General features: G+C 45.8%; 3 protein-coding genes across 3 annotated transcripts; all 3 read right to left on the bottom strand.

Annotated features, from left to right (window-relative positions):
• Window positions 1–264: 264 nt before the first annotated feature.
• On the bottom strand, window positions 265–7,412 carry lamtor4 (late endosomal/lysosomal adaptor, MAPK and MTOR activator 4). The gene is made up of 4 exons (XM_078533844.1): window positions 7,329–7,412; window positions 4,842–4,922; window positions 3,841–3,958; window positions 265–897 (listed from the first exon to the last, which is right to left on the bottom strand). The coding sequence occupies exons 1-4, from the start codon at window positions 7,329–7,331 to the stop codon at window positions 800–802; spliced, it is 300 nt and encodes a 99-aa protein (XP_078389970.1). The 5' UTR covers window positions 7,332–7,412; the 3' UTR covers window positions 265–799.
• A 14,624-nt stretch (window positions 7,413–22,036) lies between these two features.
• LOC144671683 (interferon-induced very large GTPase 1-like) lies at window positions 22,037–40,580 on the bottom strand. Its single transcript, XM_078533695.1, has 5 exons — window positions 40,497–40,580; window positions 37,194–37,519; window positions 36,443–36,532; window positions 35,375–35,464; window positions 22,037–27,220 (listed from the first exon to the last, which is right to left on the bottom strand). Exons 2-5 carry the CDS (start codon window positions 37,495–37,497, stop codon window positions 22,485–22,487), a joined length of 5,220 nt encoding a protein of 1,739 aa, XP_078389821.1. The 5' UTR covers window positions 37,498–37,519; window positions 40,497–40,580; the 3' UTR covers window positions 22,037–22,484.
• A 22,095-nt stretch (window positions 40,581–62,675) lies between these two features.
• Window positions 62,676–67,957, bottom strand: LOC144671841 (transmembrane protein 272-like). The gene is made up of 5 exons (XM_078533892.1): window positions 67,881–67,957; window positions 66,130–66,233; window positions 65,280–65,330; window positions 64,467–64,670; window positions 62,676–63,171 (listed from the first exon to the last, which is right to left on the bottom strand). The coding sequence occupies exons 2-5, from the start codon at window positions 66,203–66,205 to the stop codon at window positions 62,966–62,968; spliced, it is 537 nt and encodes a 178-aa protein (XP_078390018.1). The 5' UTR covers window positions 66,206–66,233; window positions 67,881–67,957; the 3' UTR covers window positions 62,676–62,965.
• Window positions 67,958–71,348: the final 3,391 nt, after the last annotated feature.

Below are 71,348 nucleotides of genomic sequence, written 5' to 3' on the forward strand. Positions count from 1 at the left end.
AGGTGCTGCCAGGGAGCGAATTCTGGGATTTTTGACCCAACAATAACGAAGTAACGGCCAACCTATTTCCCAGTCAGGATGGTGTGTGGCTTGAAGGGGCATTTGCAGGTGGTGGTGTTCCCCTGCACCTGCTGCCCTTGTCCTTCTAGGTGGTAGAGGCCACAGGGATGTGAATTTGCAATTATCAGCCTTGTTAGATAAGCCTAGCAAAACAGTAGCTTCCCCCACATCGACTACAGGTTGGAAGAGAAGGCAACAGTAGAGTGTGTATAACAAAACTTTATTGTGACTCTACAGTTAACTGATATGATGCAAGTTACAAGCAGAGAAGTAATGATGGATTCCACAGTACAGTAGCATCTGAATTTCTACCGGTCTCTCCCCATCTCCTCCATTCCATTAATATACATAGCATCGAGAGAGAGAGTCTGGTGATATTTAGACTAATGCATGTTGAAGTTATCTTTTCACTGGTTAATGAAAAAGTTGAGGGTGGTGGGGGGTGGAATTAAGTCTAACAGCTTCATAGTCTCAGCATTTTTTTTTGTGTGTGTGTGCGCATGCGACGGGAAAATGATTGTCAAACATTGCAGAGGAGTCACAGCCATCGAGAGATCGGGCTGGAGGAAGCCAGACGTTCTGTCGAAGGAACAAGTCAGGAGGCAGCAAAGAAAATTTGGCTGTTCCTAAGCAGAAGATTCAGTTTACTGATGGAAATGGGTCTGTGTGAAAAGTCCTCTTGGTGGTGTGATCCACACCATTAGGAACGAAGGCAGCTTCATCTCTCTCCGATACCGAGTTACACTTCAACTGCCTCGTGAGGGTTATTGTGCCTTTTTACCACAAACACCTTCTGTCCAGAGATCGTGGCCATGTACGTGTGTTCCCCGAATACCACTGCAAGTGACAGAATCCCATTAGAGTTCATTCCCAGCTGTTGACCCTACTCATCCCAGCCACTCACTCAACCCCACTCGCCGCGGTTAGTGACACTAGCGGCTGTGCAATGTGTAATTAACACAACTTTTAAACAACATTTCCCCAAAAGTACCTCAGGATAAGGTTAACAATAATACTACAGATACAGAGAGCACAAAATCAATACAAGTGAGGGGAGTTAATTCTAAAGCCCGAGTACTGGAGTAAAGAAGTCTTGTGGAAGTTCTATAGAGCCTTGGTGAGGCCACATCTGGAGCACGGAGTGCCATTTTGGTCTCCCGACCTAAGAATGATATATTAGTAGAGGAAGTGCCACAAAGGTTCACCAAACTGATCCCTGAGATGGCAGAATTATCCCGTGAGGAGAGATTGAGGAGGCTGGGTCTGTATTCTCTAGAGTTTAGAAGGACAAGAGGTGATCTCATCGAAGTGTACAAATTCTTACAGGGCTTGACAGGGTGGATGCTCCCACTGGCTGGGGGATCTAGAACCGGGGGGACACAGTCTCAGAAAAGGGGCTAGACCATTTAGGACTGAGATGAGGAGGAATTTCTTCACTTGGAGGGTGGTGAACCTTTGGAATTCTCTACCCCAGAAGGCTGTGGAGGTTTAGTCATTGAACATGTTCAAGAGGGGGGATTGATAGATTTCTAGGTATTAAAAGATATCAAGGGATATGGGGATAATGTGGGAAAATGGCTTCGAGGTAGAGGATCAACCACAAGCTAGCTGAATGGCTAGACAGGCTTGAAGGGCTGAATGGCCAACTTGTCCCTATTTCCTATGTTCCGCAACCAGTCCATCCATCAAGTTACCACTTCCCATCATTGCTGTGTCTTCACATTAATCACAGTTACCATTTAAGGCCTGGATTACTAGTTAACTAGTACCATCTCCCCCCGCCCCCGTCACAACCCATCTTAAATAGTTTCACCTGGAGAGTTGCTGATTTATCTTTTCTATACAATTTACCATCGGGTCTTTTCAGGGCCCAACGCTCAGTCTTCTGAACAGACATTAAGCAGTTCCTGCGTCAGCCACGATTGCTCCACAGAGAGCCAGCATGGATTCAACGGTCCAAATGGCCTCCTTCTGTGCTGAGCATCGACCATTAACCACTTGTGTCATTTCTCAATTGTTACACAATGCCAATTTCCTTCTTATTCCTTTCATCTCTGCACCCAATAGAGAAAAACAAAAAATCGATCCACCAAATCCACCCGACTTATCCATCTGTTTCTTTCTCTATTGTTCATCCTCAGGACGCTGGAGTCACAGGCAAGGTCAGCGTTTGGTACCCCAGCGTGGGTACTGGGTGGGGAAAGGGTGGGGTCCGCCTTCTGTGCAGCACATTGATACAACCAAGTGGCTTGCTAGGCCGCTCTGGAGGACATTTCAGGAGTTAACCATGTAAGGTGTGAACTGAAGTCAGTTATATAACTCACGATAAGAGAAGAACAACGATCTGAAAGGACGTTAATGAACCAATCAATGCTGCCGATTGTTAGCTGTGGCTGAACGCTCGCGTCCCCCACCTGCGTCAAAGATCATGGTGATCAAAGCCCGCTCCAGAGACTGGGCTCAAACTCGGCTAATACTCCAGTAGCGAGGGAGTGCAGCATTGTCAGAGGTGCTGCCTTTCAGACAGGACGTTAGACCGTTTACTTGTTTGACCTGGTGGACCACTGCACCATTCAAATAGCAGAGGAGTTCATCCCCAGTGTCCTGGGGCCAATATCTATCCCTAACACAGGCTAGCTGGTCATTGGCACGTTGCTGTTTGTGGGAGCTTGCTGTGTGCCACGTCTCCTGCATTAAAATAGCGATGACACTACAAAGCTGTAAAGTGCTTTGGATAGTGGTCCACTAAGTCAAACAAGTAAACGGTCTAACATCCTGCCTGAAAGGCAGCACCTCTGACAATGCTGCACCCCCTCGGTACTGGAGTATTAGCCGAGGTCTCGGGAGGCGCTATAGGAATGCAAATCTCTCTTTCCATTTACGGCAATGGGGAGGCCTGTGAGCTCTGCTTAGCATCTCTACACCACAGGAGTGGGGATAGAGACTTGGTTCTGCCTCCCTCTGCTCCAGCAGAGAACGGAGTTGTCAACACACAGCACCAATTTCTCATCAGCTTTTGGCTGTAATGCCTGCTCCTTGTTCAAGATGGTTACGGTGCTTAGGGTGTTTCCTCTGAGGGGAGACCAGAACAAGGACACAGGACCTTAAAACTAAGAGCCAGGCTGTTTTAGGGTGATGTCAGGGAGCACTTCTTCATACAAAGGGGAGTGGAAATTTGGAACTCTCTCCCCCCAAAAAAACTCAAAATCCGTGAGATGGGATGGGGACAGGGGTCAACTGAAAATTTTAAAGCTGAGTTTGATAGATTTTGTTTGTGTTACATTAAGGGTTATGGAGCCCAGGCGAGTAGATGGAGTTAAGGTACAGATCAGCCATGATCTTATTGAATAGGAGAACCGGCTTGAGAGGCTGAATAGCTGCCTCAGGTTCCTATAATCACTAAAGGATGCAGTTTGGGAATGGAGGCTGCTGCCAAAATAGCAGGTTGGCTGACACCAACCTTGTGTGTAGATCCTGTTTTACTGTTCTAATGTGCTCTCTCCTTCACCCCCACCCAGAGACACCACACAGATTTTTTACAGGACAGAAACAGGCCAGTCCACACTAGCCTCCTCCCACCCTATTTCATCTCTCCCCATCAGCAGATCCTTTCTCCCTCATGTGTCTATCCAGCTTCCCCTTAAAGGTATCTATACTATTCACCTCAACCGCTCCTTGCACAGATTTAACTCCAATAGACAGTCGCGTCTGACAGGTACAGCACCATGTCAAGACACATGGATGAGCCTGGCTGTAGGAGTGGGACGCGTGTTGGCTTACCAGACATCCTCTTGAAGAAAGGCTCGCTGCTGCCATTCATGCAGAGTTTGACGGCGGTCTGCATCATGCGCATGATCACCCCAGCAGCATGTTCGTCGTTCTCCAGCTCACCTGCCGACTATATCAAAGGATGAGCATTACACAACAACAGGGCAAGTAAACAGGCCTGCTGCCTTGGCACTGAAGCCTGGATGGTAATCAGCACCACGGCGCCCGTGACTCGGTGGGTAGCACTCCCTCGGCCTCTGAATCCAAAGGCCGTGGGTTCAAGGCCCCCACCCCAGAGACTTGAGCACCAAAGTCTAGGCTGTCACTCCCCCAGTGCAGTACTGAGGGGGTGCCACACTTTCGGAGGTGCCGTCTTTCGGATGCGACGATAAGCTGAGGCCACCACTGTGGTAGCTGAGGCTGCCGAGATTTCCCTTGTAGGAGGGGACACAAATTTAACATAAAGAGGAAGGAAATCGAGAGGTTTTGTTTAACGCAGCGAGTTGCAGTGATCTGAAAGCTCTGCCTGAAAGGGCAGTGGAAGCAGATTCAACAGGAACTTTCAAAGGGAGAATGGATAAATATTTGAAAAGGAAAAAAAATGTGGTGTTTGGATAAAGTGGGGGCGGGGAGGTGGGTGGTGGGGGGAACGCAACTAAATGGCCAGCTCTTGCACAGATGGTCTCCACCTGTACTGCATGATTCTATGACAGCCAGGCAAGGTTCACACAGCAGGGAGAGACTGCAAGAGCAGAGCTGTTCAGTGTCGTTAGCCAGAAAAAAGAGACACCCCTTTGGCAGGGAGACCACCTGCATTTATGTTGCCTCACCGACCACCTCGTGGCTCGTGACCTCTAAAGTGCAAGATGCCCCCTTCCGGGTTGAAAGGGAGACATGCAGCAGGCACCTCAGCCTTTGGGGATATTCAGTCTTACTTTAAACTTCTCTTCCTGAGCTTCAGGAACCCCCTTTACTTTGTTCTTTGAAATATCTGTGCCACCCGTCATACTTACAGACAACACTCCATCTTCACTAATGACCAGGTAGCCCAGCTGGTCTGGGATTCTCTCCAACCCTTGAGTCAAAGCGGAAGCCTGGTTACAACAAGAAAATGATAAGGAGAAACAACATAAAAGGCCTGGGTTACAAGCTGCTAATGTGATCAGCGGACACCGCAAAGCACCAGCCACATTCGGGCCTTAGAGTGCAAAGGGAAACCACAAAGCTCAGCCTGCGATCAGCAACTTACATAGAAAATACAACAGGCCATTCGGCCCCTCTGCTCCGTGTTGGTCTTTATGCTCCACATGAGCTTCCTCCCACCCCGTCTTCATCTCACCCCACCAGCATATCCCTTTATTCCTTTCTCCCTCATGTGTTTATCCAGCTTCCCCTTAAATGTACTATTCACCTCAACTGCTCCCTGTAGTAGCAAGTTCCACATCCTCACCACTCTCTGGGTAAAGAAGTTTCTCCTGAATTTCCCGTTTGGATTTATTAACGACTCTTATATTTATGGCTCCCAGTTTTGGACTTGCCCACATGTGGAGACATCTTTGCCTTGTCAAACCTGTGATAACCTTAACATTATCCACTTGGTCACCCATCAGCCTCACTTCACTAAACAGACCATTACACCAATCCGGATCAGCCAATGCTCTGTCCGTTCTGGTATCACCCAATCCAGATCAGTAAATGCTCTCCCTGTTCTGGTATCACCCAATCCGGATCAGTAAATGCTCTCTCTGTTCTGGTACCACCCGATCTGGATCAGTAAATGCTCTCTCTGTTCTGGTATCACCCAATCCGGATCAGTCAATGCTCTCTCTGTTCTGGTATCATCCAATCCGGATCAGTCAATGCTCTCTCTGTTCTGGTTTCACCCAATCCGGATCAGTCAATGCTCTCTCTGTTCTGGTACCACCTGATCCGGATCAGTAAATGCTCTCTCTGTCCTGGTATCATCCTTGTGACTCCTTTGTGAATTTGGATGTCCCACAGCGCTTCACAGCCAATTATGTATTTTTTGAAACGTGGTCAGCGTTGTTATGTAGGCATCGCCGCAGCCAATTTGTGCACAGCAAGCTCCCACAACAGGATATCGACCTGGTCATCTGGTTCAGTGATGCTGGTTTTGACATATTGTCCAGGGCACTAAGGAGAACGCCCATGCTCTTACAGAGACTAACAGACATTTACAGCAGCTTTAACGTAACTAATCATCCCAGAGCTTCACCAGAACATTATAAAACAAAAATATGTCACGGAGCCACATGAAGAGATTTTAGGACAGATTTCCAATATCTTGGTCAGAGGTAGGTTTCAAGGATTGTCTAATCCCACTTTCTAGCTCTTGGTCTCTCACCCTCTAGGTTACAGCACTTCAAGAGGAGATGGTGGCGCAGTGGGAATGTCACTGGACTAGTAATCCAGAGGCCCAGGTTAATAGCAGCTGGTGGAATTTAAGTAAATCTGGAATATAAAGGTCAATGGGTAGCACTGGTAGCTTTTTGTTTAACAAAAGCTAGCCTCAGTAATAGTGACCATGAAACTATCATCAATTGTTGTAAAGACCCATCTGGTTCACTCATGCCCTTTAGGGAAGGAAATCTGCTGTCCTTACCCGGTCTGGCTCACACGTGACTCCAGACCCACAGCAATGCGGTTGACTCTTAAGTGCCCTCTGAAATGGTCTAACAAGCCACTCAGTTCAGGGGCAATTAGGGATGGGCAACAAATGCTGGCCTTGCCAGCGACACCCGCATCCCACCAAAGAATACATTTGAAAAATTCAAATGCACAGCCCAGTCCCTTTCAAAACACGACGAGGGTTTCTGCCTCTACCATGCTTTCCGGCAGTGAGCTCCAGACCACCCCCCCCACCACCCTCTGGGCAAAAGAAATTGCCCCTTCAAACTCCCTTCGACTTCTGCTGTCAATTCCTTTAAATCTATGCTCCTGGTTATTGATCTTTCTGCATTACTCAGGGGGTGAGTGGAAGAGAGAGAGAGTGTGTGCGCTACCCATTCAACCAAGGTAGACACCAAATCCTTTACCTGTCCTCAACTTTCCAAATGACACCCACCCACCCCTCACCCCTTTCCTCATTTTGCAAAGAGAAGTGGAGGCCACAAAACAGCAGGTTGCGCCTGAGGAAGGTGCAATGACCATTTTGCAAAAACATGAAATGCAATCAATGCACAACAAAATCCAGTGCAAATTAATCAATGCAACGCAGATTAATTGCAATGTGGGAATTTAAAGCAGTTTGGTTTCGCCGGTGATCGTGGCTTAACTTAAAAGGGCACCAGGCTCATGACCTATGACCTCCCGGGCTGCGTCTCCCAGGAAACGCCGAAGATTGAAGGGTCTGGTGGCTCAACGACTTGGAAGCACAGCTTCGGCGATGCTCCCGGACGGCAAGAGGAAATAAATCGCCCGGATCCGGTGAGTTAATACCCGCTTCCTGACCCCCTCACGCTCCCACCGGCTGAACTCACCATAGAGACAGACCCCGGAGCCGCTCCGACCGCCGCCGCCGCCGCCGCCTGTCAAACCGCGTCACAGGATCCGCCCCATGTCCCATTTCATTGGCTGATACGGGTGCGACTGTCATCTGATTGGTCCATCCATCCGTCCATCATCCCTCAATCGACACCCGTCCCCTTCCTCCAACTGTCAATAAAGCCAGCGTCACATGACCGCCTCACCTCCCCTCCTCACGCATGTCCCGCCCCTTAGCCCAGATGATTGGCTGATAGGTCCACCCCTTTCTATCTGATTGGTCCACGCGGTCATCAACCATTGGGCACAGTCCCTCCCCTTCGCGGCGAAACTGCGACACATGACCTCCAGCGTCCGCCCCTTCTTTCAGTTAATTGGCTGGCAGTTCTTTTTTTTCCAATCCGATTGGTCTATGGAGCCGTCAATCATCCTTCAATAGGCTTCGCTCCTCGGCGGTCGCCGGAAAAAGAGGTGTCACATGACCCATCAAGTTCCCGACCCCCCCTTTGTCCCATATGATTGGCCAACACCCAATCCCCGCCCCCCCCACCAACCCCCAGCCACCCACCCACCTATGGTTCCTTAGGGACCGTTCCCCCTGGGACACCGTGGTCCACTCCTCCATCACCCCCTACACCTCAACCCCCTCCCACAGCACCTTCCCATGCAACCGCAGAAGGTGCAACACCTGCCCCTTTACTTCCCCCCTCCTCACGTCCAAGGGCCCAAACACTCCTTTCAAGTGAAGCAGCATTTCACTTGCACTTCCCTCAATTTAGCCTACTGCATTCGCTGCTCCCCATGCGTTTTCCTCTACACTGGAGAGACCCAACGCAGACTGGGTGACCGCTTTGCGTTCATTGGGTTCAACAACTTCAGACCATGAACTCTCTCCTCCATCCTCACCGCCTTTTTCAATCCCCTTTCTTCTACGTTCGTTTTTAGTTTTTATCCACATTTATATTTTTATTCATTTATCCGTAGTTTTCTCCCCTTTTTTAAAAATCCTATTTTTGATCCCTCCCCCCCCCCCCCCTCTCCACCACTGGTTACCCCATCCCCTACAGGGCCATCTGTTACTTGTTCCAAAACAAAAACAAAAATACCTGGAAAAACTCAGCAGATCTGACAGCATCTGCGGAGAGGAACACAGTTAACGTTTCGAGCCCGTATGACTCTTCAACAGAGCTAAGGAAAAATTAGAAGAGAGGTGAAATATAAGCTGGTTTAAGGGGGGGGGGTGGTGGGACAAGTAGAGCTGGATAGAGGGCCAGTGATAGGTGGAGATTGCCAAAAGATGTCATAGACAAAAGGACAAAGAGGTGTTGACGGTGGTGATATTAGCTAATAAACGTGCCAATAGGTGACATTAAGGGTAGAAAGCAGGGCGAGCAGGGTACAGATAGCCCTAGTGGGGGTGGGGTGGGGGGAAGGGATTGAAATAGGCTAAATGGTAGAGATAAAACAATGGATGGAAATACATTTAAAAATAATGGAAATAGGTGGGAAAAGAAAAATCTATATAAATTATTGGAAAAAAGGGGGATTGGAAAGGGGGTGGGGATGGAGGAGAGAGTTCATGATCTAAAGTTGTTGAACTCAATATTCAGCCCGGAAGGCTGTAAAGTGCTTGTTCCATGTTGTTCTTTCACACAATGCTACCCTTGTTATGCTATAATCACATTCTGCTTTCTTACCTTTACGCCACTATTAGCACCTTTTTTAGCACTAACCACTGCCAGTAACAATCCCTTTGTCCTTCAGTTCATGACATCTTTGTCAATCCCTCCTTTGTCCCCACCTATCGCTGGCCTTCTGTCCAGCTCCACCTGCCCCACCCCACCTTAAACAGTATAAATTTCATCACATTTCCACTTCTCTTCAGCTCTAAAGAAGGGTCATGCGGACTTGAAATGATAATTTTGTTTTTCTTTCTCCACAGATGCTGAGTTTTTCCAGCATTTTCTGTTTTTGTTTCAGATTTCCAGCATCCGCAGTATTTTACTTTTACCCGCCTATGACTTTTTGGTTGGTCTGTTTGGCCATCAATCACCCATTCCTAGACCTGCCCCTCCCCCTCACTTCTTCGGCCATCAGATTGAAAGGGAAGAGTTTGATGCCTTATGATCTCTGACCTAGTCGTGAAACATTTTTCTTTTTTATTTGTTCCTGTTAATTTCAGCATTTATGCAGGAAGATTGATTAAAACATCTTCAAATTACTTCTCTCTGAAATATAACAATTCCCCCCAAATATTTGAACAATTTCCCACCAAGAGGTGAACATAAGGGTCCCCTTTCAAAAAGGCAATTGAGGATCTGATGTTACACAATCCTTGAAAAATCAACATTTAACCTAATTTAAACCTTTCTTTCCTGTTAAGGGAAATTGGGTACCCTATAGAGGAGTGAATTTTCTTCCTTCCCTAAACCATCCACTCCACAAAAATGTGGTCGAGCTCATTCTCCACTGAAGCTCAATAGAGAGAAATAGGGCTGCACCATGTTGCTCTGGTGTCTTAGGGCCAAAGTTTACCCCTCAACCAACAACACAGAAACAGGTGATCTGGTCATTATCACATTGCTGGTCGTGAGATCTTGGTGTGCCTCCAGCTCCTCATTCCGACTCGAATAAAAGAAAGAAATGGCATTTCTATAGAGCCTTCCACAGCGAGAGAGTTTACCTCTTTGAAACATATAAAATTCTTAAGAGGGATTGCCAGGATGGATGGTGAGAGACTGTCACCCCTGGAACTGAGCCATACTCTTACTGAATAGTGGAGCAGACTTGAGGGACTGAATGAGCTGCCCCTGCTTCTATTTCTTATTTGCTGATGTTATTGTATTACAGGAATTGTTCTATTCTGCTGTGGGCAGTCAGAACTGTTTTGTTCAAGTTGGACTGAGGGTCCTGCCTTCAATGAAGTAAAGGCATAGGATGAAAGAACCTTTCAGAGTTCAGTAGTACTCTTGGATTTCTGGATTTACAACCACACATGAGGACAATTTTTTTCTTCGAACGATGCTTGAAAAACCACATTTAATCGGTAATGTAAACCATTCCTTCCTGTTAAAGCATAATGGGCAGTGCAGAAAGGTGTGAACTTTCTCCCTTCCATACACACCCCCCCCAAAAATGATGGTCGAGCCCATTCTCCATTGAAGCGCAATAGGGAGAAACAGGGCTGCACCATGTTACCCCGACAGGTGGGGAGGATCAGATCCCGGGGTTGACCAGAGACGTGCGAAGTCGCCTCAATACTCCTAAAAGAGAATGGTGGGGCCCGTTCTCCATGGAAGATCCGCAGAGCGTAACAGGGACGTCGGCGGGCTGTACCATCTCCTCTGGAGTACTGGGGGGGGGGGGGGGGCACGCGGGCGAACATAGAATCAGGTGGTGCACGAGGAGAGGCGCCGCCGCCGCCATCTTGGTGCTTTTGGGCGGGCGACTCGATATCAGCCGCCGCAATCTCGGTGGTTGTGGAGTTCGGGGGCCCAAATCACGGGCACCTCGGTGGTGTCTGATTCGCTTTAGTCCCTGGGAGCGTTTGCCGTCGAGATTTGGGTCGCCGACTGCTGGCGGCTGGAATGGCCGAGCGTGAGGGAGCCGACAACCCATCCCCGCCATTTTGAGGAGATGGCGCCTCTTTCCTTCGCCCTCTCTCTCTCTCTCTCCCGCCCCAGGGTCGCACCGACAGGTAGGCAGTGAAATCAGGACCGCGCTTCTGAGGGAAAAACCTATTCTGTTTATTCTTTTTCTTGGTGAGGAGGGGGTAAATTTGGGTTTCCAATCCCCTTTTTCTCCCACACTAGGTGGAAACCGGGCGGTACCTCAGAGAGGAGGCTTCAAGTGGCCCTGGTTTTGGAGTAGGCACCACATGTATGTACACACACCCACAAACCCTGCCTGCCAACCTCTTCCTCCCCCCCCCCCCCCCCTCCCCCCCAATTCTCAAATGGCCACCTTTCCAAGGGAGGACAAAGAAAACACCTCAAAGACACTCTGAAGCTCTCCTTGAAGCCCGGCAGCATCGACGTCAACGACGGGGGAACAACTGGCTGCCGGTCGTTCAAAAGGGCAACAACTTCTCCGTCGAGCTGCATCGCGCTTCATACCCCAGCACGTTAATGATGAGGTAGACCAATGGAAGGAAAGGAACCAAATGCCTCCCTCCGCACGCCACTCTCTCACGGGACGCCCTGCCCCCCGCAAGTGCCCGGAGATCTGAGGGTGGAGAATCGGCTTGTTCAGTCACATGAAGATCCACGGCGGAAACTCGCAACCCTGAGTCGATACCATCCTCCAGTCGCGGGACAGTCGACATCGACGACCATGAAATCTTTTGGAATTTAATCTCCCCTGTCCTCCACCCTATCAAAGAGCTTCGGTTTTTTGTTCTTCCTGCACCGCTGGCTCAAAACCTTTCTGTCTTTTTTTTTAGCTCTGACTGAAGGTCACCTTGACCTGAAACGTCAGCTCTCTTTCTCTCCACATATGCTGCCTGACCTACTGAGCATTTTGTTTTGTTTTTATTTATTTCTCCCTGGTGTCTCGGCACCAATATTTATCCCTCAGTCACCCGCATCACAGCAGCAGATGATCAGGTCATTATCACATTGCTGTTAGTGGGATCTTCATGTGCACAAATTGGCTGCACTTCACAGTAGTGACTACACTTCAAAAGAGTAACATTGGTTGTAAAGTGCTTCAGGAGTCATAGAAATACGAGTTCTTTCCTGCTAAATACAATGGCATTGATAACATAGCTGGAATTTGCCTCTCCAACTCATTGCAACTTGAAAAAAGAAAGAAATTGCATTTGTATAGAGGCTTTCACAACAAGAATTTAGAGAGGTGATCTCATTGAATCATATAAAATTCTTAGCGGGATTGCCATAGTCATAGAGGTCTACAGCACAGAAAAAGGCCCTCAGCCCATCGAGTCTGCACCGGTCAAACAAATACCTAACTATTCTAATCCAATTTTCCAGCATAGCCTTGTATGCCATGGCATTGCTAGGGTAGATGGTGAGAGACTGCCCCTCCTGAGGATGAGCCGTACTCTTGATAGAATGACGGATTGGACTTGATGGACCGAATGAACTGTTCCTACTTCTTTTGCTTATCCGCTGGTATTCTTGTATTAGAACAATTGCCCTTTCCTGTTGTAGCCAATCAGAACTGTTTTATTCCTGATGGACTTAGAGTCCTGTCTTCAGTGAAGTAAGGGCATAGGATGAAAAATCCTTTCAGAATTCAGTAGTACTCCTGGATTTCTGGCCTTACACTCACACATGAGGGCAGATTCTTTTCCTTGAATGGTGTTATGGGCAGCTGCCAAAATTCCCATGAATGGCCCAGCCCCTTTCTGATTGGCAGGCTGCAGATGGAAAGCAAGCAAGTTACCCTGCAAGCCACAAACCATCCTGTCTTGGAACTGTATCATGATTCCTGCACTGTCACTGGATCAAAATCCTGGAACTCCCTCCCTAACAGTATTCTGGGCGTGCCTTCACCATGTGGACTGCAGCAGTTCAAGAATACAACTCACCACCACCTTCTGAAGGGCAATTAGGGATGGCCAATAAATGCTGGCCTAGCCAGCGAAGCCCACATCCCTTGAATGAATACATAGAAGTTGACGGAGGCAGCTCACCACCACCTTCTCAAGGGCAATTAGGGATGGGAAACAAATGATGGCCTAGCCAGTGAAGCTCACATCCCATGAAAGAATAAAGAAAATGTCCGTGAAAATGTCTGTTGCTCTCGGCCCATCAGACGATGGGTTTGGGGTGTTGTGGGGAAGCTTGGTATGAAAGGGAAGGTGGGGAACCTGGTGTGGCAGCGGCCTAGGTTGTTTATCTGCAGCCAGGAGAAACACGTCTACTCCTATCGACCCCACACAGTAAATTAAAACTTTGTCTCCTTTGGCTGGACCGTCCCCTGAAACTGCAGAGAGATGCATAGAGTATGCCCAGAACTGTGCTAAAATGGAAAATGAGGTCTTATGTGCATGGTAGAACCCCCATTTTCATATTAGAAAGCCCAAGTGCCTGACTCAGGTCACCCAGTGATAGACACGGCTGTAAGTCACTGACCACTATTTTCACTGCTACCACATTCTTGTTAAGGAGCAGGCCTCAAAATCATCCCCAAGAATTTCAGAATGATTTGGTTCACACAGTCCAAGGAAGAGACTAATGGTTCATAAGCTGCAGCTTTGCAATTAACATAAATGGAGAGCAGAAAGAGGTTACTGGAATAAGTATTTCCTGGAAATTTTTTAATTAATGGGTGAAAATTTGAGGGTGAATTAACTAATTGTGGGCTGTTCTGTATATATCGTACAGGTTGTCTTTTATGTCCAAACTGATTGGCCGACAGGTCTCTGCTCACTACATGCTGTTTGGTCCAGTCAGCTGTCAATTATCCTTGAATGGACCCCAGCCCCTTCCCCCCAGTTAAATCAGCATCACATGACCTCTCAGGTTCCACCCCTTGTCTCATCTGATTGGCTCACACCCATTCCCACCCATTACCTTCTGGTTGGCCTGTTCAGCTGTCAATCGTCCCTCAATAGACCCTGCCCCCTCACCCATTCTTCCCAAACCATACGATTAATGTGGAAGAGATTGACTCCCAAGGATTTCTGATCTAGTCATCACATATCTCTTTTTGTCTGTGCCTGTTAATTCCAGAATTTATATAGGAAGATTGATTAAAGCATTTTCAAATGGCTTCTCTCTGAAATATAACAATTGCCTTCATATGTTTGAACAATTTGCGATCTGTTCCCCACAAAGAGAGGTGAACATAAGGGTCCTCTTTCAGAGAGGCAATTGAGGATCTGATGTTACACAATGCTTGAAAAACCACATTTAATCTGTAGTACAAACCATTCCTTCATTTTAAAGATTAGTGGGTAGTGTACAGAGTTGTGAATTTTCTCCCTTCCATACACACCCCCTCCAAGAAAGATGGTCCAGCCAATTCTCCATTGAAGCTCAGTTGGGAGATACAGGGCTGCACCATGTTGCCCCATCAGAGGGGAAGCTCAGATCCCAGGGTAGTCTGTACTACCCTGGGATGTCCCCTCAAAATCCCTAAAATAGAATGGTGCGGCCCATACTTAATGGTAGTTCCATAGAAAGTGATGAGGACATCTGTGGTCTGCATCATTTCCCCTAGTCTACGGGGGATGGCGGGAGGGGGCAGTGGAACTGGTGGCCCATGACGACAGGCACTACCGCCATCTTGTCAATTTTTGGTGGGCACCTCGACAGCTGCCGCAATCTCGGTGGTTGTGGACAATAGGCACCCAAATCACTGGTGGTCTTTGATTGATTTTATTCCTGGGAGTGGTTGCCTTTGAAATTCGGGGCGCGGCTGTTGAGGTGAGAGTTGGGATGATCGAGTGTGAGGAAGACGACATTCCACCGTTGCCATTTTCAGGAGATGGCACCTCCTCCTCCTTCCTCTCCTCCCGGGCCGCACTGTCAGGCGGGTAGTGAAATAAGGACTGCGATTCTGAGGGAAAATCGACCTTGTTTATTCTTTTTCTTGTTGAGGAGGGTTCAGGTTCACATTCCCTTTCTCTCCCACAGCAGGTGGAGACCAGCTGATACCTCAGAGAGGAGGCTTCAAGTTACCCTGGTTTGGAGTAGGGCCCACATCCACACATTCACGCTCTCAAACCCTGTCCGTCAACCTCTTGTTCTCTCAACTCTCAATTGGCTGCAGTTCCAGGGCAGGACAAAGAAAATGCTTTAAAGTCACTCTGAAGAGCTCCATGAAGTGCGGCAGCATTGACATTAGTGACAATTGGCTACCAATTGTTCAGAATGGCGACAACTTATCCATCACACTCCATGTCCCGATGCTTTAATGATGAGGCAGAGTGGTGGCAGAGAAGGGTGTTATGATACGGCAGGTGATATTTACCAGGCTGACTAAACCCACAAGGAAAACTTGGCCACGCAATCACAACGGTTTTGCAATGTATATTTATTACAGGAAGGTTTGTGCATTGAATTCAGAAATATTAAGTCCACTAACACCTTTAGAGATTAAAAAAGATTAAATTAAGACATTTATTAGCAAAAGAAAATAATTAAAAATACGTACACAGGATTACAGTTACACCGTTACTTAAAATTATAACAAATTCTAAAATTCCTAATTAACTTGACTCCCAACTACACACTCCCTTTAAGGCAGCAGTCCAAAATAGATTTTAAATATAGTGAGGCATCCAGCAAACACCCACTCGAATTCCAACGGCTTTTTAACACACCTTTGGTTACTGGAACAGCAGACCTCTGCAAAGTGCCCAGAGGCTGCCTCCCCAAGTCTGTCCCACACGGTGTATCTTTTAGACCTTACACGGCCACCCCTGATACAACCCTTCCATCCTTCTTTAAATATATTCTTTCCTCTTTAATCTGTAAATCCCATTGTTTCCATATGTCTTTGGAATTTACTTTTCTCATACTATAAAAATCTTTCATGTTGTCAATATGCCCTTTTCCTTTTGGGAAAAGTAAACGTAATTACCTTGCCCTATTTATCCTGTCAGTTGTAAAACTTTATCATGTTTCTTTGAAAACCAAACGCCTCTCCATTTATCTTAAAATGCAAATTTCTTTCACACCTGATCTACTGACTTTACCCTAGCTCAATCATTAGCATTTCAAATACCCTTTTTATACCTAACTCATTTGATAATTTCAATCTTGCAGCCTATCCAACTCTAATTAAATCAGCCGCACAGACAGAACCAAGCACACACGCACAAACATAAGCCTACTTTACAATACCCCACAATAATATTATGAAAAATATGGTAGTTTCGTGACAAGGGAAGAAAAGGAAGCAAATCCTGCACCCCGGGTTCCATTACTTCGTGGACGTGATCAAAGATCTGCGGGTGGAGAATTGGCCTGTTCAGTCACATGAAAACCCATGGCTAAAACTCACGACCACGCTTATACATCATCCTCCAATCAGGGGACAGCTGTGACGATGACCATGAAACCTTTTGGAATTTAATTTCTCCTGCCCTCCACCCTATCAGAGACCTTCCCTTTTGTTCTTCCTGCGCCCTCCCCTCTTCCGTAGCCTCAAAACCTATTACCTTTCTATCCTTTCTCAGTTCTGATGGATGGTTATCTTGACTCGAAATATCAGCTCTCTTTCTCTCCACATATTCTGCCAGACCTGATGAGCATTTCCAGCATATTTGTTTTTATTTAGTTCTCCCTGGTGTCCTGGGCCAATATTGATTCGTCAGTCAACATCATAAGAACAGAAGATCTGGTAATTATCACATCGTTGTTAGTGAGATCTTGGTTTGCACAAAATGGCTGCACTTCACAACGGTGACAATTCTCCGAAAGCGTAACATGGTTGTACAACACTTCGGGCCATGAAAGGGGCTACAGAAATGCAAGTTATTTCTTGCTAAATACGATGGCATTAATAATGTAGCTGGAATTTGCCTCTCCAACTCATTGCAGCTTGAAAAAGAAAGAAATTGCATTTGTATAGAGCCTCTCCCAGCAAGTATTTAGAGAGGTGATCTCATTGAAATATATAAAATTCTCAGAGGGATTGCCAGGATGGATGGTGAGGGGCTGTTTCCCCTGGAGCTGAGCCATGGTCTTATTGAATGCTGGAGCAGAGTTGAGGGACTGAATGACCTATTTGTGCTATCTCTTACGTGCATGTGTTTTTGGGCGGGATTTTCCAGCCTCTCCTGCCACCAGGATTGTTCGGTCTAGCTGAAAGTCAATGGACAGTTGGCTGGGCCGCATGGCGGGTCCAGCCACATCAGTGCCGGAAAATCTTGGCCCTTGTATTAGAAGATTTGCTCTATTCTGCTGTGGCCAGTCTGAACTGTTTTATTCCTGATGGATTGAGAGCCTGTCTTCAATGAAGTAAGTGCACAGGACAATGAACCTTTCAGAGTTCAGTAGCACACCTGGATTTCTAGTCTTACACTGTGCATGAGGACCGATTTTTTTCCCTTGAATGGTGTTTTAGGCAGCTGGCCAAATTTCACAATGGATGGCCCAGCCCTTTTCTTATTTGCAGGTTGGAGATGGAAAGCAAGCAAGTTCCCCTGCAAGCCACACACCTTGGGTGTGGTCTTGGGACTAGATCAGTGTTCCTTCACTTTTGCCGAATCAAAATCCTGGAACTCGCTCCCTAACAGTATTCTGGGTTTTGCTGAAAAAAGAGACATGTCGAAGCTTTTCACCTTACGCTCATCAGGACACTTTGCAAGAATACCAATATAAGGGGAAAACAATAATTTATACTGTATGTGAAGAGAGTGCTGATTGGTTGACAAGTGGACTCCAATTGGTGGAGTTGTTGCCATGGAAAATGCACCAGTGATGATGACTGACAGTTAACTGCCAAGTAGGATAACGGCTATCCTGATCAGTTCATTTTGTGCTGTATATCACACAAACTCATGAATGGGCCTAAGGCTGTCATTTCCGGCCCTGAAAAGTGCCCAGATTACCCTGAAAGGGCAAGGTATCTCAAAAACTTGAACAACAGGTGAAGCTAGCTGTGTGACACTGTTACTATGCAGTAGCAACATGAGTGATATTCACCAGTAACAGGATGCTGCCGTCAAGCCAAAAAGAAGTTCTGCCTATCGCATAAATGAGTAATGTGGTATATGAATTTCAGTGCCAGTGTGATGTTAGGTATGTAGGCCATTCATCCCAAAGACTGGTGAATCATATCAAATGGCATGACCCAGCCACTGTTCGCAATGGGCAAAGTACACACCAACCGTACCAAACCAGCGGTGGCTGAATAATCCTCAAAATCATCCCAAAGAACTTCAGAATTATTTGGTTTACACAGTTTAAAGAAGAGACTAATGGTTCATGAAGCTACAGCTTTGTAATTTCACAAATGGAGAGCAGAAAGAGGCTACTGGAATAAGTATTTGCTGGACAAAAACAGAATTACCTGGAAAAACTCAGCAGGTCTGGCAGCATCGGTGGAGAAGAAAAGAGTTGACGTTTCGAGTCCAACATGACCCTTCAACAGAACTGAAGTATAGTTAGGAGAGGGGTGAAATATAAGCTGGTTTAAGGTGGGGGGGCGGGGGGAGAGAGAAGTTGAGGGTGGGGTGGTTGTGGGGACAAGCAAGCAGTGATAGGAGCAGATAATCAAAAGATGTCACAGACAAAAGGATCAAAGAGGTGTTGAAGGTGGTGATATTATCTAAGAAAAGTGCTAATTAAGAATGGATGGCAGGATACTCAAGGTACAGATCGGGTGGGGTGGAAAGACAAACAAGGTATTAGATGTAGATTTAAAAATAATGGAAATAGGTGGGAAAAGGAGAATCTATATAAATTATTGAAAAAAAAAACAAAAGGGAGGGGTAAGAAACGGGGTGGGGATGGGGGGAGGGGGAGTTTAAGATCTAAAGTTGTTGAATTCAGTATTCAGTCCGGAAGGCTGTAAAGTGCCTAGTCGGAAGATGAGGTGCTGTTCCTCCAGTTTGCGTTGGGCTTCACTGGAACAATGCAGCAAGCCAAGGACAGACATGTGGGCAAGAGAGCAGGGTGGAGTGTTAAAACGGCAAGCGACAGGGAGGTTTGGGTCTTTCTTGCGGACAGACCACAGGTGTTCTGCAAAGCGGTCGCCCAGTTTGCATTTGGTCTCTCCAATGTAGAGGAGACCGCATTGGGAGCAACGAATGCAGTAGACTAAGTTAGCAGAAATGCAAGTGAAATGCTGCTTCACTTGAAAGGAGTGTTTGGGCCCTTGGACGGTGAGGAGAGAGGAAGTGAAGGGGCAGGTGTTGCATCTTCTGTGTGGGCATAGGGAGGTGCCATAGGTGGGGGTTGAGGAGTAGGGGGTGATGGAGGAGTGGACCAGGGTGTCCCGGAGGGAACGATCCCTACGGAATGCCGCCAGCGGGGGTGGACTTTTTATGAATGGGAGAAGGTCTGAGAATAAATTAAGTGTTTGTGGGCAGTTTCATGGATATATTGCATACATAGTGCTTTATGGCATTTGCCCAATTTACTTTTGCAAACCATTTTGATTGTAAGCAAATTTGGTTGGTTATTTTAGTCTCTACAAAGTAGCCTTGTTGGTGATGCTTTCTGACATTTGAGAGAAGACGTAAGCATTCTACGTAAACTGTCGTCAGCGGGTTCCTGCGAAGATGGTTAATTATCAGAGCTGGTTCAGGCAAAGTGACAACAGATTTTAATTCATAACGGATGTGAAATTGTTGTTTGATAGTTTGAGACAGAAACTTGGAACTGGAGTGGCTCAGTGGGTAGCTCTCCTGCCTCTGGGCTGGAAAGCGTCATGTTCAAGTCCCACTCTAGGACTAATTGGCCATGAAAGAACCCAGCCACTGGTGCAGGTAAACCAGTGTGTATTGGTGTTGGTCCCATTCTCCAAAATTGAGAAATGATTAATCTGTAGGAGCAATCAAAGTTTATCATTAGTGGATTTAGCTTTATGTGACGTGTAGCCTGGCTCTGATTTTTTTATGACTGAAGCGCTGAATACTTGTGCTCCAGAACTATGCTATGACTACTAGAATAGGTCAGATGCTTTGTGTTCCACAGTGACTGGATCACTTCCTGACCCACCAAGGCACCAATCAGAACCCTGGAGGGATGAACATACAAACATATGAATTAGGATTAGGAGCAGGAGGCCCCTCGAGCCTCCTCCGCCATTCAGTAAGATCACGGCTGATCTGGTTGTAACCTGAACTCCATATTCCTGCCTACCCTTGATAACTTTTCACCCCCTTGCTTATCAAGAACCTATTTACCTCTGCCTTAAAGATAGTCAAGGACTGTGCCTCAACCACCTTTTGAAGAAGAGAATTGCAAAGTCTCACAACCCTCTGAGATTAAATTTTTTTCCTCATCTCTTATTTTGACCCCTTATTTTGAAACAGTGACCCCAAGTTCTAGATTCTCCCACAAGAGGAAAAAATCCTTTCCGCATCCACCCTATCAAGTCCCCTCAGGATTTTATGTTTCAGTCAAGTTCAAATTCAACTCTTCTAAAGTCCAGCAAATACAAGCCTAGCCTGTCCAGCCTTTCCTCATGAGACAGCCTGCATATTCCAGGTATTAGTCTAGTAAACCTTCTCTGAACTGCCTCCAACACATTTACATCCTTCCTTAAATAAGGGGGCAAATACTGTACACAGTAATCCAGAATGTGGCCTCACCAATACCCTGCATAACTGAAGCTTAACCGTCCTACTCTTGTATTCAATTCCCCTTGCAATAAACGAGAATATCCTATTAGCTTTGCTAATTACTTACTGCACCTGCATACTAACCGTTGCAATTCATACACTAGGACACCCAGATCCCTCTGCATCTTAGAGCTCTGCAATCTGGAAATTTGGGGGTCAGTCACATAATATCAGAAGAGGTTCTACAAAATAACAATGATCAAATAAAATCAAAAATTTAGAATATTGATTGAATATAAACACCAAAGACTACCTAAAAACAATAGTAGTTAGATGGAGTACATTAGAAGAAACCAGAGTAAAGATTGAAGTGGATGATGTCACACTGGAACAAGTAGATAAGTCTACTTAAAGCCTGTCCAGCTTTTCCTCATAAGACAACCCGCCCATTCCGGCAGTGCAGCGACACTCAGAAAGCACCATGCCGTCCAGGACAAAGCAGTTTGTTTGATCAGCGCCTCATCCACCACCTTAAACATTCACTGCCTCCACCCCTGGTTCGCTATATGTGTACCATCTACACGATACACTTCAGCAACTCATCAAGAGCTCAGCAGAACCCATGCTCAGCACCACCTAGAAGGACAAGACAGTGCTGTGAGAGTATCTTTGCCACAGGGAGTGCAATGTTTCATGAGAAACAGAAACAAAAAAAATTACTGACCAGATGGAGGCATTTGGCCCATCATGTCTGTGCTAATTGAGAAAGAAGCTTCTAGCTTAATTCCAGCCCTTGGTCCATAAACTTGTAGGTTATGCCACTTCAAGTGCCTATCCAATTAATATTTTTTTAATGCAGTGAGGGTTTCTGCCTCTATCACCCTCTGGGTGACCAAACGTCTCCTCAACTTCTCTCCAATCCTACCAATTATTTTAAATCTCTGCTAAGGGGAGTAGGTCCTTCCTATCCACTCTTATCTAGGCCCTTCAATTTAATATCACTCAATTAAATCTCCCCTCAGACTCCTCTGTTCCAAAGGAAACAAATCCAAGAAGGCAAATATGCGGTAAATACTATCCAGCAATTTAATTTTGTATTTTAATCAGGAAAATTGTTTTAAGTTCATATTTAACATGCATATGTTATCGTTATATATTATTATATATAGTCGGTATCTAGGTAAGAACCCCTTTGGTGTCTATCCAGTCTTTCCTCATAGCTAAAGTTCCCCATTCCTGGCAGCATCTTCATAACGCTCCTCTGTACCCATTCTAGTGTGCCCACCACGACCCTCAAGGACAATTAGAGATAGGCAATAAATGCTCAGCCTTGCCCACAGCATCCTGAGAACAGTAGACAACCTGTGACTGTTATTTGCTACCAGCAGGAATGCAAAACAACATTAAGTAAAACAGGATACAAAAAGGAGCTAAACAGGACACAGGATGATGCATTATAAACTTTATTTAATCATTCCAGGATAATTTAAAAAAAGCTTTCAGAATTATGATATTGATTTGGTTCCACTCACTACAACCTATCTTAATTTGATCATTATCTGGCACAGCCTTAGTGGGGTTCCCTTTAAATTACCGCCGCCACAATATGAGAAATACATTTCAAGCAAATTCTAATCACTGAGATAAATATCACAGTGTACACATTGATCCGGAGGTGGGCAATTGATTCCTGTAAGTAGCAGACAAGACAGTTCAGCTCAATAGTATTCTTCGTGCTGTTTCTGGCAATTCTTTGCTTTCCGATTTTGTTAAAAGATAGGTTAACCCTGAGTCCTGAGTGATGATGAGAATCCTCACATGAAACAATGGAGTTAGTGCTCTCCTGTGACTGAAGTATTGTGAATGGTATTAAAAGTAAATGTCTGATTACAGTGTCTCCCTGAAGACTTCATCTTGTACTGTTCCAAGTACTTTATATTTTTGTTCACATATTGTATGTTTTCTTTATTTCTGCTTTTATGGTTTCCCTTTGTATAGTTTTCCAGTCATCAGGGATATCGGCTTCTTTGGCATTATAAGCCTCAGCAAGCTCTTTATTAAAAGTACACAGGACGTATTTCCAGTAAGATGCTGCTTGGATGCTGGTGTCTGGTGGAATATCCCAGGAGGCAAAATAATCATTTACACGGCGGTAGTCTTTGTAAGGATGAAATCTACCTTCTGTTGCTGCACAGCGGAATAAAGCATCAGATGCCACTGAAGAAGTGCACACTGTTGCTACAAGCTTTTCATTGCAAACATAGCGACAACATTTTAGACCCGTAGGCCTATGTGTTTCAGAAAAATGCTCCTTGTGCCCTGAGCCTCCCCGTTCACAAGGAACTCCACAGAAAGGGCACATCTTTCCACAGCCAAGAACTTGGCGGAAGATTTCTTTATCAGGCTGCACTGTCAGACGCGACAGAATTTCTTTGATGTCACAGTCTCCATTAAAGCCTGATATGAGATTCTGCTCCACATCATCCAGGGCTGCAACAATATCATTGGCAAACTCGCTAGCTTTGGTGGCATTTTGAAAGAGTACAATTTCCAAACTCCCCTTGTCAATCACAAAATCATCCTTCAAAATATCACAAACTTCTGTTAAAAATTCTGGCACATTTTCCTTCTTAGTCGCCTTTGCTTGTTCTATGGCACCTTTTGTCTTTCTTATCAGAGTTTGGATTATTTTTGTGGCAATCCCTGCAATTTTAGTTCCTCCTGTGTAATTCTTTATTATTCTTTTCCTAATCCAATCTTTTGCGAAGCCCTCATAGTTTGTAATGTAATGTTTGTAATTTTCCATGCAGTGCTCTTCCAGTAATTCCAGTAAAATCACAGCTTGGAGATAGGCTCTGCTGCTCAGTTCATGGTTTGTACAGCTGGCTTTTACATCCTCAACAATCTCCACACCAAGCTTTTTGTCAATGGCGTTCTGAAGAGCTGATTGGAGGCAGTTGCTGCACAGAGCTTGAGCTCTTTTCTGACTTTTATCTTTCTCTTGGTAAAGATCTTTAAAAGTGGAATAGTAGGCAGTTTTCATTTCTTCCAGACAAGTCAACGGATCATTTTCTCTAAAGAAATTTTGGTGCATCTTTTGGAAAGTTGGCAGGATGTGTCTACATATATACAGCTTTAGATCCACCTCAAAGTTAGTATTAGTGTGAAAGCCATGATATTCTGCATCATGTAACTTTTCATCAATTGTTTTCAGCAATAGTTGACAGTAGGTTGGATCAAAATCAACTTTTGCTTTAACCTTCTCCTGTGCATATTCCTGGGAGTCTTTTATCAAACTATTTGCAAACACTTGAATCTCATTGTTAGATGTATTTTTGAAAATGCTCTTAAATCTTTGGTAATAACTCCTTTCGATATGATCCTTGGTAACTTCAAAGGGATCCTTTCCTTTTCCAGACAGTTTTCCAGCTGCATCTAATCTCTGACTCACGGCACTGCCCCGATGTCGTAGACTTTGTCTCAGTTGATTTTCAAACTCCATTTCAATATTGTGTTTTTTGAATGACATTCCCTGAAGTGGTTTTACCGTGTCTCTCCACATCTGCTCAAACTGTTCCTGTAGAAAACTGTCATCGAGTTCAGTCTCCGACTGTTTGCATCTTTGTAAAAGTTCACTGACCTGTTTCTGAATATTTCCCTGATACTCCTTTTGTATGTTAATCAACTTGCCCATGCCTTTGCATCTCTGAATTGCATTGTCGCATCTCTGCTTGCTGTAAATCTCAAGCTCATTTCGCAAACTCTCAGCACTCAAGGCGAAGTCAGTTTTGAATTTCTCCACAAGGTGGATGTTCTCAACTTTGCTGTTGAAATATTGTTCCAGATGATCGAGAACCTTTTGTTTTTGAATCTGGAGGATGTTATTTGATTCTTGAATCAGAGTCTGACACAAATCATCAAGCTGATTCAGAGGATGGTTGTCGATATTATTCTCAGCCTTTTCAACCCAGGAATGCATGATTTTCCTAAATTGCCACTCCCACTCTGAGTACTTCAAATTGAGTTGGCTGTAAGCATCTGCAACTAGACTATTTCTGAAACTGAAAATGAAATTTTCATATTTGACAGCATTCCATAAACTCTTCATCCATTCTGTGAATTGATTAATTGTAAATGGTTCTTTTCTCCCTTTGCGTTGTTTAAATAAATCAAAAAGATATTTCTTCAACTCGAATATATTTTCACTGTAGCCAGTGTTTACCGGTGCCATGGGAGGAACACCGTGCCACAGGCCTGGAATGTACCAGTTGTTTATTTCAGGGTCGTATTCCATGACATCTGAAAACTTTGTGAACGCGCTGTCTTTCTTCTCCATCTTTGCTGCTGCCCGTGTCATTTCATTTAACTGATCCAGGAGGTGTTTCCTGTCTCTCATGTTCTGATCATGTGCCGACACTTCTCCCACATTTTGATGAATGAACTGACAGTTTGGTTTGTGTCCAACCTCTTTCATCCTCAGGAAGGCGTGCACCACGATCTGCAAGATGTCCTTCATTTCGGAAGAGTTTTCCATGGCCATGTTGACTAATGTAATGTCACTTAATCCAACAACCAGAGTTGCAAGCTCATTGTCATGCTCATGGCTGTCCTCCAGCTTTGCCAGTTCTGGAGCTTTTAACCCTTCTGTGTCAATAATCATGAGGTACCCACTACCAATCTCCTCTTTCAGGTCTCCTGTAATTTTAATCAGCTGCATGAAGGCTCCTCTTGTACATCTCCCACTGCTCACTGCAAACTGCAAACCAAACATTGTGTTCAAGAGAGTAGACTTCCCTGTGCTTTGTACACCTAATACAGTTAAAACAACAATTTTAGTGTCTGGTCCCAGTTTCTCTGAAAGGTTTGTGAGCACAGCACTGACCCACTGTTCAGATATGCTGGAAGCATCGCCATCTAAAAGTTCAAGTGGGAAGCCATTTAACATAAGATCAGCAGCAATGCTGGGAAGTGATGTGTACTGGCGCATATTTTCTGAGTGAGTATGTTCTTGAACTAAAGTTACCTCAGCTTCATAGATCTGTCCTATTTCTCGCATGAAATGTTCTAGCCCCAGGGAACTGTCTGATATTTGTTTGTCGAGGTCGGTGAGCTTTTCACTTGCACCAGGTGAAGCTTTATACTGTTGTTTATAAGCCTCACGTAATTCAGAAAGCTCTTGTCGTGCAGTGGCATCAAGAAGATATTTGATCCACTTCAGGAAAAAGTGTCTTTCACCATTGTCCATATTTGCCATTTCAGTGACAAACTCAGAAAGGCTTTCAGTAATATCGTATTCTAGCTGTTTCTTCCGCAGATTTGTTTGTTCAAGCCTGAGTTCGCTGTTGTACATTTCGACAGGCTTATCTCCACGATTTCGCTGACGACAAAGCTCCTTGCCTAACTTGGACCATTTTTTCCAGAGCTCTCCTTGTAAAGGTAGTTTTTTCATTTTGTACTCTGCCACGCTTTGCATGCTTTTCATGGCACCAGTTATTTCCTCTGCTACTTCTTTTATGTGTTGGCACCTTGGTTCATCTTCATCGACACAAATCTCTGACTCACGAGCGAAGGCAGCCATTTTCTCAATGCTCATCAGGTCAGTCACATCTTCCAGCGTGTCCTTGATGCTCGACTGGATTTGTTCAACAAACTCTGATGTATTCATGTTTTTGTTTTTAACAATGATATGATTCCGTTCCAGTTTCATTAACGGAACAAGTTTCTGGAGAAAGCTGCTCGTCACTTCCTGTTGGTCAGGTTGTGGATTGAGGATTAGGAAGTATCGTGTTTGCAATTGTGCAATGGAGTCCAGGAATGCAAACTCATCAGTACCAATCTGATTGACAAATATAAAGACTGCTGAGGAAACCTTAGCCAAGAAGTGAACTTGAGAGTGTAGCACATTTGCATCCCCACGGAGGTTGGCAATGAGAACAGGTTCTGTGAAGATATCAATATTTCTCTTACCACAAGGGAGATACCAGCAGAACTCAACTAAACCATCTGAGATTTTACGAGGAATGTCACCACATTCCATGCTGTGAGTGACAAAGAAATTGTGATGATGGTGTGGGTTACTTAATACCTCGTTAAGGACCTTTGATTTGGATGTGCTGCATTTACCCAGACGAATAAATGAAATGACATGCATTGGAGTAGTTGCCATAGTTGCCTCTTTGAATCCTTTACTTGCTTCCAGCGACTCAGGTCTCCACTTCTTCACGATGAAACGCATGGCCCACAGCATTAAGGTGATGCTGTCCTTACTGTAGTCTGGCAATAAGAGAGGCAAAGCAAACTGACACATGGACATCTTCATCATTATCTCTTGCTGCAGGAAGCTATCAGCACAAAGGAAAACTGCGGTAATGACATCCAGAGGATTGCACAAATCACTAGCACCTTTCCCCGGCTTATCAAAAAGGTTGGAAAAATTAGTTTTAACAACAGTCGCTGTTTCATCTTTAGGAACGTTTACTGAGCACCTGATGTTTCTGGATGTCAAGTTGAGAATCATAAGTTTCTTTAGAAAATACCATGGCACATCTTCGGAGCTTTCAGGTTTTGCGCAGACCATGGTTTCTGGGTCAATTTCAAGAATTTTGCTTAAAGAAAGTTTCTCTTGGAAGTATTTCTGCAGCTTCAGCTTGGAAAGCACTTCCTGAAAATTCTTTTCTTTGACTGTAAAATGAGAGATAAAAATGATGTTTCTAATATGCATAGTAAACACACTCCTGATACCACTGTCCATCTCAGGATGGAATATTACAGTTTCCACAAAGATTCAACATTTACATTGAGTTACACCAAGTTTATAACCAGAGATTCCCTTGAGAATTAATTGCCTATCTGTTCTGGCGAGAGTAAATTCCAGGCTTTTCTCCCCCACATCAATTGTTTCAAACCTAGAAACTTTTCACCCAGAGTCAACTGCATCAATAGTAGTTTCATTATTGAAGTTAACATCTCTAATTCAGAAGTTGTCGTCCTAATACTGTATGCTTATTTCCCTCTTTGCTTAAATGCCACCATCTTCTTCTATCTCCTAATAGGTCAGAGCAGTTAGATTGTCCAGAACATAGGAACAGGACGAGACCATTTAACCCCTCGAGCCTGGTCTGCCATTCAATGAGATTATGGCTGATCTGCAACCTAACTCCATACACCCACCTTGTCCCATATCTTACTCAGCTACCTGTTACCCCATCAGCCTTAAACTCGTCCAGATGTTTACTCTCCTGCACCATAAAAATTGCTCCTTTTGCCTACACTAAAAATGGCCCTTGACTCTTATCAACTGATTATGTAAGATATGCTGCAAAGAATCAGGTCATCAGGCCCAATCAGTCCATGCTGCTATATGCTGCATTCAGACTTCCCCTTGCCTTTCCTCATTTAAATCTATCATAGGAACCATTAATTCCTTTCTACTTTATATGCTTATTTAACCTTGCCTTAAATCAGAGGTGGGGAACCCCCAGCCTGGGAACCGGGTCTGGCCCATTGCACTCCTTCATCCTGCCTGCGGGGAGATTTCAAAATCTGGCCTTGGCTCCCAGCAAGTTTCCAGCAAGGGAACAGGGAAAGGTCCCAAAAAGGAGAGAGTGGACAGAGAAAGGTCCCAAAAGGATGTCTCAGGTAAGGGACAGAGACAGGTCCCAGTTAAGTAAAGGAATATGAGAGGAGCAGAGAAAGAAGCTCCTCCTGCTTTTCGAAGAGGGCTCAGGAGAAGCCCTGAAGATCCAAGAAGGCAACCAAAGGTTGCCGACTCCGTGTTTGGGCAGAGTTACCCCTTTGGAGTGCAGTGTTCTGCTCAGCACAGCCGAAGAACTGAAGTTGTGCTTGTGTTGGTTCTTGAGTGTAGACTCGTAAATACAGGGAAATAAGATCAAAACCCTGCAAGGTGGGCTGTTGATGAAGCCATCTTGCATTGGAGCAAGTTTTGGAAAGAATTCCAAAGCAAGATCTTCAAAGATGAAGATTGGAAACTCTCGTGAGAAGGAAAAAGTTTCAGTGTGATTGGTTGACTCATAGTGTTATGATCCTTGGCCAGACCCCCAAGTTATTGGTAAGAATCAGTTAGGGACCCATACGGTTTGTTTAAGGGAGACAAAGTTTGAGATTCAAGGCACTTGCTTAGTGAAGAAAGCCACAGGATTCACAGGTTTTGAGCAAACAAAAATAAAGTACTATATTAACAGGCAAACTCATTGTGTTACGGACATCTGGTGGGTTGTTGAGAAATCCATGGGATCTGATTTGGTCGCATTTGGCATTTATTGTGCAGTGCAGTGTGTTCAACCACAGTTTGCCTGTTAATTCACATGTACCTCATACTTAGCCTGAATGTTAGAATATAAGTTAGATATTGTAAATGTTTTTATCTTTCTGACCCTGTATAGCAAAGTTTATTTTTGTTTGTTCAAAATCTGTGGAATCCTGTGGCTTTCTTCACTGAGCAAGACTCTTGAATCTCAAATTTTGTCTACTTTAAACCAAACGTTGTGGGTTCCTAACCGATTCTTACCAATAACCTGGGGGTCTGGCCAAGGATCATTGTATAAGTTGGGGTTTCTTGTGGGATTTCGAATCTACAGACAAATACAAGTGCTGGTGCTTGCTGAGGTTAAGGTTGATAAGATTCCCGCAGTGAATTTTACGATACTGATTGAAAAGCAGAATGGCTTTGTCAATTGCTAAGACTTTTCTGGTGAGGGAAGATTTATCCCTAAGAGATTCACAACAATTACCCGAGGCTAGGTTAATTGCACTGGCAGAAGAATTAGAGTTAAAATCAGGGGCTAAGAAAGCCGATGTAATTGAGGTAATCGCATAGCATCCACAATTACAAGGAGAAAAAGTTCATCCAGATAGCAATTCAGTTGAGTTAGCTGGAATTCAGTTGCAGATCAGATGGTAAAATAAATGAAAAGTTTGAACTTGAGTTCCAGAGAGAGAGAGAGAAGTTAGCAAGGGAGGAGGTAAAAAAAGAGAAAAAGAAATGGAAATGTGAAAGCTTGATTTCAAAGATAGGAAATCAGACAGCGTGATCCGGCTAGAGAAAAGTTTAGGTTATGGGGTGAGAGTCTCGCAGTTCGGATGAGTAATCAAGTCCCATTCTGAGCTTTGATATAACAAAGAGATATTTTATCTAGTTTGAAAAGGTGGCTACAAAGCTAAAGTGGCCAAAGGACACATGGACTCCCATTTTGCAAAGTGTTTTGGTGGGAAGGCTATGGATGTGTATTCTAGCCTTTAGGAAAAATAATCTTCAGATTATGAGTTAGTTAAAACTGCAGTACTTAATGCTTATAAGCTTGTCCCTGAAGCATATCAGTTGAATTTTGGTCTATAAAGAAAAGACCAAATGAAACATTTGTAGAATTTGCTAGGGAGAAAGAAATCTTGTGGGACTGGTGGTTTTGATCACTGAAGCTAGAACAAAATTTTGAGAATTTAAGGGAGCTAATGGTACTGGAAGAATTTAAAATAGCATCCCTGTCATGAAGATATTAATGTATATAATGTTATTGGAAATTATTTTTAAATTGGACTTGTAGTAGGGTCTGTGTCTGTGAGCGTGTGGCTTAATTGAATTAAAGCCAGATAGCCTGGGTGCTTTGATGTATAGTAGTTTGAGATGTTACTTAGATAAACAAAAGGCTAGAAGGTAAAGAGTACATTTGCATTTGTTGAATAAACCATTCAAAAGAAGGGAGTAAAATCTTGCACCTAGCTAGGAGACACCGAGCAATGTGTTTATGTTACTAATAAAATTGATACTATGAAAGGGGTTTTATTGTTGGAAGAGGTGGAATTCAAAGACCTATGGATACGATGAGAATTTACATTCAAAGGGAGGGCTATCAACAGTAAAGAGTTTTGTATGTGCAGGTCAGAGGCATGTAAGATCTAAGCAGCCTGTAAGCCCTACAACTGTGGGCGGAATTTTCCCAGAATTGCACTAAGTGTGATAGTGGGCAGGCAAAAGGTAGTCCTACCTGCTGATGAAAATAGTGGGTTTTCACGCCCTGTCTTCCTGAGCCCGCCTCTATTTATGCATTCCAGGAGACACGCTGTTTCAACGGCGGGCGGACTCTCATTCGCCCCCTCACTATCACACTGCTGTTGGATCATGCCAGCCGCCATCTTTAAAAGGCAGCTGCCAGCAAGGCACTCATCACCACCAGCTCAGCACCGCTGTCTGAGAGACATGGCCAGCAAAGGCAAAAAGACTGTAGCCTCCCACTTCAATGACAGGTCCCTTGAGTGACTGCTGGATGCTGTGGAGGCCCGACGGGATTTGCTCTACCCCCACTCTGGTCGCAGGATGGGTAGCAATGTGACCAACTCGGCTAGGGAGGTGGTGGCAGCGGTGTTCAGTGCGAACAACCTGCAGAAGAGGACAGCCACCCAGTGATGATCTCCGTTCCACTAGGCTAAGTTACTCTTTTCATCACTCCCAACTCACGCATCCACAGGGCCATCACCAACTACCAGTGCAAGGGACATCACTATTCACTCAGACACACCGTCATTGCCCTCATCCCATCCATGGGAACACTCCCCACCCACATAGGCCAGGCAAACTTATCATCTGACTCAGCAGGAGCCCTAATACATTCTCTCCATCTCTATCTTTGCAGGACAAACTGGCTCACAACAGGAGGGAAAGGTCGCAGATAGGTAGAGGGATGCTGGAGATCAAAGTTCTGACAGAATTCGAAAACAAGAAGCCAACCCAGCAGCCTCTATGGACCCTGGAAATCTGCAGGGATCTGCAAGCAACTCAGGATGTAGACGTCATGCATACTCCCTGGAAACCGTGCATATACCTGTAGGATGCGTTTCTGGTGGTTGCATACCAGCTGCACGTTCAGTGAGTGGAAGCCTCAGTCATTTGATGAAGCCCACTGAGTGTAGCGGTGAAGACCTAAGCACCACACAAGCGCCGTCACTTGCACCCTGCACCCGTGGGAATTCCAAGATCCGGGAGAATCTAATGGCCCTTGCACCCTGGCTGCCCTGGTCCCGGGCAAAAAGCACAAAGTTGTGTGCCATGAAGAAGATGGCATCCGTGACCTCATGGATGCATTTGTGGGTGGCAGATTGTGAAATTCCACAGAGGTCACCTGTGGAGCCCTGAAAGGAGCCACTGGCATAGAAATTGAGTTCCGCAGTCACTTTCACAGCCACTGGCAGTGGATGCCCTCCATGTCCCCTTGGAGCCAAGTCCTGCAGTAAGTGGCAGATGTGAGCCACCATGTCCTTAGCCATGTGCAGTCATCGGCGACACAGGTTCTCAGTCATCTACAGGAATGGCAGGCGGTGTCTATAGACCGTGGGTGTCATTAGGCGCTGACCAGCCAAGGCTCGCTGTTGCTCCTGGGCAGTGTGTGGGGGAGCCACTGCTGCCCCTTCTTCATGAGGCTGCTGCTCCTGCCTTTGTGCGGCCAGGTGCCTCAGTCACTCTCTACTCCGTCTTCTACGGTCTCTCTAGGCCATCAGGCATACAGCAAGGTCACCAGGATCTATGATCCTGACATGGCCCTCCTGCAGCATGAAAGAGAGGGAGAGACGTGGTTATCATGGATGTACTTGTCAGTTTATACAGATGTCCCTAATGCGTGGCCACTCCCCTTGCTTACCCTGCCCCACACCTCAATTGCCTGTGCATGGGCTGCAGTGCCAGGCCAGGCCTTGACCCCCGCCTACCTTCAGCATTCGCCTCCGAAGCTGTCCTGCACCTGCTCCCAGAAATCCTCCCCCTTCACCCTCAGCAGTCGCCTCTGAGGCCAAGCATCTGTTGCCCTTGACGCCCCTGAGGCCTGTAAACAACAGGCGAGCTGTGGAGAACGCTGCTGCTCACTCACCTCAGTTTCCCCAAAGTGAATGCCACCAAGTACATGTCGCATGCGTGCTGTTGTGAAGCACATCGGCGTGCTTTCCCACCAGTGTAGACGGACGATATGGTGGGGTTCCAAGAGCCCGGCAGGATGGCCTTTTAAGTACATGCTAATATATTACAATTAGCTCTCTGCCGACCCATGCTGGGAAACGCAGCCCGCCATTGGCGGGCAGAGCGGACGATCGCGACCTGCCTTCACGCTATCGTGAAGCAGGTCATGCCATATTTTCCATGCACGGCACCTATCACGCCCGTCGCCAATGGACTCGGAAAATTCCACCCTGTCCCTGCAAAGGAGAAATTGCAAGGGACCAAATTTCGAATTCGTAAGGTTTACTGTGCTTTGCCTGGTGTCTGTTTAAAGTCTATGGGTTATTGTTGCCTTGGTGAAGATTTACCTGGGAATGATTAATTTGGGGATTTCTTTAAAAGTTATTATTGTAGTAATTTGTAGACATTTAAATGTTTTAATTTGTTGTTAAATTAATAAATGTGTAATTTAGTTTTTTATAAAAACCTCTTGAGACTCGATGGTTTTCTTTCTGAATTCAGAGCTGCATCTCAAACATACTAATTGAAAATATAGGTTATGACAGTTGTTCATATTTCCCTTTGGGGTTTAAAAACTCAGCCTATACAGACTGCTGTGTCATAACAATTGGGGGCTCTTGGAATTGGTGAATCTTAAGGTTATGAGTACGAGAAGCACTTTGAATTTAGGAGTTGGTGAGGTAATTTTATAAGTGGTGAGACTGTAGGATGGTTTTGGCAATTGCTAAGAATTGTCTAGGAGTAGAAGTTATAACACTGATTAGGTTATTAAAAATATCCAAGGTTAAGTTAACAGAGTTGGAAGATAAGTTAAAATTGGGGTTACCTGTGGGTTACCTAGGAAAGCAGATATAATTGGCATTTGAAGTTGGAAGTGATACCTGACACCAGTGAGTCACAACTGGAGATAGTGCGACTTCACCCAGAGAGTGGTGAGCCTGTGGAATTCGTTACCACAGAAAGTAGTTGAGACCAAAACATTGTGGCCAGGATTTTCCCCTCGGCGATTTGGGGGTGGGGCCCGTTCACCGAGGGGAAAATGACACGGGATGATGGCAGGAGTAATCCCCGACGTCATCCCAGTCCCTTTAAATTTTTAGGAAGGTGGGCAGACAGTGAAATCAGCTGTCCACCCACCGACCTGTCAATGGCTAATTGAGGCCATTGACAGGCTAATTAAAGTAATTAAAGACCTCCCTGACCAACCTTAAGGCTGGCGGGCAGGCCAGGAGCCCCAGCGGGCTCCAGATTGTTCATGAAACTTTATCCGCTGGCGGGATGAAGTTTCATGTCCGTTTTGTAAAAAAGTAATAAAGTTTATGTGTTTTTTATTATCATGTCCCATCTCGTGTGACATTGTCACATGAGGGGGAAGATGTTAATAATTTTTAAATATTTCTATTTTTACACTTAACTTACCTGTCACGAATCTCCCTGAGACAGCACTTTGCCTCAGGGAGCAGTGCGCTCTTTCACGCGCATACGCGAAAGAGCGCACTTTGACAGATGGGGCATCCCTGCACCCCCTGCACACGCTTCCTGTTGGGGATGCCGCTGGGCAGGCCTTAATTGGCCTGCCCACTTAAAATGGCGGCGGGCCCCGTTTCAATGGCGTGGGTCGGCTGGCTGCCTGCTGCCGAACCGCTGGGGCTCGCACGCCATCTGAGGGCAAAATTCTGCCCTGTATGTTTTCAAGAAGGAGTTAGATATAGCTCTTGAGGGGAAAGGGATCAAAGGGTATGGGGAGTAAACGTTTGCTGCAATCTTTCGATAGCAAAAACAAGTGATTGGCGGAGGCAAAGGAGAGATTGTGAAAGATGTCATAAACAAAAGGTCAAAGGGTTGTTAATAGTGGTGGTACTGGCTAAAGGAGGTGCTAATGGTGACATTAGGAGTGGAGAGCAGAACGTGATAATGGCAGGACCAGGGTAAGCACTCTGGAAAGTGACAGATGGCACTCATGGGGGTGGGGTGGGGAGAGGGGTCGGTGGTGGGGAAAAAGATCGAAAAGGCTAAAAGTTGGGGATACAACAATGAATAAAAATAGAAATAAAATTTTTAAAATAATAATAATGAAACTAAGTGGGGAAAATAATTAAAAAAATAAAAATGAATATAAAAAAAAGGAGGAATCAAAAAGGGGTGAGGATGGAGCAGGGAGTTCATGATCTGAAGTTGTTAAACTCAATGTTAAGTCCGGAAGGCTGTAAAGTGCTGTTCCTCTAGTTTGTGTTGAGCTTCAGTGGAACATTGCAGCAGGCCAAGGATGGACATGTGGGCATGAGAGCAGGGAGAGCATCTTTATTCCCACCACTGTCCCCTACCCCCACCCCACCCCCAGTAGGGCCACCTGTCACTTTCCAGAGTGCTGGAATCGAACTGGCTCAATTTGTTATTAAATTTGCCGGCCACTGATCAAGACCTTGGTATCTTATCCTTAGAGTGCAATATTACTAACTCAGTGTTCCTACTTTGTATAGTACTCCATTCTTAAAAAACAGTGGTATGAAAGGATGATGTTGTAAGTAATGTATGCAATCCCTTTGCTATTGTCAGAAGAGTGTTAGCACATTTACAGTAAATCATTCAGAGCTTTTGTTATGACGTAGAGCAAAGAAATTTCACACGAATACGGTAATGCAGTTGTTTGTAACATCATATGAGGTGAGTTCAATCAATGAATTCTTTCAATTGCAAGACATGTCTATTATGTCCATTAGGAATGTGAATCAGTAGGTTAAAGAAAGAGGTTTGATTTGTAAGCAACCCCACCATTATACAGATCACAGTAAAACCTTTGCAGAGCATGACAGGCCCAGTTCATTCAACAGAATAAATTGTTGTTTGTTGCTCGCACGGTTCATTAAAGGATGTACCTTCTTTTCCAATTCTGTTTTGTTGTTCTTGATTGAGCAAAGGCCCTTCGGCAGCAGGTGTCCCATTTACATTAGTGTGGCAAGATTCACCTGAATAAGGAGTACAAACAGATCTTGTAAACTATACATGAAAATGGCACTACTTGTACAAAATAAATGGGAACATAGGAACAGGAGGAAGCCATTTAACCCCTCAGCCTGATCTATTCAGTGGGATCATGGCTGATTTGTGACCAAATTCCATATACCTTTGCCCCATATCCTTTAATACTAACTTCTAAAACACTTCCTGCAAAGTCAGCAATGCCAGTACTTCACTACCTACCTACCTTGAAGAAGTACTGCTCTGCTCTCCGACAGGTGTTTCGTATCTCTCTTCTGCCTTGTTCTCTCGCCCCAGCCCCCTCCCCCACCTTAAACCAGTTTATATTTCACCCCTCTCCTAATTTTACTCAGTTCTGTTGAAGGGTCATGAGGACTCGAAACGTCAACTCTTTTCTTCTCCACCAATGCTGCCAGACCTGCTGAGTTTTTCCAGGCAATTCTGTTTTTGTTTTGGATTTCCAGCATCCGCAGTAGTTTTTGTTTTTATACCAGTAGATCACTGGCTGGAGAGCTGGTGAGACCCCACATCACCTCTTTTTGGGACGACCCACCACTTCTTGTTCCACCCAGTCCATTCTTAAAAAACAGTGGTATGAAAGCATGATGTTGTAAGTAATGTATGCAATCCCTTTGCTATAGTCAGAAGAGTGTTAGCCCATTTACAGTAAATCAGTCAGAGCTTTTGTTATGACGTAGAGCAAAGAAATTTCACACGAATACGGTAATGCAGTTGTTTGTAACATCACATGAGGTGAGTTCAATCAATGAATTCTTTCAATTGCAAGACATGTCTATTATGTCCATTAGGAATGTGAACCAGTAGGTTAAAGAAAGAGGTTTGATTTGTAAGCAACCCCACCATTGTACAGATCACAGTAAAACCTTTGCAGAGCATGACAGGCCCAGTTCATTCAACAGAATAAATTGTTGTTTGTTGCTCGCACGGTTCATTAAAGGATGTACCTTCTTTTCCAATTCTGTTTTGTTGTTCTTGATTGAGCAAAGGCCCTTCGGCAGCAGGTGTCCCATTTACATTAGTGTGGCAAGAGTCACCTGAATAAGGAGTACAAACAGATCTTGTAAACTCTACATGAAAATGGCACTACTTGTACAAAATAAATGGGAACATAGGAACAGGAGGAAGCCATTTAACCCCTCAGCCTGATCTATTCAGTGGGATCATGGCTGATTTGTGACCAAATTCCATATACCTTTGCCCCATATCCTTTAATATTAACTTCCAAAACACTTCCTGCAAAGTCAGCAATGCCAGTACTTCACTGGCTGGAGAGCTGGTGAGACCCCACGTCACCTCTTTTTGGGGAGACCCACCACTTCTTGTTCCACCCAGGCACTTGCCTGCCACTGGCTTGTCATTTCCTTGGATCAAGGACCCTAGGGTCGGAAGTTCCATCCACTGAGAGCCGGGTTAATACCTACAGTGGCAGTATGAGTGGCCTTTGATTGCCCAGTCAAGGGCCTCAATTGCCGGCAGGGTGGGAAAGCTGTTCTTTAGTTTTCCTACCATGGACCTAATCAGGGTGGAGGCGGGAATGTGGTGCGGCTCTCGCTGTCACCAACCTTGTCACGGAGGAGGGCACAAGATTCCAAACCTTAGAGTTATTATGCACAGGAGGAGGCCATTTGGCCCATTGAGTCCATCTTGCAATCTAATTGTTAATTTAATAATACTGACTTGCTCGGTCTCACTCACCTCTTGTTGCAGCATAAAACTCAGACAACATTTCATCCAGTTCTGGTATTTCACTCTGTAGGTTTTGCAGGACCTCCAAAAACCTCTCACAAGTCTCCTCTCCCTTCTGAACCACAGTGTTTATAAGTTTTCTGATTCTTTCTGTGGGGCCTGCGATCGCATCTATCTCATTATACTCATCCTTTGTGATGATAAGCGTCGCATCCAACTCATCAAGGATGATATTTGGTTGCTCTTTAAAAATGTTCATGAGCTTTCTACGCATTTTCCGTAGAATGTCTGATGGACTGTGTTCTCCAGCCATTTTGTGGAACAAATAGAAACACCTACAAGGAAATGCAAAGTCATTATCCGAATAGCCATTAGATTTTGAAAGGATATAAATTGGAACATTAATTCTCTGTGTCGTATTCTGGTCTTCTTTTACAATATTGTAAAATCTGATTCCTAACCACAGACTCAAAATAATACTCCCAATGCGTAGGTGAGAAATACAAGATGAAATTTAGTGCCATTTGAACTATGATTTATTTAAGCATTCATTCATGTGAGGTGGAAAGGCCAGCATTTATTGCCCATCCCTAACTTTCCTTGGAAAGATGCCTTCTTGAACAGCTGTTCATAACCTGCCCGTGTCCATTGCTATGGAACTGGGCAACACTTAAACTTGATTGTAGCTTTGGAGCGAGCAGGGCCATTCTACTGGCTGCCTGAGCACTTAGCAGGGGGATGCGTGGCATCCACAGAGAGAGCTCATGGTATAGACAACCTGCTCCTCTTAAAGGCAGTCTGCCCTTCTTAAAGGAAAGCTGCATTGAAGGACAGTAGTCTGCCACTTAATATCAGTACCACAATTCTAAAACAAGGAAAATGGAGCACCAGGGCAGAGATGGCTCCCAGTTTCACAGATGCAGACATGGAGGCCTTAATGGTAGAGTTCGACAGGAAGAGAGACGCCGTGTTTCCACAATGGGATGTGAAGCCCCAAGGACCATGCTCAGAAGGGAATGGGAGCAGGTGGCCAGGGAGGTTAGTTCCTGGAGATTGGCCCCGAGGGCCTGGCAGCAAAACCGGAAGAAGGTCAGTGACCTTAAGTGGGTGGTCAATGAATACAGCGCCACATGACATTTCTTCCTGGCCACACCACCAGAATCTCATGAAACTTAATGGACAACACCCACATCACTCGCCCAACAATACTCATTGCACTCAGAACTTAAGCATAACATCCAGATACCCACATCACCTTCACACACCTACCGATGTTGCCAGCATTACACCAGCTCCCATGGCTTTCACCTAGGTCCGGCCAATCAACTATGATAGGCGCATGAACCAAACACTGCAACAGAATCACTGACACTCTTCCCTTCCTTTTGCAAGACAGGTGGCCATTAACAGGAGGGAGCAGACCAGGCGTGAGACAAGGAAGCCTGCATCTCCTCGGCCCTGTGGAGGAGATGCTTCTGAGTATCATCGGGCCGAATGCAACAGAGCAAATGGCATCAGGCATCGCTTAGAACATTGAAGATGATGGCCTTAATGCCTTTCTAAACTCTCAGCTCACCCTCATCCTGTTATCTGGCTTGATGAGCAAGGTGCTGTTGGTGTGATCATGAACCTCTTGCTTTTCACTTCACCCCTCCCTTCCCTCACACCAGCCTTCCCCTTTCTGATTTCCTGTTATCAAGCATCCAAAGACCATCATCTGCTCACCAACAGTACACCCAGGAGGAAGAAGAGAAATCTACAGACAGCATGGATGAAGAGACCCCTATCATTTGATCTGACACTCGTAGCTACCAGCTCAGACACTGGCACTGACATATCTCAGAGGCAAGTATAGAGTTGGTATCCACACATTGTGAGTCATCAGGCAGGGGGAAAGGATAATTTGTGCGCCAGTTCACTGGAAGGCGAGATCGCAGACAAATTCTGCGACGGGGGCCCAGTTGAGGAACTTTGATGGGGCAGCATGGAGGGTGCTGATGGGTGTGCACACCGAGATGCTGAATGTATTGGCTGGCCTGCTAGATGCCTTCTGTCACTGTCATGGAGCTTGGAGGAGAACAGCTCCAACTTGGCCGAGGTCATCATGCAGAGCTTCCCCTGAGCTGCCTCTGCTCCATCTCCCTGTCATACTGCAGGCCCAGAGGCACAGCCACTGTTGTGCCATTTCTGTTGCAGTCTTTGTATGAACAAGTCACTAAATCTTCTGCCCTCCCCTTGAGGATACAGTGAAACGCCGTAGCAAACAGAGAAATTCACCACAACATCTTCAAAAACATTCCAGAGTACTTCCAGAGACTTTGGATTGGCAGGGTTATCCTAAATTACCTTACCTGGAAGTTGAGTGCCTGGCCCTTTAAATAACACCACAATTGGCCCCTCTTGGAGCTGAATGCCTGTTCCCTGTTGAATGGACCTGCGGGTCTAAGCTCACGAATAGAGTCTCAAATCAGCCAGCGGGACTGTGTGACGCCATGACAGCACTATTTAAGAGGGTCCAGGTGCACACAGCGGGCCGATGGCGGCGGGGGGGATGTGTGATTGGAGGATGGTTGTTGGGGTGGGGAGGGGGCACCCATATAAGCATGCTTTCCAACATGGAAATGCTGAGCCCCACCCTGTTTCCCAATCCGCTTGCCTCCTGCGCCCATGCCCAATCTTCTTTCTCTGATCCCATGTCCTTAGCTTTGCGCTACCTGCCCCGCCAACCCTCAATCTCTTGACCCCATTTCCTTACTCTACCACTTTCCTATGAGTCCCCCCCCAGACCTGATTCCTGTTTTGTAGATTCCCCTAGCCATTTCCTGACCCCGGTTTGCCAGCATCCCTTTCTCCACTGAGCCCCCATTCCCCCAGATTTGGCAATCTGTTGGAGAAAACAAAATGCTTCACATGATCAGTTTGAAGGTTTGAATTCTATTATCTCTATACCTGGTCTCTGATGATACACAACCATCTTATAGAGGATTACATATAGTATACAGCACAGAAACAGACCAGTCAGTTTAACCAGTCTGTACCGACATTTATGCTCCACTCAAGCCGCCTTCTGTTTTTCCTCATCTAATTGTATCAGTATAACCCTCTATTCCCCTCTCTAATTGTCATTTCACATTTGTGAAGCTTACAAGGAGTCAGTTTACTGTAATTACTGAACTAATATCACAGCGGCACACCGTTAAAATATTCTGACAGATGCTTCAACCACAATGAAAATTCTCTGGACAAATTTTCACCTCATTGAGGTCCCTAAAATAAGTAGAAACTACTTCATTAAAAAAATCAGTGACTCACCCAAACTGTTAACAGTTTCCACCTTTTTCAAGCAACAGGCTTTGCTATTCACTCTTGATGTTAGTAGCTATTCTCAGCTGGAATGATTAGAATTTGCATAACATTTTATATTGTTCAACCAGGGAACACCCATTGCACTGCCTCCAACACATGTTTTCCAATAAATAGACAAGTTTCAGTTTCAAAAACAGTGAATCATTATACTTTTACCTAGTTGCACCCATAGCAAAAAAATGTTTTATAATCACAATGACTGGACCATTCTTCAGAGGATCTCATTGTTTAAAAGGCCTTTTGTTTGGGTTTTGCAAAGGTTTCCTGCTGAAGTTGAAATGCAAGACTGGGAGAGCACTTTTGGGTTTCCAGGACTATTAACTTAGCACTTTTAAGGGGAATTTAGATTAAAATTACAGCAGCTGTCATTTTCGATAAGGATTGGATCAATATAATAACGGTGATAGAGGACTTGAGAATGGAATTGTCCGCACACAGGCAGTCCAGCAGTAAACTGTATGAAGGTTGACTTGCATTTATATAGCGCCTTTGACAACTTTCTGGTGATCCCGAGACATTTTATGGCCAAAGAAGTATTTCACTCTGCATTGTTGTAATGTGCACCTGTGGCAGCCAACTTGCACGCGGCAAGAAGCCAAAAAGAGCAATGCTATAGTAAACAGATAAAGTCACAAAGAGTAATTTATGACACAGAGGAAGGTCATTCAGGCCCATTGAATCCATGCCTGCTCTCCATTTAGTCCCATAGGCACACAGGTTTATTTTCTTGAAGTGCACATCCATTTTCCTTTTGAAATCATGGATTGTCTCTGCTTCCACTGCCCTCATGGGCAGCGAATTCTAGGTCATTACCCCTCGCTGCAAGAAAAGTTCTTCCTCACACATCTCCTCCCCCCCCCCCGCCCAACCCTTGTATCTCTTGCCCAGTACCTTCAATCTGTGTCCCTGGTACTTTTACCATCAGCTAATGGGAAGTTTTTCTTGTCTACCTTATCCAAATCTGTCATAATCTTGTACGTAACCATTAAATCACCCTTCAATCTCCTTTGCTTCAAGGAGAACAACCCCAGCTTTTCCAACCTAACTTTGTAACTAAAATCCCTCATCCAGAGAATCATTTGGGTAAACCTCCTCTGTATCTTCTCGAGGACCCTCCTAAAGTCTGGTGACCAGACTGGCCCAATACTTTAGTATTATAAATAATGTCTTTTTAGCGATAAGTATTGACCCAGGATATACAAGACGAGTTCTTACAGGAGCTCCCTGGAACTCCTGGAGAAACAACAATTTAATTTGTTTACATGTTGCATGTGTTTAATGAGGCGAAAAGAGGTGGAAGGCAGTACAATGAATGGTTTAATATTGAAATGGAAACTGAAACTGCCTGTGACACAGATTTAACATTTCCTGGAAATCAGTTGTGTATAGTAGATGAGTAAATTACAGAAAATTTTCAGAATAGCCACAGGGCATTTCAGATTTTGTCCATGAAATTAGTGGTAAATAAGCCCCATTAGTTAGTGGAGGTTTATGTAGCAGTGTAAAGAAACAATTACAATTGGCACTGTTTAGTTTGATCACAGGAACGAGGTATCTCTGTAATGGCTCCCTCATTAGTTTTGTCAGAATTTGGCAGTTTTAAGAGACTGGAGAAACAGAGGATGGAATCATCCCAGATTTGAAATTAGTGCAGTAATTGGCTGGAAAAAGTATGTTTTACCCGCTGGCTGCAATGGTGACTTTTCGTGCCGTATCGTCTCATTCCCGGCGTGTCCCGCCTCATTAATAATGCATTCCAGGATAACACATTGGGTCACTGGCAGACTCATAGATGTTTACAGCACTGAAGGAGGCCATTCGGCCCATCTTGCATGCGCCAGTCAACAAAGATCTGACTTCACTAATCCTATTTTCCAGCACTTGGCCCATAGCCCTGGAGACTATGGCAACACAGGTGAATATCTAACTACTCCTTAAATGTTATGAGAGTTTCTGACTCAAGCTCCAGACTCCCACCACCCTCTGGGTGTAAACATTTCTCCTCAACTTCCCTGTTAGCCTTCTACCTCTTACCTTAAACTTATGCCCCCTGGTTATTGACCCCTCTACTAATGGAAAAAGTGCCTTCCTATCCACCCTATTTAAGCCACTTATAATCTTATGCACTTCTACACGGTTCCCTCTCAATCTTCACTGCTCCAAAGAAAACAACCCCAGCCTATCCAATCTTTCCTCATAGCTCAGACTCTTCTGCCCAGGCAGCATCCTGGGAAACCTCCTCTGCACCCTTTCCAGTACAATCACATAATGTGATGACCAGAACTGCACACACTACTCCAAATGTGCCCTAACCAGTGTTTCATACAGTTCCAGCATAACCCTCCCCTGCTCTTGTATTCTATGCCCTGGCTAATAAAGGCAAGTATCCCATATACCTATAAAAACAAAAAGCTAAAAGCTACTGCGGATGCTGGAAATCCAAAACAAAAACAGAATTACCTGGAAAAACTCAGCAGGTCTGGCAGCATCGGTGGAGAAGAAATCAGTTAACGTTTCGAGCCTTCACGGCCCTTCGGCAGAACTGAAGCATAGTTAGGAGAGGGGTGAAATATAAGCTGGTTTAAGGTGGCGGGGGCGGGGGGAAGAGAGAAGTTGAGGGTGTGGTGGTTGTGGAGATAAGCAAGCAGTGATAGGAGCAGATAATCAAAAGATGTCACAGACAAAAGGATCAAAGAGGTGTTGAAGGTGGTGATATTTGTCTAAGAAAAGTGCTAATTAAGAATGGAAGACAGGACACTCAAAGTACAGCTCTAGTGGGGGTGGGGTGGAAAGACTAACAAGGTTTTAGTTTTAGATTTAAAAATAATGGAAATAGGTGGGGAAAGAAGAATCTATATAAATTATTGAAAAAAAAAGGGGGGTGGGGGGAGAAACGGGGTGGGGATGGGGGGAGGGGGAGTTTAAGATCTAAAGTTGTTGAATTCAATATTCAGCCCAGAAGGCTGTAAAGTGCCTAGTCGGAAGATGAGGTGCTGTTCCTCCAGTTTGCGTTGAGCTTCACTGGAACAATGCAGCAAGCCAAAGACAGACATGTAGGCAAGAGAACAGGGTGGAGTGTTAAAATGGCAAGCGACAGGGAGGTTTGGGTCTTTCTTGCGGACAGACCGCAGGTGTTCTGCAAAACGGTCGCCCAGTTTGCATTTGGTCTCTCCAATGTAGAGGAGACCGCATTGGGAGCAACGAATACAGTAGACTAAGTTAGGGGAAATGCAAGTGAAATGCTGCTTCACTTGAAAGGAGTGTTTGGGCCCTTGGACGGCGAGGAGAGAGGAAGTGAAGGGGCAGGTGTTGCATCTTCTGCGTGGGCATGGGGAGGTGCCATAGGTGGGGGTTGAGGAGTAGGGGGTGATGGAGGAGTGGACCAGGGTGTCCCGGAGGGAACCCATATACCTTCTTGACTGCCTTATCTACTTGCCCTGCTACCTTCAGGGATCCTGTCACAGAAATATCCCTCTACCACCACCCTCCGCTTCCTTCCGGCCTCTGATTCGCCCGCCCCGCCGTCACCTCAGGCCTTCAGTAATCCAGGTGCTATGTTTAAAGGGCGGTCCAGCGCAGAGCTGGCTCTCTCTAAGGCATGCTGGAAACTCATGGCTGCCAAATGGAGGATACATGCTGCCTTAAAATGTATCGACAGCTCCCTCGAGCGCCTATTGGATGCAGTGGAGGCCCACCGCGAAGTCCTCTAAACCCGGTCTGGGTGAAGGCCAGCAAGCAAGGAGACAAATCCTACGTGGGAAGCAGTGAAAGTGGTTGTCAATGCCAATGCCCTGCAAAAGAGGACAGCCACCCAATGCTGAATTAAAATTAATGAACTCCTCCCTTCCGCCAGGTTAAGTCACACTTCTCATCACTCTCAAATCACACACTCACAAGCCCATCACACATGCACAGGGATCTCACGCATTGCCAGTTCAAGGGACATCACCATTCACTCTCTTACGCATACCTTCGTCTGCCCTGCTTTTAATGCCCACATCTATTCATGGCACCAATTACCACCCACACATGCCAGGCATCCTTATCATCTAAGATAAAAGCAAAAAACTGCAGATACTGGAAATCCAAAACAAAAACAAAAATACCTGGAAAAACTCAGCAGGTCTGGCAGCATCTGCGGAGAGGAACACAGTTAACATTTCAAGTCCAAATGACCCTTCAACAGAACTAAGTAAAAATAGAAAAGAGGTGAAATATAAGCTGGTTTAAGGGTGGCGGTGGGGGGGAGGGTGGAGCTGGATAGAGGGCCAGTGATAGGTGGAGATAACCAAAAGATATCACAGACAAAAGGACAAAGAGGTGTTGAAGGTGGTGATATTACCTGAAAGTGGGTTTTAGTAAACACCTTGTCAAATACCAGGAGAGAAATGGAAAGCAATGAAGGTGAACAAGGCAAAAGAGAGATACGAAAATTCTAACGGAGAGAAGAGCAATACTTCTTCAAGGTAGGCATTCCTTGAAGAGTAGTGGCAGTCAATTAACCACTAAGATAAAAGCAAAATACTGTGGATGCTGGAAACCCAAAACAAAAACAAAAATACCTGGAAAAACTCAGCAGGTCTGGCAGCATCTGCAGAGACGAGCACAGTTAACGTTTCGAATCCGAATGACCCTTCAACAGAACTAAGTAAAAATAGATAAGAGGTGCAATATAAGCTGGTTTAAGGAGGGGGGAGGTAGAGCTTATCATCTAGACTGGCAGGTATCCTGCTTACACTCTCTCCATCTGTATTCATGCAGGACTAGCTGACACACAACAAAAGGGAGAGGTCACAGGCTGGTGGCGGAATGCTTGACATCAAGAACCTAACAGACTTTGAAAATAGGGTCACCCAGTTGGCCAGCGATGACCTGGACCGTTTCCATACTGAAGGTGAGGCCTACAATGCTCAATTAAATGAGGGTCCAGCAGACAACCATCTGCTGAATCCTCAACAATCATCCATCAGATAGCCATGCTGTAAGCGAGTTCCTCTGTTCCGCAGTCCCCAGCCATGCACTAATTATTTCTCCTTGCTTTCACAGGCACATCTGGGAAGCAGCTGAGGGGGTCCATGACCCAGGCCCTCGTCTCAGGTCTTGAAAACACCACGGACGAAGAATCTGATGACACCCTCATTAAAGACCCATCACAGCGCTCATCCACACCCTCCACCAGCGCAGAGACACACACCTTGGTGGGACCTAGCTCTACAGTAGCCTTTGAGTCACAATCTGGTGAGCACGTTGCACTGTCTGATCCACAGCAGGCGGTGGCAGGGACTTGGGAAGCTGGAGGCAAGAAATCTGCTGAGACCAAGTCAGATGAGGAGCCTCTGGACTTGGTCATACCTCAGTAGCTGGAGTGCAAACACAAGCTCAGGAACATCAGGAAAGGATGTCCGCTGTACTTCTCAGATTGGAAGTCACAATGGAGGAGTCCATCCGCCTTCATTCTGAGATCATAGTGTGGACATGCCAACGCACCAAGGTTAACACTGGTAGGATGGTGGCCGCCATGGAGGCCTTGGTCCAGGACATCTGTCTTGCACTGCTGCAGGGACTGAAGTCCATCGCTGAACCCATAGTTGGCCTCCAATAGTGTCAACGTGAGAGGGGAGCAGGGCAGCTCGATCTCACTCTAGTTTTCCCTTCTCCTCAAGGAGTCAGCCAGGGGCCCTCAGACACCCATAGGGAGGAGGATCAGCAGGTGTACGCCCTGGGCCCATCCACCAAGATGACTCCGGGAGTGTCTGGCCCATTCAAATCCCCTTTTCCTGTGACCCCAGCAGCCGAGGAGGGTGCCATTGCCACACAGCAGGACTCTGAACGCAGTCTGGAGCCCTCCAGGCCTCGGCCCCCCAGCAGACGCCTGTCAAGGTCATCACAGACAGGGCACAGCGGTCAGCAAGCTGCCTCCACCTTTACTGTGGATGTCGGGGGAACATCAAGACATAGCAGCAGGCTTAGGAAGGTTAAGGAAACCGCGTGGTTTCACCACGTGGACATAGGTGTTAATCACTTGTACATAATACTGACTATTGTAAATAACCTCGCAACAATGTCACTCTGTCTGTGGCTCCTTGTTATGATGAGCAGTGTTTGTGTCACTCAGATGTGAAAGCTTGGTTTCTGAACAAGATAAAGGCAGGTGGCTCAGCCCAAGGCCTCCTCCCTGTGCTTTGTGCAACCTTCCTAGCACACTGATGGTGCGCCTTCACAGTTACTGGACACATCAGTCATGCCTGCACCTCGACGGGGCTTATCATTGCTGCCAGAATGTCTTGGGCCAATGGCACAAGAGTTCCCTTATTTTCTATGTCTGCATTCAGCACCTATGAGATGCGGCTGGCCCCTCCATCTCATCAGGATCTGTGTCCGGTGACAGTGTAGTTCTGAAGGATTCAGCTCATGAAGGATGCCATAGGATCAAGAGAACCTAAAATTTCACCATTGCATCTCCATGTTCTGACCTGTTCACAGAGCGCAACCAATCTGCCATCAGCCTGACAGGAGTCAGACTTTCACATAAGCTATGTGAGGATCAATGGATTCTCCTCACTCCATTCCGTTATCATCCTCCACGAACCTAGCGGCTATGAGGCCCCCCCCGAGGGCGCCTGCCTCATCTGGACAATGCAATGGCCTCACCGCCTTCGAGGACCTGATCACCCTCATCCCCATTGACGTCCTCATCATTGGAGGAGATGTGCAGCTCCTGCATCTCCTCATCAGGCAGATGCTCCCCCATTGCAGCACCAGGTTGTGTAAGGTGCAGCTGGTGACGACGATATGTGACCCCGTCTGTCGATTGTATTGCAGGGCTCCACCAGTCTGGTCCAGGCACTGGAATCTCATTGTCAACATCCCAATGGTTTGTTCCACCAAAGTGTGAGTTGCAGCATGAGCCTTCTCTCTGCTGCACTCTGAGGCCGCTGTATGGGCGTTCATCAGCCACGCCCTCTGCAAGTGTACGTTGTTCCTGAGGAGCCAACACTGCAGCCTCTGTGGACCCTGGAAGACATCAGGGATCTGAGACCTACTGAGAATGTAGGAGTTGTGGACACCTGGGAATTCAGCGGTCTGTGCAGGAGTCCCAGCCGCCACTTCTTAATGGTGTTGCTTCTCCCCCTGCCCAGTCAGGCACCTCCGTCACTCTCTTCTCCTTCATCTCTGCTCCTTGTAAGCCATTAGGCATACAGCTAGGTCACCAGACTCCATGCTCCTGATGTAATCCTGCAAGATAAAAGAGAGAAACGTGTGGCTTAGCATTGGTCTCCTAAGGAACGTTCATAGTTACTTGTGCAGCTCCGGCTCCATCTCAAGGCCCCTTAACACATGCCAGAGAGTGCTGGCCACCACATGGACAGCCAGAATTTAGTGCATGGCATGGCTGCGCAACCCACCCAACGTTACCACTTCACCTGACTGATTGGTGGTAGCTCCCCCCACTGGAGTGCTTACTGTCCTCTCAGCTCAGGCACAGGCATTCTCTTAACCCACACTGCAAGGCTGCACTGTTAACATGAACTATGGGAGAGATTGGTCCAAAACTTAATGAAGACCTTGCAAGGGACTATGAGCACCTCCACCAGCGACTGCTCCATGGCCAGCTTTCGCAAAGAGATTGTACAACTCGCCCAGTCATCCAATTGTTCTGCAGCCCCTAAAACGCCCACTAATTTGCAGTCCGTGGCTGAGGGGTGTAAAGTTCAGGAGCATTTCATGGCATTTTCATGCCTTTGCGTTGCTTGAATGGGCAGATGAGCTAGAGGCCGCACTCCACGCAAATCAATGCAGCTGCTCCTGAACTGTCTCAGCTGCGGAAGAATGCTCGCTTTATAGAAAGTTTCCCTAATGAGTGGCCGCTTCCCTCTCCCCAACCCGGCATGTGCTTGTGCAGCACCATCAGACCATGCTGCCTTGCACCCGTCTGCCCCCCCACCACCTCGCCCCCATAGCAGTGCATCCCTTGCCCTGGCACCACACTGTCAGCCAGCCAGGAAAAAGCGATTTGCCTGTGCATTCACCTGAATGCACGGTACATGTTCCTTGAAGTCGACCGGGCAACCCTCGCGAGTGCTGCACTACGTTAGTGTACACTCAGCTCCAAGTTCCCCTTGAAGCTCAGCTCGCCAGATGAATGCTAGAATCCATTATTAAGGAGGTTTTAGCATGGCATCTAGAAAATCGTAATGCAATGAGCCAGAGTCAACTTGGTTTTGTGAAAGGGAGATCATGTTTGACTAATTTATAGAAGTTCTTTGAGGAAGTAAGAAACAAGTTGATGAAGGGGAACCTGTGGATGTGGTGTACTTAGATTTCCAAAAGGCATTCGATAAGGTTTCTACACAAAATAAGATCTCATGGTGTGGAGGGGTGGGTAACATATTAGCATGGATAGAGGAATGTTTAGCTAACAGGAAGTAAAGAGCAGGGAAAAATGTCTGATTTTTGGGTTGGCAAGCTGTTACTAGTGTAATGCCAAGTGATCAGTACTGGAGCTTCAACTCTTTACAGACTACGGGCAGAATTTTCTGAGCCCACTTGCAGTGAGCATGATAGGTGGCGTTCGCAGAAAATATGACATGACCTGCTTCACAACTGCGTGAAGGCAGGTCGCAATTGTCCGCTCAGCCCACTGATGGCGGGTCGTGTTTCCTGCCATCAGTCGGCGGGCAGCTAATTGTAATACATCAACATATGATTAAAAGGCCGTCACTCCAGGCTCTTGGAACCCCACCGTAGCATCCATCCACAATGACGAGAGATTGCTGACGTGTTTCACAAAAGCACGCAGGCGACATGCACATGGCGCCCTTCACTTTGGGGAAACTGAGGTGAGTGAGCAGCAGGGTTCTCCACAGCTCGCCTGTTGTTTACAGGCCTCGGGGGAGCTGGGGGGTGGGGCAACTGATGCTTGGCCCCAGAGGTGACTGCTGAGGCAGGGGGTGCTGGTGTCCGAGGGCAAGTGCTGGCCAACCTTGGAGGTGACTGCTGAGGGGGACGGTGCCCGGGGGCAAGTGCTGCCCAGACTCAGAGGCCACCATTGTCGGTGGGAGGGGGTGTTGGGGGTCAAGTGCTGCCCTGGCGCTGCATCCCGTGCACAGGCATTTGAGGTGGGGGACAGGGTAAGTGAGGGAAGTGGCCACACATTAGGGACACCTGTAGAAACTGACCATGCATCTTCAACTGAGACAGATAAGGCAAAGCCACAGTGATATGATTGGGGTTGGGCTAGTAGCCTGTCCACCCATGCAAGCAATGCAGAGGCACCAAAGGGCCACCAAGCACTCCATACCTTACTTCCCCACACCCCCGACGCCTGGCACACACTCTGCGTCCACCACCACTTTATTGGACAGTGGAGCAGTTGGACCGCGCACGTTATACAAGCTCCTTGCCAATACTGCAGGTGTGTGCACCGTTTCCAGGGAGTGTACATGATGCCTACACCCTGAGTCGCTCACAGATCCCTGCAGCCTTCCTGGATCCACAGAGGCTGCAGGGTTGGCTCCTTGGGGAGGTGGGCTACCCACAGAGGCTGTGGCTGATGACACCCGTGCAGCGGCCTCTGACTGCAGCAGAGTGACTCTATAATGAGGCTCATGCAGCGGCTCGCAACTTGGTGGAGAAGACCATCGGGATGCTGAAGGTTCCGGTCTGGTGGAGCCCTGCAATACAGTCCGCAGAGGGTGTCACGCATTGTCGTCGTCTGCTGCGCCCTTTACAACCTGTGCTGCAATGGGGAGGGGATGGAAGAGCTGCACGTCTCCTCCAATGATGAGGATGACGGGGATGAGGGTGAGGAGGTCCTCCATGGTGACGATGGCGGGGATGAGGCTCTCGCATTGGCTAGATGAGGCTGGTGTGCTCAGGAGGCCCTCATAGCTGCTAGATTTGTGGAGGATGATGACGAGATGCAGTGAGGTGTCCCCATAGATCCTCACATCGCAGTTGTGAACGTTTGACTCCAGTTGGCTTATGGCAACACCAACACCTTCTCCAGTCATGGAGATGCAGTGGAGGCTCTATTAATAGCTTGATCGCAGGAGAATGACGAGAACGTGCAGTGAGGACGCTCCATAGATCTTCACATAGCCCCTGCGAATGCCTGACTCCTGTCTGGCCGAGGGCAGCTTGCTTGCGCTCCATGATCAGGGCCATCTCAGAGATGCAGCCATGAAACTTTAGACACATTTGTCACTGCGTCCTCTGTCAGCACTTCAGTCCTTCAGGAGCTGGTGCACAGCATCACTGGTCGCAGATCCTGGTGTGATGAGGGCCAGCCCCACCTTAACAGTGCTGAGAGCACACAGAGAGAATGAGAAACTCTGTGGCGCCTGCCCACTACATTCTGGCAGCAATGACCAGCATCGCAGAGGTGTAGGCATCAGTAATGTTTCCAGGGAGTGTGAGGCTGGACCATCACTGTGGTCTGAAGGCTGCACAGAGCACAGGGAAGAGGCCCTGGATTGAGACACCTGCCTTTTACCTTGTGCAGAAAGGTTTCATATCTGAGTGACAAAAACACTGTTCATCAGAACAAGGAGCCACAGGCAGGGTGACATTCTTAGGAGTTTATTGACAATAGTGAACTGTACGTACAAGTGATCAACACCCACACCCAGGCTGTGCAACTACTTTTACCTAACTTCCCTAAACCTGCCACTACGTCTTGGTGCTCCCCGGACATCCACAGCAGAGGTAGAGGCAGCCTGCTGACTGTGATGCCCTGTGATGAATTTGGCAGGCATCCTCTGGAGGCTGAAACTTGGTAGGCCCCGGCCTGCTTTTGTGTTCCTGCTGTGTGGCAGTGACACCTTCCTCAGCCTGTGAAGCTGGAGCTGCGGAGGTCACAGGAAGAGGGGATTCGGATGGGCCGGTTACTCCCAGAGTCACCTGGGTGGATGGCTCCGGAGTGTGCACCTGCTGACCCTCCTTCCTATGGGCGCACAAGGGCCCCTGGCTGACCCCGTGAGTGGAATGGGTAGTCGGGGTGAGATTGAGCTGCCCAGCACCCCTCTCGCGTACATACTGTTGGAGGCCAACTATGGCATCAGTGATGGAGTTAAGTCTGTGCAGGAGTGCAAGGTCTCCATGGCAATCGCCATCCTACTAGTGTTGACCTCGGTGTGTTGCAATGCCGGCACTATCACCTCGGCCTTGAAGACGGACAGATTCCTCCATTGTGCCTTGCAATCTGAAAAGTGCAGCGGACATCCCTTCCTGATGTTCCTTAGCTTGCCTTTGCAGCTCCAGCAATTGTGACATGACTGAGTCCAGAGGCTTTTCATCTGACTCGGACTCAGCAACATTCTGGGCCCCAGCAGTCCTCCGAATATCGGGGTGCTGGGAAGCCCCTGCATCCGCCTGCTGTGGATGATCCCAAGGCTACTCTAAAGCTAGGTCCCACCAAGGTGTGTGTCTCTGCGCTGGTGGAGGGTGTGGGTGAGCACTGTTACAGGACATCAGGGAGGGTGCCTTCATATTCCTCTTCAGAGGTTTCTTCAGGGCTTGATTGGAGGCCCTGGGTTATGGACTCTGTCGGCTGTTTGGCAGATGTGTCTGTGAAAGTAGGGGAGATAACTAATGCATGGCAGTGGCCTGTGAAAGAGGACACATCACTCACGGCATGGTTCTCAGCACAAAGGGCTACATCTGTAAAAGTGTTCACTTCCTACAGAAAAGGGAAACATTTGCACGTCTAGTCAAAACAGCAAACCCTTACCATTGGAAGCAATGCAGTGCAGAGGGCCACCCGGTGGCTAAAAGAGAAGCAGCAGTTTTATGAGAGGGATTTCAATTAAGGTACAACCTCCTTAAAAATTGCTGGGCTGAATAGCACGTAAACTATTGCAGAGGCTTTAGAGATTTCATATATAAACTTATCTGCATTGCCCCAGAGCAATGGACCTAAATCATCTAGGCCTTAGGAAGCTGGTTGAATTTCAAGTTAGTTTAGAAAGATTAGCTTTAAGAATAACCCTGTGTTGTAAGATCACATGATCTGTGTAAAACAATAAGTTAGCAGAGCGGGGAGCCCTCTAGGAGAGAGTCCTTGTTTAGTTATAGAGTTAGGTGCACACAAGTAGCTACTGCTGCTACCTTGTAAATAAAGTTCAATGTTTCCACCAGGAAAAGTTGCCTGGAAAATCAACTCTATAACAAACTGGTGACGAAGATGGGATCAGATCCGGTGCTGTCTCTTGCCCAGCGATTGTGGGTATCTGAGGCAATTAGAAAGAAAAGAAGATACACTCATCCGAAGTGCCACAGCTTGGCAGAATCAATCCCTCTGCACCAGCCACAGACGACTGGTCTCAATATATAGAACGTCTTGAGTTCTACTTTCAAGCCAATGAAATCACGGGCGAGGAAACAAGAGTGATTCTCCTGAGTATTTGTGGGAGGAAGATCTACAGTTTAATTTGAAGCTTGATGGCCCCCAGTGCCCCTGATTGGAAGACCTTCAGTAAATTGTTAAACCTCATTAAGCGACATTTCCAATCCAAGCCCTCAGTGAAAATGCAAAAGTTCAGGTTCAATTCATGGAATGGAGCCCCAGGGGAGACCATTGCTACCTATGTGGCAGACTTAAAACAACTAACAGAATATTGTGATTTCGGTGAAGCCCTGAATGAAATGCTCGGGGATCGTTCAGTCTGTGGCATGCAAGAGGATGCTATTTCAGCAAAGCTTGCTGGCTGAAGTGGATCTTAATTTTAAGAAAGCATTAGAAATAGCACTTGCGATGGAAAGCGCTGTAAGGGATTTACAAGCGATTCAAAGTGTGCAAAATGGAGCCGTTTTCCTAGCTGGGCGGGAGTGGTCAGCCGAAAATAGCGCGAAAAGCCGGGACTCCGACATGAAGCGGGAAACAGCCCCCGCTAACCGAAAATTTAGAGGAAAAAGCTTAGCAGCAAATTCGAAAACTAATTTTAATTGAAGTGGAAACAATCATACTCCTGACGATTGGCAATTTAAAAAGGTGGAGTGTTATTTTTGTCACAAAAGTGGGCGCGTAAGGAAACATTGCAAAGCGAGATTAAAACAGGCTTCCTGTTTTAAAACGATGTCCAATAAAGTATATAGAGTGGAAGGGCTAGAAACAACCAATTCTGACATTTATTCCTTATTCAACATGAAAGCTGGGAACAGTGCCAGTTACTGTCACATTGCAAGTGAATGGTAAACGCTTAAGAATGGAAGTAGACGCTAGTGCTTCTACCACTCTAGTAGGAGAACACACTTTTGGATTTTAAATAAAGGTGCTCAACAATTACATTTGGAACAAGCTTCTGCCAAGTGGAAAACATACACAGGCAAAGAAATCCATCTAAAAGGTATCACCAGAGTACATGTTTACTTTCGACACCAAACAGCACAACTACCAGTGATGGTGGTAGAAGGCGAAGGACCAAGCGTTCCAGGTTGAAATTGGTTGAGGAAAATTGACCTTAATTGGCCAGTGAGATTTCAAAAGGAAACAGGAAGAGTTCCTGAGTTGGAAAAGGAACAAGGCCAGGTACTTCAGAAAGAGCCTAAAGAGTCGAACTGGTTGAAAAAGGAGTGCATAGCCATTCAGCAACCTGAAGAAATGAAGACTGTCTTAAACAACGATATGGAAGGACAACAGGTCTCTCTCAAGGAGATTTTACTGAATGACAGAATTTAAGATGAAGCGAGTGAGTTTCGCAAAGAAAAGGAAAACCTGTTGAAAGACCTTCACTCAGGTCAAAGTCCGTACCCCTGGAGAATTACCAAGAGAAACAGGAAGAACTTAGCATCACTCTGAACAAACTGAAGAACCAGTTGGCAGAGAAGACGCAGCAATGTTCAAGGCTCCAGGAGGAAGCCAACAGATATAAGAAGGAGACAGAAGAGCCGAAGAATCAGCTGAATGAAGCTAAAGAGGCTTTGAAAGCAAAAGTCAGAAGTCGTAGAACTTTCCAAGAAGTGAGTAGATAGTGAAATCATGGGTAGCTCAACTACTGAACTAAGACAAATTGAGATTTCACCTGAAAGAAGTCTTGCCGACAGTGAAGTCAAAAAGAAGGCCGAGATTAATCTCTGTGGTAGAAAGAAGTCAAAAAGGAAGGTGGTTCCGAAAAGACAATAAAAGATGGGAATGAAAAAGTTAAAAGGTGAATCGTTGGAAACTAAACTTGCTCATTTCCTATTTCACTACAGAACAACCCCCCACATTACAACAGGTGCAACACCTGCAGAAATACTGATGAGGCACCATCTTCGAACAAGACTAAGCCTGATACATCCCAGTATGGAGGGGAAGGTGGAGAAAAGTCAAGAGAACCAAAAAGCACCTCATGATTTGCATAGTCGTGTGCGACAATTTACTGTTGAAGAAACAGTATATGTAAGGAATTTCGGTGGAGGACTGAAGTGGTTAACTGGTAAATTAAGCTCTGTGACCGGACCGGAAGCGGAGGGCCAGATCAGCTGAAATCATGTGGATCATTTTAGACGAAGGGAGATACCCCATCAAAATCCTGTTCCACCTGTAACCATTGCTGAACCTGTGGTTCCTGTTGAAGATGCTCAACCAATGATAGACATGCCCAATGCCTCTGTCGGAGTGGAAGAAACTGAATTACCTGTGCCTAATGAGGTACCTAATATTAGTGCGGTTCTAGAGAATGTGATTCCTGCAAAATGATCGAAAGTCGTGGGGCTACGATGTTCCACACGGATCAGGAAACTACCTGAAAGACTGAACTTGTAATTTCATGACCTGTGTAAATATTGTAATGTCATGAGATAAATATCCTTGTAAATAGAAAATGTACAAAAAGGTTAAAGGGGGAGGAATGAAGTAATAACGTTAGGATGTAGCTTTAAGAATAATCCTGTGTTATAAGATCACATGATCTGTGTAAACCAATCAGTTAGCAGCACGGGGAACCTGTAGGAGAGACTCCTTCAGTTATAGAGTTAGATGCACACATGTAGCTGCTGCTGCTAACTTGTAAAAGAGGTTTTAAAGATCTTCCCTGCAATTATCGACCAGTCAGTTTAACTTCGGTGGTGGGGAAACTACTAGAAACAATTATTCGGGATAGAATTAATAGTCACATGGAAAAATGTGGATTGATTTGGAAGAGTCAGCATGGATTTGTTAAAGGAAAATCATGTCTAACTAACTTGCTGGAGATTTTTGAAGAGGTAGCGGAGATGGTGGATGAGGGCAATGCCGTTAATGTGATGTGTATGGATTTCCAAAAGACGTTCGATACAGTGCCACACAACAGACTTGTGAGGAAAGTTATAGGTCATGGAATAAAAGGGACAGTAGCAACATGGATACAAAATTGGCTGAGGGATAGGAAACAGAGAGTAATGGTTAATGGATATTTTTCAGGCTGGAAGAAGGTTTGTAGTGTAGTTCCCCAGGGGTCGATATTAGGACCATTGCTTTTCCTGATATATATATAAATGATCTAGATCTTGGTGTGCAAGGGGACACAAATCTTGGGAGAATTGTAAAGTGTGAGGAGGACAGTGTAGAACTTCAAAAGGACATTGACATATCGGTGGAGTGGGCAGATAGGTGGCAGATGAAGTTCAATGTGGAGAAGTGTGAGGTGATACAATTTGATACAAAGAACATGGAGAGACAGTATAAAATAAAGGATACTATTCTAAAGAGTGTGCAGGAGCAGAGAGACCTGGGTGTATATGTACATAAGTCATTAAATGTGGCAGGACAGGTAGAGAGAGCTGTAACTAAAGCATACAGTATTCTAGGCTTCATTAATAGGGGCATAGAGGACAAGAGCAGGATGTATCAGGCTTAGTCTAGTTCAAAGACGGTACCTCATCAGTATTTCTGCAGGTGTTGCACCTGTCGTAGTGTGGGGGGTTGTTCTGTAGTGAAATAGGAAATGAGCAAGTTTAGTTTCCAACGATTCACCTGTTAACTTTTTCATTCCCACCTTTTATTATCTTTTCGGAACCTTCTTTCTTTTTGCCGCCTTCTTTCTACCGCAAAGTTTATGTTGAATTTATATAAGACATTGGTTAGACCTCAGCTGGAGTATTGTGTACAGTTCTGGGCGCCACACTAAAGGAAGGATGTGAACGCATTGGAGAGAGTACAGAAGAGGTTTACAATAATGGTCCAGGGATGAATGCTTCAGTTTTTGAGGAAAGATTGGAGATGCTGTGATTGTTTTCCTTGGAGAGGAGAGGGCTAAGAGGAGTCCTGATAGAAGTTTTCAAAGTCATGAGGGGTCTGCACAGAGTAGATAGGGAGCAACTGTTCCTGCTCGTAAATGGATAGAGAACCAGAGGGCACAGTTCTAAAGTGTTTTGCAAAAGAAGCAAATGTAAGGTGAGAAAAAAACTTTTTCACACAGCGAGCAGTTAGGTTAGGAACGCACTACCTGGAAGTGTGGTGGAGGCAGGTTCAATTGAGTCATTCAGGATAGCATTGGATGATTATTTAAATAGAAACAATGTGCAGAGTTATGGGGAAGAGGCAGGAGATTGACACTAAGTTAAAATACTCAGAGCCGGCACAGACACGATGGGCCAAATGGCCTCCTTCCACACCATAACAGTTCTGTGAAGTTCAATGTTTCTGCCAAGAAAAGTTGCTTGGAATATCAGCTCTATAACACAGGGCTCCCCAGTTGTATCCCTGAAATGTTGCAGTTATTCATCTTCCAAAATCCCCTAGATTCTGGAAAGGCCCCATGGATTGGACAATTGCTAATGTAATACCTCTATTTTAGAAAGGAGTGAGCAGGAAAGCAGGAAATTACAGTTCGGTCATAAGGAATATGCTAGAATCCATAAGGAGGTTATAGCAGGACATTTAGAAAATCATAATACAATCAGGCAGAGTCAATTTTATGAAAGGGAAATCATGTTTGATTAATTTATGAGTCCTTTGAGGAAATAACAAACAAGATGGGTAAAGTGAACCAGTAGATGTGGTGTATTTGGATTTCCAAAAGGCATTTAATAATGAGCCGCATCAAAGCCATACTACACAAAATAAGAGCTCATGGTGTAGGGGTAACATATTAGCATGGATAGAGGATTGGTTAGCTAATGGGAAGCAGAGAATAGGGTAAATGGGTAATTTTTGGGTTGGCAAGCTGCTCCCAGTGGAGTGCCAGAGAGATCAGTATTGGGGGTCTCAATTATTTACAATCTATATCAATGTTTGGATGAAGGAACCAAATGTATGGTAGCTCAATTTGCTGGGTAAAGACAGATAGGAAAATCATTTTTCAAGAGGATATAAAGAGTCTGCAAAGGGTTTTAGATAGGCTAAATGAGTAGGCAAATGTTTGGCAGATGGAGTATAATGTGGGAAAATGGCCTCCTGCTCCTAATTCTTGTGTTTATAGCAGAAGTACGCAGCATCCAATGAGCAGCAATTCTGTGTTTCGCAGACCAGGAGTATTATCAGCCTCTGTGCTAAATCATTGCCCAACCCTTCTCCCATTTTGCTTGATAATATTAACAGAAAGAACAAAAATCACCATTCTAGCAGCCACAATGTCCTTTGCTTTCTTACCAACCGAGCAGGACACCCAGTTGGATGGGGGTGGTGGAGGAGGGGAGGGGGGAAGCATGCAGCAATCCAATGGTCCTATCATTACACTCCCCATGTGAAATAGCAGCCTCCTTGCATAACATCCAGCAATAGGTCCACTTTGCTAATGGTTCAGCAGAAGTCAGAAGCCAATTTTAAACTACCACAAGGTGAATTGCACCAGTCACGGTTAGTCCATTCTCCCGCAAACAATCAGATAGACATGGCCCCCCAGCTGTATCCCTGAAATGCTGTAGATATTCATTTTCCAATCAGTCCAGTAGTGTATCCATTTTAATTGGAAGGCAATGATAAACCACCACTGACAAACTGTCAAGAAAACAGCCTGATGAAGCTTCGGAAGACAATGAGCTAAGGACCTGCCTTTAGGCAGGGCACATATTACATGATAGAAAGTATGACAGCCCATGTAAGCCTTTAATATTAATTTGCTCAGTTTTGTCCCAATTGTTTGTGAATTCACATCTGTTTTGTAACAGCGGGGAAAATGGATAGTGTAGGAGGTGAATCTTAGTAGGTTACAAACTGTACCAGCTATTTCTCAGGCTCAGCACAAAGGGCTACGTATGTAAGTGTTCACTTGCTACAGAAAAGGGAAACATTTGCACTGTCTAGTCAAAACAGCAAACCCTCACCATTGGATAATATGCAGTCCATAGAGCCACCCAGTGGTTTAAACCAAAGCAGTTTTATGGGAGGGACTTGAAAGATTGCTGGGCTATGTATAGAACGCAAACTAGAGCAGATCTTTCATAGATAAACTGATGTCATGGCCTGGAGCAATCAACCACTTCCCCAGCAGAATGTGTAGGTCATCTAGGCCATAAGAAGCTGGTTAAATTTCTAGTTAGTTTAGAAAGACACACGATGGATTCAACTTGCGATTTAGCCTGCAGCTGTGTTTCAGAAAGTAATAGACAATATTCAGCTCTGCTTAAGTGTTAGAGACTATATTGTCTAACACCACCCAGTTTAAAAGAGAAGGTAGATAAATGACAAAGGAATGAACGACGAGGTGACTTCAAACTTGGTCCGGAAGGGATGTAGAGCTGTAAAGCAAGCCTGACATTGTGGTTCCTGTGGTGTCCCAATGTATCATGCACTAGACATAAATTTAAAGTCTAAATCTAAAGCTTGAAGTCTACAGCACTTGAGAGGACAGGTCTACTCTCGTTGGCAAGGAGCATTGAGAAATGTTGGCCCCCAACAAGGAACACATTGGCCACACGTTCAAAGGCCTGTGATTAAGGCCACACAATGACAGGGCAAGGACTGGGTGTGGTCAGCCCAAAATGACCATCCTCGCTCCGCCAGTGGAGGTGGTTCTGGAGCTTGAGATGAATCAATAGAGCCGATCCATTGGCCAAGGCAAGGTTGGAGGAAGGTTCTGTGGAGGTGAGATTCCAAGGCTGCATAGCTCTCTCCAGCAAACTGCAGTTTGGGCAGGGAAGGGTGTGGAGTAACTGTCTTGGAAACTGGGGAGGCTGTCAGGAAGGTGGCACTGATGTCTTTTGACTGTGGAGGCTTCCACAGTTCGGGGAGAATGGTCTGCCTGAATGCAAAAAGGCCTAAGGTTCAAACACTGCCTATCATCTCCTAATGGTGCCAGTGTGTGTTCTGAGGAAGTCAGTCTCTCAAGTCACCTCATATGCTGATGATAGTCATTATTCTCCTAGTCTTTGTTTCCTCCCACAGGGCAAACATTGGCAGCAGCTGCCATAAGCCTGGAGGGACCCTTGCTAACCTCTGAGGACAACAGATACTCAAAACAGTGCAGCATCGCATTCTTATATAAAAGAAAAATATTGTGGATGCTGGAAATCTGAAATAATTCTTGTTCTGCACCCAGCACCAATGCAGATACACACACCTTAGTGGGTACGTGCAAGTCAGCTCTAAGAGAGCACATCATCGTTGCAAGAGCAGTTGTCAGAGACAGATGGAGCAGACCTCTGGCACTGGTTGGGGGGGGGTGGGTGGTGGGGGGGAGAGAAGGAGAAAGAGTGTTGGGTGTGACCTAAATGTTGAGCCTCAGTCTGATGAGCCTCTGGAGTCAATCATCAGATGCTGGATATACAGTATGAGGTTTGTGGCAGGGATTCCAGAGGGATTGTGCACACTGGCGCAGATGATGGGAGTCCATGCAAGTCATGAGCACTGCAATCACCCGCTCTACAGAACACATGGTCTCCTCCATTGAAAGACTCACAGCTGTCATGGAGGGCCAAACCCAGCATCTCACTGATGGGGTATTGGGCATACTTGGTGTTGACCTGCACTCTGCTGCCTTGTCACTGAGCTCTGGGGCTCAGAGCCAGGGTGAGAATGGGATGAAGAGCCTGGAATCACATCCAGGTCCTGAGTACTCTCAGGAAAGCATGAAATAGACTTCCCGGTGACCGGTGAGCAGCCCGTCATCAGACGCACACCTCAGGCCACTCCTGATGGGGGACAGGCTCTTCTGCATCCCTCTGCCATTGACAGTGTGTCATGGTGACCCAGGTGACCCTTCTGCCACTATGCAAGAAACCACCCCCCACCAAGGCCCTCACAGCCTCAGGTGACCAGAGGATACCCACCAAAATCATCACTGACAGAGTCAAGGGGGCAGCAGTAGCTGACAGTGAGGGGGGTTCACCACATCAGAGCATCAGAAAAAGTTAGGGAAAAACCTCATTAGTCATACACAGATGATTTTCATGTGATTTTTGATTAACACTAATAGCTTATGTTATTTGAGTGTTCTTAGAACATGATGCTCCAGCTGCATTGATGCAATACCATTGTGTAATGGGCTGGATTTATTCCATTACACAACAGTATTGCATCAATGGACTAGGTGGTGTCATGGGAGTTTGTGTTCACATTGCATCCCTCTGAGCTGCATTATTCATTGATCCCACCTAGCTCTTAGCAGACACGGCCCTGGTGTTCATGAGGGAGATAAGGTGAGAAGGTGGCAAGGGCCAAGATGTTGTGTTGTAGACACATTAAAAGGACTCATCTCATAAGTGAGATCTGTCTGTTGGTATCCAGGCCCTCCTATGGCCAGGCCTTCATGGCTGACTGGCATGGCTCACCCTCCACTTCAAAGGACAGGGCTGCAACAATCACATGACTCTGCCAGGGCTTCCCCTCCCTGCAGGGGCAGGCTGTGCAATGCACAGCATGTTATGACCATAGGTATGACACTTGTACAGGTGCATCCTGATCTTTCAAGGCATCAGAAAGATTGATCAGGCCAAAGATATGCATCACAACAATTCTGATAGACAAGTGGCCCATGTTATAGCTTCTCTTAAGCCAGGGACAGAGCCCATGCACTGGTGTCACCAACCCATCTCCTACAAGGGTAGCCAGCTGTAAAAAGGTTGAGTCTTCAGGGACACTGGCACTCTGTAATCACATCAGTTTTTTCAGTAGAGACTATTGGCTGGATAGTGTCTTCTCTATCTCCCTGGCAGCTGTTGTTGCCTCCCCTGTACAGCTCAGTATCAAGTAAGCCACTTACTGGACCACTAAGCACACCCTGTTCTTGCCCAACTGTCCCCTTCACACTGGGACTAGGTACTGCAATGCTCACCACAAATGCTGCAATGTACAATTTTGCCTGCAACATCTAGCAGCTCCCCTTCCCTCAGGAATGGCCTAATGGAGGTTTTAAACAGAAAGAAAAGTAAGCATAACCACAATACCAAAGTCTCCAGGAGCTGTTCTGGTAAAGTTAGCCACAGTCCTGCTTACAACCTTTATGCCTGCCTTTGCAGCACTTAACCCTTAAAAAAAATTCCTACTGCCCATGTTTCCTATGCACCCATTGCATTATGGAATAGGCAACATTATTCAGGTCAATTGCCTTGTTCAAACACCCTTTAATGAATTTAAAAATGGCAAGCAGGCTGCCAATTTTGGCATCCACCTGATATGGTATTATGAGAAACCTGGACATTGGCAGATTTTAAGAACTTGAGGGATAGCGGCAGTTGCAAACTAGACATCAAATTCAGCCTGGTGTCTTAGAAAAACAAGCCTGCATGTCCCAAGATTGGACTATGCCTCCACCAATCATGGCTTTCAAATAATAGTTACCTGAAGAGAACAAATTAACATGGCCACCAGAAGGTTAGCGAAATGGTACTAGCCAAGTTGCTCTTCCAGAGATCCAGAATGGACATGAGGGGCCAAATGGTTCCAGCACAAGCAGGCCCTTTCAAGATTCAGTTCTACTCTCCTCCCAGTCCTAAGCCTTTGTTGTACTGTTGATAAAACTCTAGTTAGACATACAAACAAACATTGATCCACCTCAACTTCAAACACTAAATTTGCAACAAGTCAGGCAAGCCTTATGCATGACAGGATTTAGGCAGCTAGGATAGTTGGCTAACCACAATAAGAATGATAGTTTGCATGTGTCACCACCCTCAAACCAATTGCAGGAAAACAAAAAGCTGCACTCAAGTTCTTAGTTTTGCTGAAGTTCAGTGCAGTGTTATTTGCCCAGAAAATCCACCACTGAAGAGAGGACTGGAGTCAGGTTATTAAGACACTGCTCTATATTTGAAATATTGCACAGACATACCCAAGTTTAAAAAATGATTGTTTCAAAATTACATACAATTAAAGTGCAGTTCACTACCATTGTGTAGGATGAAGGTGTAGAGGTGGTGTAGAAAAACATTAAGTGCTTTGTCTTTTTAAAAAAAAATGTCCAAAACAAGCACTGCCAATTAGAGCAAACCAAATAACTCCATCCACAGAAGCCAACACATGTGGCATCAAGTTGTGCCAATTTCTCAGAGCTGGGACAAGGGATTTCTTCAAGTGTTCAGCCTCTTTGTCCAATCCAGAAGGTCCCACCCAAAGCACATGCACAGAGCAAGCCACAAAATCCTAGAAACAATACAATTCCAAGAAGAATGTAAGTGACAGTGGTGGCCCAGAAGGCAAAAAGGTACAAGGTTTTATCACAGTAATTAGGAGAAGCTTTGTCAATATAATCTGGCTCGTAGATGCTGTAGATCCAAACATTTCCTAGGAAAGACAAATACAAAAAAATGTATTACTTCCATTGCACATTCCCCAGGAAAAGAATTATTGCAGGAGATCTAATCTGCTTTAATTAGCATTTTTATTGTAAAGATATAGCATTGTTTGTGATTTCCAGTTCAAGAGTGTAATTTTCCTGTCAGTTTGATCTGCACCATCCTTGATGTTACTGGCAGTGACACCAAAGGCATTATAACTGCACATGCAACCAAATATACCCTCTGCAGTAGTAGCATCAGCAAACTCAGCCTTTGTAATATTTTGGCTGGTTGGTTATGCACTATAGAGCTGAATTTGCTAAGGATCCTCAGGCTGGAGGGATTACTTGAAAACAGCTTCAATAGATTTTGCAAAGTAAATTCAATCATAGCATTACAAGTGACAAGTTATTTAGCTCTGTGATTGGTAGCATAGGTAAGTTTGTGCAGACAAGCAACAGGTTACTGGAACTGAATTTGCACTGGTCTCTTACAAAGAAAATGTCCTCCACTACAAAAAACCTTAAGTGTGATCACAGATTTTAGATTCAAACCTAGGATATGAAGCTACATAAGGCAGCTACAAGATTAGCTTCCAACCTTAAGTTGGCATGTTTAAGTACAATCCTGACTCAGGCTTTTTGCCTCTTCCTTGATCATTAGTAGATCTGGGGTTAGAGGAGGCCAGGGACACTAAGACATACAATGCCATATTTCAGCTAAATAGAGAAACAACCAGTTTACCCATCAAGTACTGCTTGCTGGTATGGATCAATGTTGATGACAGTTCAAATTGTGCTACTTAACTGTTGCAATAGGCTGAATGGGGAAGTCTTACTTTGCCTTGCTACATAGGATTTGGCCACATAACCACTACAACCCATTTCTGGACTCAATGCATTGCCTAATCAGTAGTCTGTGGAGGTGAGACAAGAAGCCCCAAATTTGCTAATCTGATTCTTGAATCTTTTTTGACTTTTACTTGCACTATTTGCTATGTTGGTTTCTCCTGCAACTGAACCCAGAGGTTATGGGGAGCAGGGGGCAAGTGATGAGGAGTGGGGTAAGCTTACTGTTGGGTGTTAAGTCTGATTAAATATAAATATCAATTTAAATTATTAATAATTGAAATGGAGTTACGTAGTTTCTTCCCCCTCGATTACTCTTATGCATTAAGGGGTTGATCAGAGGAGCCCCAAGGCAATTCTGAAAACAGTCAAATACTCGTACATGCAACTTATGCAACCTAAATAATCAGCTCATTTTAACAAGTTATGTATGTTTCAATCAAACAAGTAGTACCCATTATAAACCAGATGAAGGAGAACAGCGATATCACACTTTTCCAAGCTTGGCCAATTCTATGGAAAGCCAGATTGTTGCTCTCATCATTTGGGGTGCATGAAACCAGTGATATCATCACAAAGAAGAGTGTAAGGCTTCCAGAAACAATCAGATAAATTGGGATCAAGTATTGCTTGGTACAAGAATCCAAATAGACAGTGCCTGTAAGGGGAGGGGAAAGAAACATGGAAAAATGTTAGCAAAGGGACATTTCACTACTGGAATTAATTCCAAAGTCATGGGATCAGGAATAGACTACTCAGTATTTTTCCCCCAGTATTCTGTTCCTCCACTCCATATGGCCAATTCCTTTACTCCCAGTTGTAAAAGTTCCAATATCCCCTTTTCAACCTTCCCTCATAAGCCTAAAAGGAAAGGTTCCCAGGTTTCTACTACACTTAAAAAAAAAGTTCTTCCCAATTTCCTAAGTGGCTTAACTCTAACATTGCCCCATTGCTCACATGTAGATATTGAACTGGCTAGATTGAACTATTTAAAATTTTAAAAGCACATTTAAATCCAATTACTCCTTAATTTTAAGTTACTGATTCTTTCATTTGGCTGCTCAAGATGAAATGTAAAATCCTTAAACTACCTATTCTAACCAAAATTGTTCCTACTTGTATTGAAGCAAGTTTGGTACAATAATCAGTCTGACTATTTTAACAAAAAAGCTACTTGATCATATCTCCTCAACATGAATAGCATCAGCACTTGCCAAAACAAATTGATAAACATCTAGCTAAACAGCTTTTAATTCGAAGCTCTCACCAATAGTGATGGAGGCAATTGCCAAGAGCGATGTCATAATTTTCATGGACACTGAAAGAGAATTTTAAAAGTTTAATATGCTACATTTAATGTATTATTTTCCAAAGCAATGCACTACATGAGGTTGCTGTTCAGCTGTTTGACCTTTGAAAGCTATCCAATTGGACCCATTCCCCAGCCCCACCCAAATCAGTAAAAGAGGAAGGGGTAAAGTTATTGATTCTGCAGCCACCCTTTCAGGCAATGCAATCAAGGCAACAGCTTGCTGTGTAGAAATCTCATCTCTGGTTCTTTTCCCCCATGTGTTCATAGCATTTGTAGCTGTGGCATGAGGCTGAGGATTGCAGACTTGCTACTTCAGCCTAGTTGAGTTGCAATGAATTTAAGTTATTTCAAACAAGTCGAAGGGCCAAGGAGGATCAGGAATTTAGGCAATCTTATGTTGATTTTTTAGATGCAAGTGGTATTATTTGAACAAGTTTAGAGCATTGTAAAGGCAAAGCTCACTGATGTGACATTTCTGCAAAGCTGAATCAAAGAGAATTTCACAAGCACAGCAGATCCTTTAAAACTGGGACATGTTTCTAGAGAAGTCCCATTCCCCACAGCAGCCCTTCACTGACTAAAGTATTTCTTCACTTCACGTTTAAGTATTTGTGTATTTTTTTTAAAAAAATCACTAGCTGTGCCATGATAAACTTTAAGACAAGAGGCTTAAACACAGCATACACAAAATTTGAAGTCATTTGGCCCACAACCAATACAGCAGCTGCATTTTACTGTTAGTATATTTGTCTGTTGACTATATGGTCTCAAGATCAGTTCATTAGACTTGGTGATTAAATAGTACCTGATGCCACTGGGGAATTTGGAGGCTCTTCAATAGTCTGAAGGAGTGGAGTGTACAAGCTACTTTCAAGGTCCATGTCACCAGCCACTTCCTATCTGCTGCACCTACAATTAGGAGGCACAACAGTAAACAATTACCCATCTTATTTTGATCCAACATTCAGTTGAAAGGAGTTCTTACCTTTTAGGTCATTTTGCTTGGACCTATTGGCCAAGTGTAGGCAACACATGGAACACCCACCGTTTCTGCTACTTATACTCTAAAAACACCCCAAAAACCTCCTGGCTTTCTTAATTTGCACATCAACTCCAGATAGTGAGACCCAGTCAAATGTTGAGGATCACCTTTTTGAAGTCAGATTGGTAAGAACAAAAAAAAAAAGAGTGCTCCTTGACATGCATGTTTTCCCACACTGGTTTCCTCACAGCAGTAATATTTCAGCATCTTATCTTGCAGCAGTAATATTTCAGCATCTTATCTTGCAAATACAGCTTCCCATCCATCCACAAACATTATTGCAGGAAGCCACAAAGAACTAAGCATTAACAAAGGCACCCCCTGTAATATAAATAGGAGTAAGACTTGGGGCTTGCTTTGCCATTCAAGAAGTCCATGGCTAAACCTTTACCCCAGCTCCCTATTCCCTCCATCCTTCAATGGATTTACTGCCCAAAATCTATCATTCTCAGCAACAAATACACTCAACTGAGCATCCACAGCCTTGGGAATTCACAGCCCTCAATGTCTCCTCCTCTTAGTCCTAAATTGCCAGCTCCTTATCACAAGTCGTCCAACCCTAGTTCTGGACTCTGAGGCCAGGGGAACATCTCTACCTTATGTTTCAAAGAAATCACACCTCATTCTTCTAAACTCCAGAGGAGAGAGACCAAAAGGAAAATAGTCATCCCCAGGAATCAATCTGCCTTTTGCTGCACAGGCAAGTTTATCCTTCCTTGGGTAAAGGCCAAAACTGTAAACAATTGCTGCAAGACTTTATTCATACTCCCAAATCCTTCACAATAAAGGCTAGTATACCATTTGTCTGAATTGCTTACCGTTCCTACATGATAGCTACGAATCATATACAAGGACGCCCAAATCCCTGTGAATCTCAACATTTACTGATCTCACTTTTTTTAAAAACACTAATGTTCTGTTTTTCAAACTTGGAATGGCCCCACACTTAACTGCATCTGCCACTTTCCTGCCCGCTCACCGAGTTACAAAATTTTTAAGTTACACACAAGCGAGTGGATTACCAACGGGTAATTTTAAACCGTTAACTCGACCCATTCGTTTCCCAAAAACGAGACAAAACGTGGAATGGGCTCCAAGCAGGAACTCTGGGTGATGGCCCAGGTCAACGCATTTAGTCAGCCTGCCCTTTAAAATTGGTTTCACATCGAAGGAGAGTCCAGCCATTTTTTAAAAAAAAATAAATAAAATAAATAGCTGTTTCCAAAAAGGAGAAATTGCTCCTACTTCGGAGAGGGCAAAATAATGACAAGACAGCACTGACCTGGGGGCGATACACAGGGCATTTCAGGTGTTAATAGTTCAGGGAGAAGTGGGCACCCTGCCAACAGACCAATTCCATTAAAACCTTACAACAGGGGATCAAGTCATATGATTATATCGTGGGTCTCTTCGCTTATACTAAACGCCAGTGAGTTTACAAGTAACATTTCCCCCCCTTCTCTCTCTCTCTCTCTCTATTTGTCAACACGCCCAAGACACTAGTTAGTTATTACCTGCAACAATCAACCGGGATGATAAAGAGTTTCAAGGGGAATCCGATCGGAACGGAGATTTGAAATAGCGAAGTTTGGTGGTGGTGGGGGGGGGGGGGGGGGTAAGTTTCCTCCTACGTCTCTTCAAGCGGAAGACTGACTTGGGTCGGTTAGAGTGAACACAATGACAATCCGAGGCACTTTTAACTCGGAACTTATTCCTCCTTAACAAACTGCTTAAAGAGAAAACACAAATTCTACGTGAAATTTTCGTGTCCAGAAGCGATTTTAATAGGATCCACAGGGGCTCTAATTTCAAATTAACACACACATACACAGAGTGACAAGTTTCAACTTCCCCGCCCCCACCCCCAAGAAGCTGTTGAGTTAAATAAGAACCGTTCTGTCAATTAAACAAAATTAATTCTGTCAAATTCAGAACGAGATGCGAAAACAAAAAAAAAACTGGTTCCAGGTCGATTAACATTAACCACTCCACGTAATTCATGAGAAACCCGATGCTGACGCCGCGCCAAGAATGTTCACGTCCCTTCCAATTTCTCCAAACTCAAAATCTCGTGTTTAATTTTGGCTTTTAATAAGGTTGCTTACAAAGGGCCACTCCAAACGTTTGCAGCAGGTGTGTATCCGACTAGAGAAGAAGAGTTTTCCTGCATTGTAACTCTTTCGAGTACATTCACAGTTCATGACTTTTTTTTTCCGGGTGTGGGACATGAACCCACAACCTTTTGACTCAAAGGCAAGGGTGCTATGGACTGAGCCACAGCTGACACCTCTTTACCTGCATTGTAACTCTTTCAAGTTATCAACAGTCACAGATTGTAACTCTTTCCAGTACATTCACAGTTCTTGGTTTTCCAGGAGTGGGACATGAACCCACAACCCTCTGATTCAAAGGTGAGGGTGCTATGGACTGAGCCACAGCTGACACCTCTTTACCTGCATTGTATTCGTGTGTGTCTGGGTGGAGTGGTCATTCTGCTTTTCACTGTCTGCTTCTTCTAATAAACTTTGTTTGGGGGGGGGGTTAGTTCATTTTTTAAAATTGACCATTAACGGTGACATTAGGCTGTCCCAGAGTCATCAAGTAAAAATGATCAAAAGACGATTTCCATTAACAGAGCCTTTCCCAAACACTAGAAGCCCCCAAGCACTTCACAGCCAATGAAGTACTTTTTGAAATCGCTTGATATTAATACTGTGGCTAACTCAGTGGAAAAAAGGCACGGGGTCCGTCAGCAGCTCCTTACGCTGCTGGGTCGACGATGGATCCCTTGTCTCGGATCCAGAGGGTATCAGGGCCATTGCCAGGACCTACTACACTGCCCTGTCCTCTCCGGATCCGTCCAGCGAGGATGCTCGCAAGGTTTTGTGGGAGGACCTGCCGCAGGTCGGCCCGGAGGGCGCCGGAAAGCTCGACTCCCCTATAAGTCTGGGGGAGCTGACCGGCGCCCTCGACGGCCTCTCCGGGGGCAAATCCCCGGGGCTGGACGGGCTGACGGTGGAGTTCTTCAGGGCGTTCTGGGAGGTCCTGGGGAGTGACTTCGCGGGGGGTCCTGGGGGAAGAGTATTGCTACCGGGGAGATGCCCCTCTCGTGGCGTAGGGCCGTGATTGCCCTGCTGCCTAAGGAGGGGGATCTCCGCCTTCTTAAAAACTGGCGCCCGGTCTCCCTCCTCAGCACGGATTATAAAATGTTTGCCAGGGCCATGTCTTCTGGGCTCGGCACCATGCTGGACCACATGATCCACCCTGACCAGTCCTACACCGTCCCGGACCGTACTATTTATGATAATATCCATCTGGTCCGGGACATTATCCACTATTCCCAGAAGGCTGGTCTGTCGAGCGCCTTCCTGTCCCTTGATCAGGAGAAGACGTTCAACAGGGTGGATCACGAATATTTACTCGGAACTCTGCGAGCATTCGGGTTCGGGACGCATTGTGTCGCCCGGATCCGACTTCTGTACACTGCCACAGAGTGTCTAGTGAAGCTTAACGGGTCCCTGACGGCGCCCCTTCGCTTTGGGAGAGGGGTACGTCAGGGCTGCCCCCTGTCTGGCCAGTTGTATTCTATTTGCGTGGAGCCTTTCCTGCGCCTCTTGCGGAGGAGGTTGTCGGGATTGGTTCTGCGCGGGCCGGGCATCGGGGTGGTCGGTTTTCGCTGATGACGTGCTCCTTGTGTTTAGTGACCCGGCTGACCTGCGGAGGATGCGCGAGTGCCAGGAGGTCTGCTCTGCCGCGTCTTCTGCCAGGATCGACTGGGGTAAATGTTCTGGACTCCTGGTCGGCCCGTGGCAGATGGATCCCCTACCCGAGGAGCTCAGGCCTTTCACCTGGAGCAGGACCAGCATCCTCTACCTGGGGGTCCATCTCTGCCCTGCTGAGGAATCCTGGCCGGTGAATTGGCAGGAACTGGAGACGAAAGTCACCGCTTGACTGCGGCGCAGGAAGGACTGCTCCAAGTGCTGTCTTGCCGGGGTTGAGTTCTGGTCATGAACCAGCTGATCGCCGCCATGCTGTGGTACCAGCTGTTCACTTTGACCCCTCCCCCGGACTTTATCACGAAAATCCAGAGAATGCTCGTTAACTTCTTCTGGGACAAAAGATTGCACTGGGTCGCTGCTGAGGTCCTAAGTCTCCCGCTTAGGGAGGGCGGTCAGGCGCTAGTGTGCCTACGCACACAGGTGGCGACTTTCCGTCTTCAGGCCCTGCAGTGATATCTTTACGTTGAGCCCCCTCCAAGATGGTGTATTTTTTCCACCAGGTGCACGGCCTGAATTATGACATTCAGCTCCTGTTTATAGAGCTGAGGGGCCTTCGTGGCTCCTTGCAGACGCTGCTTGTCTTTTACCAGGACCTGATCAAAGTCTGCAACACCGTCGCCTCACGACGCAGCTCTCCCCCGTCAGGAGTAGCGGCTATCGTCAGAGAGCTGCTGCTCAGGAATCCACCCCTCCACCCCTTCCAGTGGCTGGCGGAGAGGAGGGCTGTGGCTGCCGGGGTGACCAGGATCGGGGACGTGCTGGGTGGCAGAGGAGTGGGCTGGCTGCTTCCACAGGAGTTGGCGCGTCGTGCGTCCATGGGCATCCAGCTCACAGCCGATGCCATTCAAGACCTCAGGATGGTCGTGCTCGGACCCGAAGTCATACTGGGCCATGAGGTGACTCAGGTGCGCGGTGGTCTTCCGTCTGACCATTCCCCTGTTCGGACGGAACTCCACATTGGCCCCAAGCCCCAAACCCTCCCTCAGGTGCCAGTGCCCCGCAATATGAGCTGCCTTGGGGAAATGCCCTCTATGTCCTTTAGCACGGCGCAGAGGAGTTTCCTGTACGGGCTGCTGCTGCACACCCTTCACTTCCTTGCCCTCGCCCGCTGCCTGGACACACCCTGGCGTGCCTTGTTGCCGTCTGGTGGCGGAGGTCCCCGTTGGGTGGCCCTCTACGGAGGTGTCCTCCCACTTTCCATTG

Source organism: Cetorhinus maximus, chromosome 34 (genome assembly GCF_964194155.1).
Source record: "Cetorhinus maximus chromosome 34, sCetMax3.hap1.1, whole genome shotgun sequence".
NCBI lineage: Eukaryota > Metazoa > Chordata > Chondrichthyes > Lamniformes > Cetorhinidae > Cetorhinus > Cetorhinus maximus.

Excerpts from the sequence above, each read along its gene's own strand:
- lamtor4 (XM_078533844.1), bottom strand. Across the intron at positions 3,959-4,841 it reads GTGAAGATGGAGTGTTGTCT|TCGGCAGGTGAGCTGGAGAA; the intron begins GTAAGTATGACG and ends CCTTTGATATAG. Across the intron at positions 898-3,840 it reads TTTCTTCAAGAGGATGTCTG|TGGTATTCGGGGAACACACG; the intron begins GTAAGCCAACAC and ends TGTCACTTGCAG.
- LOC144671683 (XM_078533695.1), bottom strand. The coding sequence starts at position 37,497 with ATGGCTGGAGAACACAGTCCATCAGACATTCTACGGAAAATGCGTAGA. Across the intron at positions 36,533-37,193 it reads GTTTTATGCTGCAACAAGAG|GTGACTCTTGCCACACTAAT; the intron begins GTGAGTGAGACC and ends CTCCTTATTCAG. Across the intron at positions 27,221-35,374 it reads AAACAGAATTGGAAAAGAAG|TCAAAGAAAAGAATTTTCAG; the intron begins GTACATCCTTTA and ends CTCATTTTACAG.
- LOC144671841 (XM_078533892.1), bottom strand. The coding sequence starts at position 66,205 with ATGGACCTTGAAAGTAGCTTGTACACTCCACTCCTTCAGACTATTGAA. Across the intron at positions 64,671-65,279 it reads AATTGCCTCCATCACTATTG|GCACTGTCTATTTGGATTCT; the intron begins GTGAGAGCTTCG and ends CTCCCCTTACAG. Across the intron at positions 63,172-64,466 it reads CTTCATCTGGTTTATAATGG|GAAATGTTTGGATCTACAGC; the intron begins GTACTACTTGTT and ends TGTCTTTCCTAG.